Source organism: Drosophila innubila (assembly GCF_004354385.1).
Source record: "Drosophila innubila isolate TH190305 chromosome 2R unlocalized genomic scaffold, UK_Dinn_1.0 1_C_2R, whole genome shotgun sequence".
Taxonomy (NCBI): Eukaryota; Metazoa; Arthropoda; class Insecta; order Diptera; family Drosophilidae; genus Drosophila; species Drosophila innubila.
Genome location: NW_022995374.1, coordinates 269,202 through 330,149, shown reverse-complemented (window position 1 = coordinate 330,149; position 60,948 = coordinate 269,202). Strand labels below are relative to the sequence as shown.

Sequence of the window (60,948 nt, the reverse complement as noted above, 5' to 3'; positions counted from 1 at the left end):
AGACCTGCCTTATATTTTTTTTGTTGTGTAGCTGTTCAATTTCAGTGTATGACTCTCATCAAAATTTCTTAATTTCTGTTACTGCCGCGTGCAGGTTGCTTTTGCAAATATCTGACAATTAGATCAAAATTATGACGCTGTTGGTGCCATAAAGAAATTGTTTTCTTGGCTAACAGATGCCAGTTGGTAGTTGGCAGTTGGAAGTTAACAGTTGGCAGTTGGCAGTAGCTTGTTGCTTGCAAACAATAGATAGTTAATGCCAGAGATATTTTTATGTTTATGTTGATGTTGATGTTGATGTTTATGTGTTGTATATGGCCACAGCGTGGCATTTGTAGCATTTAATGAGGCACGCTGCTTGACAACACACCGCATGCAGTTAGCAAATGAAAATGTTGCTTCCAACACAGCCGGAAATGCACACACACACATACACATACACTGAAAACACTGAAATAAATTTGAAAAAAAAATCACTATTGTATATAAAATATTTTTAAATTGAATATATTCATATTAAATTTAGTTTACTTATTACCTTAAAATCTACAAATTCATATTTAACGCAAGATAATAGAGCAACATTTTTCTATCAGTGTACATACATGCACATATAGGAATTTAATGTCATGGGCAACATCAGCTGTTCCTCGGTAATCGCCAACAACATCAGCAATTGCAACTGCAACAACAGTAACAACGGAGGCAGGTTTAATCAAAATACTCTCTCTATCTCTATCTGTCTCTCATCTTCGCTTAATCTCTTAATATATGAATAGATAATTAGCCAATTAAAAAAGAATAATTTTAAATTTCATTGATATACTAAAAATACTATTTAAGTAGTGAGCATTCCCAAAAGTCCTTAAAAACGAAGCAACAAGTAAAAAGCCAAAACATTAACTACAAACGTTCTCTCTCTCTCTCTCTCTCTCTCTATCTATCTCTCTCTCTATCCCTCTCTTCCGCTATCTCTCTCTTTTCTCTCTCTCTCTCTCCGACCCTCATGTTGACTCTTTTGCTACCTAAACGAGAACTTTGGTTTTCAAATTTCAGTCGGCTTTCGACCATCAGTTGGTTCAGTTCGCATGTTTCTCGGACACTGAAATATTCAAGTTTCTCAGTGTTTTTGCGTCGTGTTCACAAAACTGCAAATATCAATACAAATCTCTTAATTGTTTGTGTGCACATTTATTACATCAATTCGTAAATAAATACTTTGCTATAATTTATTGTATATTTTCCCCTTTTTTTGTTGTTTTTGTGAAATTAACGCTAAGCAAAAATCGTACTTCGTCAATTTAATTTAAAAAAATACGACTTAAAACGCCATTTATTGTCTAGCTGTGCAGTTTTTAAACTTGTAAACTAAATTAATAAAGTTCATGTTCAAGCTTGAAATATGGAATGAAAAGTTAAGCATTTGGGAAAACTTATTTAAAAGAAATCTCTTTAGTTGATATTGCTCTTAATCTGGAAAATTTAATATTTTTAATAATATAAAATAAAAATTGTGTTTTATAAAATTAAAACATTATTTTCACAATATTTTTATTCAATAAAAAAAAATTCAGCAAAAATAAAAACTTAAAAATGCTCCAAAATCCAAACAAATGTAATATTATTAAGCGGTAAATTTAATAATATTAATTAATAAAGTTGCATAGTAATTTCAAAAATTACAGCAAAACAAGGTGAGACCAATTTAATATTGATATTTTAGCTTTAAAATTTATTGAATCTAAAATTATAAGAATTTAAAGTTAAAACTGAAAGCATAAAACAACTTAACTAATTGCAGATGTTCTTGCATTCATGTAATACACAAAAAATATGGTATATAGTAGGAGAATTCGATTTTAACAGAATATTAACGGATTTTAGCTTTTAAAGAAAACTGTCTATCATATTTTATTTGTTTGAATTGCAGCTGAAACATCCGTTCAGATTTTCAGTAAAGTGACACAATTATCGTAATGCAGTAAAACAAATAATTCTACGTAGAATTGCAAGTCTCAGACAATAACAAAATTCTTGCATAGTTGTCAACAAAATTATCGGAAGAGACTCAATAACAATAACAGATTCAGTTTCATGTGCGACGATATTTATTTTCATTTGCTGCCTCGACGACTTGGTTTATTGAAAACAAGCTGCAAAAACAAAAACAATAACAATAACAGAGATTGTAAAAGTTAAAAGGATGACGAAGAGACAACACTATAAGTAAACAACAATTTCACGCAACAAAGCGAACAAATAACAACATAAACAAAGCAAAAAACCAGAATGAAAGAACAAAATCTGAGAGGAGAGAGAGAAGAAAAAAAAAGCGCGCGCTTTTCTAAACTTTGAGGCTATTGCAATCCTGCAGATTTCCTGTTTACTTGGGTAGAGTTTGTTGTTGTTTTGTTGTTGTTGTTGGCTTTAATGAGGCGTTTTGTCGTTGTCGTCTATGTGCATTAGATCACAGCAACAGCACAGCAGCAGAAGCCACAACAACAACATAACAACATAAACAACAAATGTGTGCCCAGCACTTTGGAGTGTCGGTTTTCGGGACAACATTGCGTATGTGCAATGCAAACGAACGCGTGACGTTCGAGCGCTAAGAAAACAAATAACTCGACAACTCGACAGCCCAATAGATCACAGAATTTCACACTCACATGATACAACTACAAATGTATGTGTGTTTGTGCGTATACACTTAGAAAAAAAACATGCCGTGGATATTAAAGTACAAATGATCTGAGAGCTAACTACGTTCAATTCAAGTTCGATTTCAACAGTCCGGGCATTTTAAAAATGATATTTTTCTGGGCATCTGAGTACGACTAGGGAATTATTTATGTCTATCAAAAAGCGAAGCACACTAGTTTAATTACATAAGAATCTTAAACGAATTCTAGAATATACTTGTTTCTAGTTCAACACAATCTCATGCATTGATAGAATAAACGAATAGTAAAAATAAATACGATCGTATTCGATTTTTTATGTCAGACTTAACTAGAAAACGTATTAAAATTAAATATCATACACTTTGAAACATACATAAGTGTCACTTTTAATATGATTATAGTAAAACGAAAGAGAAAAACCCTTCAAATTAAAAATATCATATTTATGTTAAACATAAATCATATTTATTTTGAATATGCGAATAGTTAATTAAATCTTATTTGAATGGAATATATTTCACATTTCTTTTTAATATTTTATTCAAGCTGAAACAAAGAGTTTTTGCAGTTGATTTTAATATTTCGCGAAAACTATTTAAGTACGAACATACTAACTTTGTTAACACATATTTTTCACAGTGTATGCATTGCGTATCTGGCTGCTGTGGGAGGCTCGCCTCACTCGCATATGCATATATATGCACACATACACACACACACATATACACAATATGAGCCGGCATTGGCCGCCGGCGTCAACGTCAACGTCAGCGTCATTTTGGCTGCGTTCCGTTTCGTTCAGTTCGGTTCAGTTCGGTTCAGTTCGCTTGACCGTCGTCGTTTGTCTTTGCGGTCGTCGATTTGATTTGTTTTGTTTGTTCGGTTTATGTATATTTATTGAAAATTTACTGCTTGCGTAACAAACGACGACGTTGACGCTATTGTTGTTGTTGTTGTTAGCCCAGTACCAAAAGGGTACAAAGGCTATTTGGTTTGCGGCAACGTCCGTCCGTAAAAACACACAGATATCAGAGACTATCAGGGGTGCCACAGAAATCGAAACCAACCGAAAATCTTCCAAAAATGTTTGGGGATTTAAGTCTACAGACTTGAAATTTGTACATTTCTTTTTTGAAAACCTTTCTTTTGACATTTTATTTTAAATTATTTATTTTTGTGCAACTTATTCTTATTTATTTGATGGTTATAGAGTTGCAGATACTGGGTATCTAACGGTCGAGCAGCTAGATATGAGTTTTCTCTTGTTGTTGTTGCCTCGTCTGCTGTAAAATGCAAATGTGTATGCGTAAGTGGGTGGAATCGGATCGGATAGAAATGACAGATAGGAGGCGAGACTTGCTTTATATTGTACGAGTAGTTCGGGGTGGGGCATTATTCCAATGTCATTAATCTCGCACCAAAACTGAGAGACCATTACCATTTGACACGCCGTTTACTTTAGCTTGATGAGTTTGCTGAAAGGAATTTCCTGTAGTTCCTTCACACCACAAAATCGAAAAACAAAAAAAAAAAAAGAGATGACAGAAAAAATAATTCCTAAGAAGCAATGTCACTAATTTTGCCCGAAACGATTTAGTTTGTTATTTATAAAACCAAAAATGCGGTTGACCCTTTTTTTCGGATTAAAACCTAGTATAAAGTGGCCTGATTCATAAACACTGAGATAGATACATATATTCGTGTGAGAGTGAAAGAGACCCAGATCCAGATCCAGACAGAGACGCAGACTCAAGCCCGCAAAACTGCGAAGTGCGCTAAAAATAACTCAGGTCGGCAGTCGGAAACTGAGACGGAGTCGCAGACGATGTTGGCGATGTCTGTCTTCAGTCTTCTGGCTGCTGTCTTCTGTCTGCGTCTTCTGTCTTCACTTATTGCGCAATCGCGGCAACTTTGTTACCACACAACAGAAGCAGGAAAATATGAGGTTAAGTCACAAATAAAATGGAGATTGAAATTTATTTTTGGATGAAGATTAGGTGCGCAGATAAATGAATTACCTGACGATAAGTCATCAAGAGCGTCGAGAAATGAGAAAGGCAAGCAAAAAAAAACTAATTACCTCAAACTATTAATGTAAATCCAAAATTTGAACCAAGTTAAATAGCGAAAATCGTAAAAATGAAAAAAAAAAGAGTTGGCAAAATATCGGAAAATATAGAAAACTGAATGAAAATTTAAATCTAGCACAAATTTTTGAAGGTTGACTATATTTGTCCCTTTTTGTTCGTATTTTTCGGCACATTGTATTTTGAGCGCTTCTTCTTTGTGCTTTAGTAGAGGATATAATGCACTTGTTGCTGAAGTGCAGCAACGGCAGCAAAAACAACAGCAACAACAACAACAGCAACATCAGACACCAGAGGATGCAATTCAATACAAAAACAAAGTAGAAAAAAGGTATTTGGCGAAAATCCAGAATAAATGCCCAAAAAACATGAAAACAGGTCTTCAAAGCGACGTCATCGGCCAACGGGTCAAACTGCATCAAGAAAAAGGCTGGCTATATAGGAATATATGTATTATATATATAAATATATACAAAGGTGTATGTGTGTTTATATACTTATGAATATATGTACATATATATGCTACACACTTTAAGCTGTGAACGAGTGTGAGTGTGGTTGTTGTTATTATTGGTGAATGTTGAATGCAGTTGCTAAGCTCAGGTGAATGCATTTTATGCCGTTCTTGTTGTTGTTGTTGTTGTCTGCATTTTTTGTGCTGGGGTTGCTGTTCAAACCTAATTTTTTCTGCACACTGATAAAAAAAGGTTGTAAAATCAACGAGAGCATAAAATTCTTATAGTTAGTAAACCCATTGAATTTTAAGAACATTTCAAATAAGATCAAGTTCTTAGAATTAGTAATTTCGTCACTAGCTATTTGGTCTTACAATGCTCTTAGTCTAAGAACAAAACAAATAAGATGAAGGTTCTTTATCTTGGAAGTTGGCTATTTTTTTCAGTGCATTTGCTTTGTTGTTGTTGCTGTTTACTGAGGAATTTTAAGCATCTCAGCACAACAAAAAATTTCGTGTACAGTAAACACTCGAAATTTATGCAAAAGGCTTCACCTCCAGACGGCAACATATGACATGGAAAAACTAAATCAATAATAACAGACAAATAAAAATAAAAACAGCTATTACTGCTACTACGACTACAACAACTTCTACTACTAACTTACAACAACCACAACAACAACATCAACGAGAGTTATAAAACCCACTGACTGCGTCGGGTCTAAAAATAGCCAAGGAACGACAGGAATGCAGCTGCAATGCAAGTGCATTTGCAGCTCTTGGCCAAAGTCATTGTATCTGTATGTGTATCTGTACGTGTGTGTGTGTGTGTGTGTGTGTGTGTGTGTGAGTGCAGACAGCGTCTGGCATGCCGGGTTAACCTGGAAACGACTGCCCAAGTCAACTGACCAAGCGACCGACCAAGCGACCAACCGACGAATCGACCATCTTATAAAATGTCGCAACGCATGTTAGCGCAATAATTTTTGGAACCTCTTTTCCCGCTGTCCACGGCCTACACTGAAACATATATATGTTGTATTTTTAATTACTTGAATATTAGCTTTAAAAATTCTTCAATTCATTAATTTGTCTACAAAAAAATAGGTCACAATTTATGAGAATATAGTAAAACCCAAGTGAAAACAACACTTCAATAAAATTAAGCAAAGTTATGACGGCTTAAAGTTTGTAAAAAGTGTCAAGGGAAGAGTAGGGAGAAAATGGACAGTGATCGAAAGTATGCAAAAAAAATGCCAGTGAAGGAAGAAAAAATTAATTTTCCAATTTTTATGTAAAATGAAAATGGGAGCCAAATAATGATAAAATTGATATTCCGCAAGGAAATCGGTTGAGATTTGACAAAGTTATGACAGTTTGAAGTTTGAGAAAAAGTGCCACGGGAAGAGTATGTAGAAAATAGACAGTGATCGAAAGTATGAAAAACATAGACAGTGGAGGAAGAAAAAAATGAATTTTTTGTTTTGATGCAGAATAAAAATAGGGGCCAAATAATGATAAAATCGATATTCCGCAAGGAAATCGGTTGAGATTTGACAAAGTTATGACAGTTTGAAGATTGAGAAAAAGTGCCACAGGAAGAGTATGTAGAAAATGGACAGTGATCGAAAGTATGAAAAAATTGCCAGTGAAAGAAGAAAAAAATGATTTTTTTATTTTGATGCAGAATAAAAATAGGGGCCAAATAATGATAAAATTGATATTCCGCAAGGAAATCGGTTGAGATTTGACAAAGTTATGACAGTTTGAAGTTTGAGAAAAAGTGCCAAGGGAAAAGTATGTAGAAAATGGACAGTAATCGAAAGTATGAAAAAATTGCCAGTGAAGGAAGAAAAAAATGATTTTTTTATTTTGATGCAGAATAAAAATAGGGGCCAAATAATGATTAAATTAATATTCCGCTAGGAAATCGGTTGAGATTTGACAAGGTTATGACAGTTTGAAGTTTGAGATAAAGTGCCACGGGGAAAGTATGTAGAAAATGGACAGTAATCGAAAGTATGAAAAAAAATAGACAGTGAAGGAAGAAAAAAATGAATTTTTTATTTTGATGCAGAATAAAAATAGGGGCCAAATAATGATAAAATTAATATTCCGCAAGGAAATCGGTTGAGATTTGACAAAGTTATGACAGTTTGAAGTTTGAGAAAAAGTGCCAAGGGAAAAGTATGTAGAAAATGGACAGTAATCGAAAGTATGAAAAAATTGCCAGTGAAGGAAGAAAAAAATGATTTTTTTATTTTGATGCAGAATAAAAATAGGGGCCAAATAATGATTAAATTGATATTCCGCTGGGAAATCGGTTGAGATTTGACAAAGTTATGACAGTTTGAAGTTTGAGATAAAGTGCCACGGGGAAAGTATGTAGAAAATGGACAGTAATCGAAAGTATGAAAAAAAATAGACAGTGAAGGAAGAAAAAAATGAATTTTTTATTTTGATGCAGAATAAAAATAGGGGCCAAATAATGATAAAATTGATATTCCGCAAGGAAATCAGTTGAGATTTGACAAAGTTATGACAGTTTGAAGATTGAGAAAAAGTGCCACAGGAAGAGTATGTAGAAAATGGACAGTGATCGAAAGTATGAAAAAATTGCCAGTGAAGGAAGAAAAAATTAACTTTCCAATTTTTATGTAAAATTAAAATAGGAGACAAATAATGATAAAATTGATATTCCGCAAGGAAATCGGTTGAGATTTGACAAAGTTATGACAGTTTGAAGTTTGTCAAAAGTGTCAACTTTGGAAAAAATGGATAGTGAATGCAAAAAATTTAATTTTTCAAATTTGATGCAGAATCTAAAAAGGGGCCAAGTAATGATAAAGGTTTGTTTATCTTTTATTTATGATCAATAAGAACTGAATCAAGTCCAGGGCTTTTCCCTCAGTGCAGCTGCCCGCTGTTCGTTGCACGCGTCTGCTCATGATCATGAACATGAACCATGACGCAGTAGGTCATTAATTGTTTACATGGAAATGTGCAATGTCTGGCGGTGCTCACTGTACAGGTACAGGTAGTAAAGGTAGTAAAGGTAAATGCAGTGAATACTCGTACTCGTACTAAGGCCAATGGGTACTAAAAAACATTTCTCGAGTTGCTTTCTCGACTTGATGGGGCCAATTTTGATAGGTAGGCTTAAGGCAGCCTGGAGGCAGCTGCTCCTACTCCAAATTCTTTCTCTGTCTCTCTCTCTTTCTCTCTCTCTCCAGGTGGCATTGACAATTGTTGTTATTGTTGTTTGTTGGCTCAAGGACGTTACCAAGTTAGCCAAATTAGGATGCTTTAGTTAAATAACAGGCGCTTGCAAAAGTCACACTCCAGTCACGTTTCGTTTTGCCTCCTCAATGCAATTGTTGCATGTCTACTTGTCTCTTCGGCTGTCCGTCTGTCTATCACTCTGCTCTGTTCTGTTTTGTTCTGTTCAGGGGCTGTCTGCATATTGTTGATGTTGGCTTGAGCACGTCCTTAATGTCGTGACAATGATAGGAGCAGCCAAAATAAAACAAATGCCAAACTAGCGCGACAAACAAAATGCAAGTCACAAACACACACACACAGAAACACACACACACACAAACACACACACACACAAACACACACACACACTCACACATAGTTAAACAGCTTGAGAGACAAACAGAGACAGAGTCAGATTACTATGGGAAAAGAGCTCGATTTTTTGTCATAAGTTCTAAACATAAAGCTAGAGATTTCAAATTTTATTCACTGTATCACACGTAAATTTACCAACTAAAATTAAATTCTCAATTTAAAGATATTCACTTTCGAACAATCCGGCCAAAAGTAAAAACCGGAAATGGCCTGTATATTTTATTTAATTAGCCCCAATATTAACCCATTTTAGTAAGAAAGTTACAATTTTTCAATCATTTGACTTTGATTGAGCATCAAATGTTAAGTATAGTTTGTAAAAATTAATAAATAAATGTTTTCTTTTTTAAATTAAGAGTATTTAAATTTAGAAAGTCAAAAATATTTGAAAATACGGCACAACAAAAAATTGAAAACCTGCATCTCCCATAGTGGAGACGGAGACGGAGACAAGCGCGATTGCAATTTGCGCCAAACCTACCAAAGCTCGCGAATCTGCCTTTACCTCTGTCTCTGTGTCTGTCTGTCTGTCTCTCTGTCTGTCGTTGGGGCTGCATTGCAGACAGCAACGATGACAGCGGAGACGTCGACAGCAACAGGTTCTTTATTTGAAAACCGCCTGCTCAATGTCAAGCAACTTAATTGTTGCTTCTTAGCTGTATTTTTCTTTTCTTTTCTTTGTGCTGTTGATGTTGGTGCTGTTGTTGTTGTTGTTGTGGTTGCATCATGTTGCTTGAAGCATGTGCTTCATTCAAGTGCCTGCAGCTTTTTATTACTCCTCGATCTGCTGTCTACAGTGCCTGCCACAATTCGCTTCTATTACAATACATGTTTTTACAAATTTCGAATATTTTTTAAGGAATTACAAGTAATTAGAAAAAATAGAAAGAAAATCTGTTCCTTTTTTTATCTAATATATTGACTTTCAAATTTTTTTTCCCCCAATTTTAAATTTTTAAATAAGAATATTCCTAATATTTATTCTTCTAAAACTTCTTTTAACTTTTAAATTTTGTTTTAAAATTCAATGCTTTCTAATTTAGTTTTCCCACTTTTGATTTCCACATTTTCGTGTTCTGAGTAATATTATTCGACATTCGTAGAGGGAATCTTATTTAGTTAAAATTTCTTATGTTTGTTTTTGGTCTCTTTTGCCTCTTGCAGCATTCGTCGCCAATCGTTGTTTGCCTTGTCATGCTGCAGCATCAAACAAACAGTCAGAACAATTTGACATTTCTAAAATCAAATTACAAATACAAGCGCAGAAATATTCGGACAATGCGCGCACTTCCTGCCAACTGTGAAGCGCGAACACCAAACCAAGTATCGACAACATTGTCAAAGAAGACGAAGACGTCAGCAACATCAGCCACAGATACAGATACAACTACACTTACAGATACACATACAGCAAAAGCGGCAACAACTGCCCGCAAATGTAGCACAATTCAAAGTTTATTTATAGTTATCATATGGAGGAAGGTTTTGCACTATGCTGGCCGCATTATTGCCAATGCCAATAATCATGGGAATGCGTATGTGAGCAACGTTGTTGCTGTTGCTGCTGACCATGACCGTGACGTCAATGCGATCGCAGTGAGACATCAGCAGACATATCCACATCCATATCCACATCCACAACCACATTCACAGCCACATCCACGCACTACGCATGCTGAGGATGACGCTTATGACGAGGTGTCAACGGCACGTGAACAACAACGACAGCAACACCAACGGCAACAGCAGCATCATTTATCTAGCTCTAGTCTACAAAAGAGCGGACACTGCCTGACAACATCAACATCAACATCAACAGCCACAACAACTAAAGTCATGATATTGCCGGCGGACAAGTGTGGACTTCCATTGATGACTTTGTTAATTGCATTGCTGCTGAGCATGCGTCTGACTTCGGGTAAGTAACTGACAATGGTACCCTATCTATATGTATATATTAAACCAACGAACAATAAAGCTTTAAGTAATCAAAATACGGTTCAAAAAAGAATCGACATTTTTGAAATTTTATAAAACGTTTGGAAAAAACGTTTTTATTTCATGATAACATAATACTTAATTTTAATTTTCTAATTTCTCTGATTTCCATACGATTTGATTTTCAACTTCTATTTTCCTTATATTTATTTCAAAATATTAGTCTTTTCAGTATTATTTCGCATCTTTGAATCTGGAAGATACGTTTTATTCTAAAATGATCGACCTTAGGGTGATAAAGAAATAACATAAATCCAACCTACAGTTTCTCAATTTATTTAAATATCTTTTTAGCATGCTTTTCACTTCCGTATCGTTTTGTATCGTTTTTTGTCTAATTATTTGTAAGATTGTTCCTTAACTTGAATGAACAATAACTGTGACACATTATACCAAATATGACGCAATTTTTCACAAAATTTCTATTTGTTTATCCCATGTGTTAATTCAATTTAATAATAAGACTAAAGGCATAGAGAATAAAAATCATTTTAAACGCAAAAATTTATGATTTTGCGAATCATTTTTTGCCATCTGGCATTTTAATACCACGTACACGTACATACAACATTCGACTTCCGAATTTTTGCCCTTCTATTATTTTTTTTCGTATTTTATATTTTTCGACTAATAATATTGAAAATTTCTTGCATTTCAATATATTTTTACCAATTCGAATTACTTGATTTTGCTTTCTTATGTTTATTTCCAAATTTTCCTAACTTTTATTTCCAAATTTTGTTTGCAAAATCAGATACAAAAAAAAAAAAAAATAAATAATTATGGGCAATTTCTGTAGTTAAGCCCCCTTCTGATTTGCTTCATTAACCTACAGCTGGCACTTGCTGGCAGACGCATCTGGGCAGTGGCAAGTGCAACCAAATCTTTTCTACCAACATCACCAAATCAGATTGCTGTGGTTCCAGCCAGACCTTCTCCTACACGGATCGCGAGTTGAGCAATGTGGAGTATTTCTTTGCCACTGCCATCGGAGGCGGCGTTGAGTGTGTACCCTGCACAGGTGAGTTAATTAGCTAGACTAATAACTAATAAATACCGATCGGGAATCGCAAATTAACTAAATCATAATTATTTCAATTATTCTCATTTCAAAACTATATCGGATTTTGAATGGCAATATCTTAGATATGTTGTTTTAATATGGAATAAGCTGATATTTTCAATTTCTATACATAACAATAAATTTTATAAAATAAAAAATACTTTAAAGTAAAATAACTGAAAATTAATTACCTAGTATGTACAGACGTGTGCAAAATAATAAGAACAGCATGTGTGAAAACATTTTCTATTATAATATTTTAACAATAAGTCTTTATATTATTTTAATAGTACACATTTCCTGTTAGGTCCTTATCCTTTATAATATAAACTTTGTTATATTAAGTCGAAAATCAAATGTGCGAAAAAATGGATCGCCGATTCCTTCATGAGTTTTAACAATTGATGGGTACACACTTTGGTCCGCACATTTAATATGATGAAACATAGCCAGTTTTCTGGATCATTTTGACACAAATGAAGTCTATAGATCCTATATAAAAGAGTGGCATAAAATCTACTATTATACCAAATATTTTCTTCTTCTTGCTATATTTGTCTGTAATTTTTTGTCCGTAGCATCCTTGACTTGTTTCTTAACGTCTATTCATAGCTGATCCATTGGATTATTAAATTTAAAAAAATTAATAAAGTTTTCATATATGGTGCTCTTATTATTTCGCACACGTCTGTATAATTAAAGAAAACCGTAGAAACTTAGAATTATAACGATCACTGATTTATATGCAAATATTAATGTGATTATTGCTTTATAACTCAAATTTTGTGAAATAAGATTTTTGTATTTTTATATAAATAAATTGTATTTTATTATTTATATTTAAATTATTACGTTGCCTTTTACAATTTTTAGTGAAATTAAACAACTGAACTATATTATGTTTCGAATTTTCCAGAGACTTGCAAGGGTTTCAAGTGTGGGCCAAATAAGAAGTGTGTGAAACGTAAAGGACGACCGAAATGTGTGTGTGCGCCGGAGTGTGGCGCGAGTCTACGCCGGAGGCAGCAACAGCAGCAAAATCACAACGCCCCAGAGCAACAGTTGTTGTTGTCGTCGTCGTCGTCTTCGTCGATGTTGTCTTCAGTGCCGCCGCGCGGCTTACGTAGTTTAAGTAGCGGAATTACAAATACCAATTTAGGTTTAGATGGCGCCAAACGACAGCATAAACCAAGCAACAACAGCAACAACAACGACAACTGTACTGATAACCAAAGAAATCAACAACAACAACAACCACAACAACATCAACAGCCAATGCCAAAGCGATCCAGTCATAGATGGAGAGGAGGAGGAATGCTGGGCGAGACGAAACACAGAAGACTTTTGATTATAGACAGCAGCAATTTGCAAGAGCAGCCGACAACCAGACGCTTGCAAATGGAGGGCAACGGCAACAGCAACAGCAACAGCAACAGCAACAACAACAACAACAGCAACGGCGACAAAGTGCAGATGAAGGTTGAGATGGATGTGAATGTGGATGTGGATATGGATATGGAGAGAGGGGGCTACGAACGTCGCAGACATAGAAAAAAAAACAGCTACAGCAACAACAATGGCGATGGCAAACACTTAACAAGATCAATGACAACAGCAATAACAGCAACAACAGGAGCCAATGACTCGTCCACGACGCCTGCGCAGACAGCTCAGTCTAGACACAAGTTGGCAAATGCTAATGAACCCGCCAACAACATTAACAGACAGTCGCAGCAGCAGCAGCAACAGCAGAAACAATCGCAACAGCAGCAAGACAATGCTCCAGCTCGAGTCAGACACCAACACCAACATCAACATCAGCAGCATGCTCCAAATCACGACAATGGATTGCAACAACAACAACAAAAACGCAGGCACAAGCACAAGCAAAACAACAATCACAAGGATAAGCAACACACAACAGCAACATCGGCAGCAGCAGCAGCATCAGCAACAGGCACATTGCTGACAGCAAATACCACAATGTCTGGGTATAATTCTGACTCTGTCTCTATCAGCGACTCTATCCCTGTCTCTGTCTCTACTTATGGCTCTCAGTCTGGCACACGTCGTCTGTATCTGGCTGAACACGGAAGTGAAACGGCTGCGTCATCGGCTACTACCGATGATTTAACATTTCTGGCTGGAATTTATGAGGCAGCGCCTGTGGTAAGTTGGCATATACCATTGCATACTCATTGGGGCACCACACTTGCCAAATACATATAATGCTTTACTCTGTTGCTCATTCCCAACAGCAGCAGCAGCCGCAACAGCAACGGCAGCAACATACAAATCCGGTTTGTGGCAATGACGGTCGCACCTACAATACCGAATGCCAGCTGCGCAAACGGGCCTGCCGTACCAACAACGCCCAACTGGAGGTCGCATATCGCGGTCACTGCAAGAGTGAGTATCGCTATCGCTATCGCTATTGGTATTGCTATCGGTATTGCTATCGGTATTGCTATCGGTATTGCTAACGCTATCGTTATCATACTCGCATGAATATAAACTACTCCAACTGAAAATAAAATTTCAAATTGAAGTTTTCGTCTTATCGGTAAAATTTTAATACATTCATTGGTTTTCTATACAAATTTTCAAATTTTGATAAAAAAAAATATAATGTGCTTTTAAATTCTTAACTTTTGAAGTGGTTTTAAATACGGGATACTCGTATAAATATGACAGACGTGTATGAATTCGAATATGAATACTAGTTCGAATACGAGTGTACTCACTTGCGTGCCAAAACGCAGCAGCGTCACAATAAGATTAGATGACAAATTATTGCACATTTCAATTACGGCCAACAACTTGTTGCCTGTAGTGAAATCAACTGGACACTGGACACTGCCAAGCAACCATTATGCCAATCGATTGGCAGTTCCACAGCAATGTTGCCCCTCCCTTCCCTTCTTATCCCATCGACAGCGAATGTTGTGTAATAATTTAATGATACAGGAAGCACTCGCAAACATGCTCAAATGATCAATAAAAATGTACAAGAACGATGAGGAGCCAACTGCAATGTGGCTAATGCAATGGCCAAAAGAACTTGTTGGATTAGCCGCAAGCGGCGGCCTGTTGCTGTTGCCTGATGCTGTCGCTTGTTGTTGCTGTTGCCAAGACATAAAACGGCAGTGGCAGCAACAACAGCAACCATCTAATGTTGGCGCGTGCCAATGACGACAAGATTCCGATCCCGCTGCCGCTCCACTATGGGAAAAAAAGCTCGCGGCTTTTGCAAAAACTCTAAAGCAAAAAGCTAGAGACTTGATATTTAAAATATATGCGTTGTTCGACTAAAGAACGTTAATAATTTTTATTTTATAGAATTTCATAAAATATATTTAAAGCAGGGAATAACATCGGAACCGTTAACCGAAACTAACCGTTTCTTTTTTAGTACCGGAACTGAAACCGTAAACGAAATAAATTCTCTGTCAAGAACCGGTACGGTTGTGGTAAAGTTGCTAGCTCAAAGAGTCGTCCAACTTTCAACTGTCATAACTTGATCAAAACTGAACCGATTTTCAAGCAGAACGTCATTTTAAACATGATTCTTAAATATGAACATAAATATCTTGAGTATTTAAAATTAAAAAATTAGAAAAATACTGAACCCTTTGACAAAATATCGGACTTTTCCCCATAGTGGACTTCCTCTTCAGTTTCAGCTCCCGCTCCAACTTCAGCTCTTCGGAATGTGCAATCGACAATCGGCAATCTTGGCTATTGGCTATTCACTATTGGCTATTCACTGTTCACTATTGGCTGTGGTGCAAGGCAGATCTCTTGCAACTCAAGTCAGTCCGTCCGTCAGCTTCTCTCCCCTTCCTCCCTCGACCAGTAACCGCCTTCAATAAGACAGACAGACTTTCTTACTCGTAATTTTCAGCAGAAAAATGAATGCAATTTTTTGCAAGTGTCACAGTTGGCGCCAAGGCGTTGCAGCGGACCATGTGCGCTGATAAATTTGACAGTTTATGGTTTTAGCTGTATATGTATTTATGTATGTGTGTGTGTCGGTGTGTTCAGTTTATGTTGGAGTGCCTATGCGCATTTCTAGCGCCAATCAACGAAATTGGCAACACTTTATTAACAGAATAATTAGAAACTTCGCGTTCATAGGAGCATTCTTTATTTTACAAGAGCATGCTTATTAATAAAAGGTTATTAAGAGAATAATTATCACACAATAATGATTAATCCTATTATTGTTGCTGAAAAATAATACACAAGTTGTAGTTTTGACTTTTTCATTCATTTTATTAATTGAAAAATGTATTATATACGATCAGTAATAATTTGATTACAGACTTTGGTGTTTGTTGCTAATGATTTTTTTAAGAAACGTTTTTTTGTTCACTAATATTTAAGTAGTATTTAATCAAATTACTTATTTAATTGAATTTCAAATATTTGTAGCCAGCTGCAAGGGAGTGCAATGTCTGAATGGCTTAACCTGTGTTGAGGATCAGTATATGATGCCACATTGTATAACATGCAAAATCGATTGCCCCTGGGATAATGATGAGAATGGATCCTACGATCTGGATATCAATGAGGAGATATCCACTGGAGTTGGTGCTGATGTTGATGGGAAAGAGAGTGCGGTGTGCGGTGTCGATGGCAAGACTTACAGGAGCACTTGTGATATAAATCGTATGATTTGCAAAATTGGACGATCCATTGCTGTGGCATATCCGGGACCGTGTCGAGGTATGTACGAGTACTTTTCATATGCAGTGTGTACTATGTAGTATGTAATTGGTTTTTTTTTTTTGATGGATGATTGATAAGCTTTAAAACTCAATCAAATTAATTGAAAGTGTGGTGCCGTTTGAATGCTGCTTGCTTTGGCAAATTATTTCCATCAATTGCAGTTGTTTTTATTGTTGTTGTTGTTCTCAGATGCTGGTTGTTATTGTTGTTGGTAACGTTAGCGGCTGTGCAAATTTAACAACAATCAACGCAAAACCGCAATTTTGCATTTGATTGACTTGACTTGGCTGAAGTTTCAAGTCGAGTACCAACCACAAGTTGCTGTTGTTGCTGTTGCTCTCGCACTGTTGTCTGCAACTGTCGAGCCATATTAAGTTGCTCTCGGTGTTTGTTGACTGAAATTGCAACATTTGCTTATACGGCTCCATGATTGCCAGCAATTTGATTATCCAGTTGCTGTTGCTACAAGTTTAGTTGTTGCTGCTGCAGCTGTCAGTAATGCTCTACATTAACAACAACAGCAACAACAACAACAGCAACATCTCTCGCATCTCTCGGCTTAATGCATGCTTATTAATTTTGTGGTTACAATGCGATTGATCAACTCCGATTTCCAATTAATTACATGCAAAAACAGACCGCCTACAATCAGTTGTTGTTGCTGCTGCTGCTGCATCGCAGTCGCCGCCTTGGTGTCAGTCTCCGCACCAATTAAAGGCGTGGCATTCTCGGGTGTTGCATTCTCGAGCGGCGTATTTATACATACACTTAGTTAAGAAAGTGTTTTCACAGAGTAAACATTTTTGCAGGAGAAATTATGCTAATTTTTGTAAATTATGTTTATTTTATTTTAAAAATTAGTTAAATTCAAAATTATTGTCATATGCTTTTTTTATATGAGAAAAATCTACGTAAATAAATTGGTTGAAAAGAAATTCAACTGAACTTTTATTTAATTGATTTTTACTTAAAAGTTTTTGAATAACTCTTATTTGCGACATATAAAATAAAAATCAAAAATAAGACTTATTTTAAATTTTTTATGAAAAAATCAAGAATAAGTGTTATTTTTCAGCTTTTTAATTAAAATGGTTATTTAATTATTATAATTTACTTTTTTAATAAAAATTAAAAATTATTTTCATTATTTGTTATCGGAAATAAAAGTTTTTAGCTTAGATCGCTAATTACGACAAAAATAAGAAATTTTGGTGCATTGCATGTTATCCTAACATAATTCTGTTTTATTGATTTATTTAGTTAAAATTTGCTAACATAACACTTATTTACGATCCCTGATAAAAATCCATGAACAATATATATATATATATATATATATATATATATATATATATATATATATATATATATATATATATATATATATATATATATTGCAAGAGAAATTATGTAAATTCAGTATATTGTCAAAACACTTTCTTGACCAACTGTACACACTAGTAACTGGGCAAATGACAGACTGACTGACCAAACTGGTTAAGTGTGTCAGAGGCGGCTGCCGGCTGCAATTGCGTGCTAATTGCAGTGTTTTGTTGCAAATAACAGCTTGTAATTAATGTTAAATAAAACAGAAACTAAAACAAAAGATACGACTTCCTAAAAACCAAGCCAAACAAGCAGCTGCTCCCTAAAATTCTCTCCTTTGACGTAAGAGACTTGCAAACTTTGTACGTAATAGCAGCTTTGACCATTGTCAATCTCAAATTCATTGACTCTTATTGTCAAATTCATTCACTTTATAAGAAAAAGAGTAATTAAATACGTTAGGTTGGCTGAAAACTGTTATTAATATTAGGAATTTTTTGATCGGTATCATTTGTAATGCTTAGAGATCAAATGTAAATTCGATGCTTGGTTTGGTTATACCTCAGTTATGCACGGTAGCCGAATATTAAAATAAATTAAGATCATTACCAATTGATCACTTTTGATTTTAGCTCAAATGAGTGTGTGTGTTTTTGTGTGTGTGCTAGCCGAATCGCCAGATGATCTGGGCTGTTTTTTTTTTTTTTTTAAAGTCAATTTCTGTTACTCTTCTGTGTCCTCATCTGATAAAAAAAATAAAGCATATGTAAAATGTCGCTTTACGAATGTGTGCGTGTGTGCTTGTGTGTTTTCTTTTCTTTTTGTTGGTTTTAAACATTTTATCTTTATGGTTAGTAAGTTTAAGGTTTTCGTGCTTGTATGCTTTCACATAAATATTTGCTACGTCGCGATCGAGCCTATAAGACCCCAAAAAGAACCAGCTACAACTACAACTACACACATACACACGCACACATATATATATATATCCATCGCCATGGAGTGTTGCCCCAAGAAATATGACTATACATATATAATACATATACAGATATATATATATATATATATATATATATATATATATATATATTGCAAGAGAAATTATGTAAATTCAGTATATTGTCAAAACACTTTCTTGACCAACTGTACACACTAGTAACTGGGCAAATGACAGACTGACTGACCAAACTGGTTAAGTGTGTCAGAGGCGGCTGCCGGCTGCAATTGCGTGCTAATTGCAGTGTTTTGTTGCAAATAACAGCTTGTAATTAATGTTAAATAAAACAGAAACTAAAACAAAAGATACGACTTCCTAAAAACCAAGCCAAACAAGCAGCTGCTCCCTAAAATTCTCTCCTTTGACGTAAGAGACTTGCAAACTTTGTACGTAATAGCAGCTTTGACCATTGTCAATCTCAAATTCATTGACTCTTATTGTCAAATTCATTCACTTTTATAAGGAAAAAGAGTAATTAAATACGTTAGGTTGGCTGAAAACTGTTATTAATATTAGGAATTTTTTGATCGGTATCATTTGTAATGCTTAGAGATCAAATGTAAATTCGATGCTTGGTTTGGTTATACCTCAGTTATGCACGGTAGCCGAATATTAAAATAAATTAAGATCATTACCAATTGATCACTTTTGATTTTAGCTCAAATGAGTGTGTGTGTTTTTGTGTGTGTGCTAGCCGAATCGCCAGATGATCTGGGCTGTTTTTTTTTTTTTTTAAAGTCAATTTCTGTTACTCTTCTGTGTCCTCATCTGATAAAAAAATAAAGCATATGTAAAAATGTCGCTTTACGAATGTGTGCGTGTGTGCTTGTGTGTTTTCTTTTTCTTTTTTGTTGGTTTTTAAACATTTTATCTTTATGGTTAGTAAGTTTAAGGTTTTCGTGTGCTTGTATGCTTTCACATAAATATTTGCTACGTCGCGATCGAGCCTATAAGACCCCAAAAAGAACCAGCTACAACTACAACTACACACATACACACGCACACATATATATATATCCATCGCCATGGAGTGTTGCCCCAAGAAATATGACTACACGTACAAGCCATTAAAAACGCCATTTTTGCGAAGAGGGTGACGCAGGTTCTGTGATTGCACCTGCACTTAAAAAAATAACGTTCTACATTAAAGATTTCGGTCTCAGAACTATGAATTTTGGTCTAAAAAATGCGCCAAGAACAAAAAATTCTTAAAGTTAGGAAACACATCTTGGTTATAGAAAAATTTCAAATAAGACCAATTTCTTATTAATAATATCAAAAATAAGAATATTTTCACAGCCAAAAATATAGGTACATATAATAATGTTCCTCAAAACTCAAGACTACATATATAAAAAATTGGGTTTTCAAAGTTATAATATTTTTATTGTTATTTTGTTACAACTTTTTTTCCAGTGTGCTTGTCCGGTCTCTGTCCCGGTCCGGTTCAGTCCCCCTTCCCCTTCCCATTCCCCCTTTCTTTCCTTGTCCCTTATGACGTCGCGACGTCACTTTTGTCTGGCTCAGCGTCTGTTGCGTCTGGGCCGGGTGAAGTTTACGATCGTATTAAAATCACCTTAAACAACACGCAATACCAAAATGGCCAGACAGTTGCCCAACTAACAACCAACAAGCAACAACTGGCAACTGCAACGGGCAAAAAAAACACTAAAACGCATACATGACCCACGACCACGACGAATCTTTTGGCATGCCACACAATGTTGCAATAAGTTCCGCCCGCCAGCGGCAACAGCTACAGCAGCGTATCAGACGCGTCTGCTACCGCTCTCGCTGATGGCTATAAAAACCAGATGGATGGAGGAGTTGCAGTTGCAGTTGGAGTTGATTAAACCACGTCGGCATAACAAACTACAGTTGACTTGCATTGTGACGGCATTATCAGCTGGCGCAGCTATGCCGCCAAGCCTGACATATCCATCACAATCAACAAGTACTACCAGTAGGGATATTCAATTTTCAAAACTAACCACAATGTCGCTAATAATATGAATATATATTATTTTTACTTCATTATCAAAATTCATTAAAATCATTTAAATAAAAAAAAAAATACATTATTAGTATTATATGAAAGAAAATGAGCCACACATCGTAAATGTTTTTAGATTTTGGAAGTACACCAGATTTTTACACTCAATTCTTATTTTGAAAATTATTTTTAATTTATTTTATAAAAGTTGAAAAAGTTAAAAAATTATTTTGTAAATAAAAAAAAAATTGATATTGAATTATTATTTCATAATTTTATCGAAAAAGAGTTCAAATTCATTTTGATAATTAAAATAATTATTATTTGTAGACCCTGATCTTTACAGGATTAAAAAAAAAAAGTGGTTAAAATAAAATAATATAAAATAATAAAATAATATGACTCAATTATAAATGTATTTACGCAGAAAAATATCTCAACTATCAACTATCCCTGGAAGCAATTGATTGTTTTACCCTTGCAAAGGTTATTCAAGCTTTCAGCTGAAATTGGTAGTTCAAATTTATAAACATTCACTGTTATGAATTGCCACTGTCGGTGAACCTTACACGCACAGCCATCTCTTTTATTCGGGAATATATGTTTGTCAGATATAGATATCTGTATGTATATATTATATGCATGTATGCATCTGCATCTGCCACCGCATGCCGTTCTCTGCTTAGCATAAGCAATTGTGCACAACATTGCCCTCAAGGCAATCTGCAACATTGTTGCCAAGTCTCAAGGAAGCATGTGTGTGTGTGTGTGTCTACATGGCGTTTGCGGCTGCGCCGCTTGGCTGCCTTTTCTACTTGGCTACTTGGCTGCTTGGCAACTTGGCTACCGTGTTGCGCATGTCAAGAATAAGGCGGGTTCTTCATACATTATACTTACGTGTACATATTGCCATTGCCTGCGGTGTGAATAATGTGGCGGCGTTGAAAATTGCTGCGTCTGACTTACAGACCGACCGACAACAAGGACAACACCCAATTTAAAAGCCAAAACAGCTGTAAGCGTTTTAAGAAATGTTCAAGAGATCACAATAGGAAGCATGCTGAACTAAAAAATACTCTGCTAATGTATTGTATATAATTTGGCTCGTAAAGTCTGACCAACTTCTTGACCAACTTCTGACCAAAACATGATATTTTGAAAATCTCAATTTTGAATCTTAAGTTATCAATTTTAATCAACTGCTTACATCGTAGTTAGTATAAAACAACACTTTACATTTGATTCTAAGACGTTTCATTTTCTTGTAAAATTTCATGTCCAAAAGAATAAATTTTGTGACTTGCAAAATGGCTAGGTCAGAGGCTTGGGCAACCTCGAACTGTGATAACTTGGGCAAAACTTAACCGATTTTCAAGCGGAATGACATTTTGAACACTATTAAGCCCCTTAATTTATTCTGCATTCAAATTTTATTAAGCTCTTTCAAAAAATTACTTTCGTCGAAATCTCGGTGTTGATTTGGATGCTAAGGGTCCCCCCTTTGAAATATTGAAAATTCTAAATTTTAAATCTCAAGCTATCACTCTTAATCAACTCCTTATATCGTTATTAGTATAAAACAACACTTTAAATTTGATTCTGAGACCTTTCATTTTCTTGTAAAAAATCATGTAAAAATAAGGAAATATATTTTACTCGTAAGTTGTTAGGCCAAAGTCTTGAGCAACTTCAAACTGTCATTACTTTGGCAAAACCCAACCGATTTTCAAGCGGAATGTCATTTTGACCATTGTTTGGGCTATTAATTTGTTCTGCATTCAAATTTTGTTCATTTAAAAAATTTAATTATTTTCGACCAAGACTTGATTTTGATGATAAGGGGACCTTATATTTAAAGAATTCAAAATTTTAAATCTCAAGTTTTCAAGCGGAATGTCGGCTTTCATGGAAATTGTGATTGGATTTGGTTATTTAAATTTTGTTTGAATTTGTTTTCTTAGTTGTTGCAATTCTTAACAAACTAATTAGAACTAGTGCGAACACTTACAAACTCTTACTGCTTGATCCAGTCGAAAAATCTGTCAGCCCAACAACAGCTGCCAAAATTTACATGCTTTGAACCCAGGACAAGCGGAATAGGCCATTAAAGCAAACCTGAAAATGTCAGTCATAAAATGCAAAAAACCAGGCGAGAAACTTAAGCTTAAATTCAGGAAGAGCTGCTTTAAATATCTGACTTGTAAAACGTACACTGTTTTAAAAGAAGTAAAATAAAATACAAATACAAAAAATAGGAAAATGTTTATTTTAAGTAAAGTATATAAAAGCTAAAGTATATTAAATATAATAATATAAAATGAAATACAAATTATACAAAAAAAAAGAAAAATATTTATTTATAGCCAATTATATTAAAGCTAAACAATAAATTACTTAAATTAAATTTAAAAAAAAGATTATATTTTATTTGGAATCTATTCAAAATAAATATAGTCCTCTAACATTTTTTTTTAAGTTTTTTAAATTCATTTTTAGGTCAGCAAAGTGTAAATATTTCAATTTCAGACCATTATTCTAACAGTGTGTTTGTTACTTTCAATGCAATTTGCAGCGGACCACGTTAGCTGTGAGGACATCAAGTGTGGCCCGAAGGACACTTGCCTTATCGACCTGCAGACGCAGATGCCGCGTTGCGTCTCCTGTCGCTACAAATGCTCCCGAAAGCAACAGCGGGCGGTGAGTAACAGCAATAAATAACAGCTGGCAATAAAGTGAAGAAACCATTTTTTTAATATACGCTGTATTTCGTTTTACAGCAATTTCGGGTGGATAAAATCTGTGGACACAACAATCACACGTATAACTCGTGGTGCGAGATGCGCAAGGATTCCTGTGCCACAGGATACTTCATAGGAGTTCGAGGAACGGGCGTCTGTTAGATCACATTAGCGAAATACATATAGTATAAATCACGATGAATTTTGTCTTAGCTAAGTTGTGGCAAAATTTCAAGGTCGCACGTCTAACGATTTGGCCTGTACAATGCTCAGTCAGTCAGGGCGAAGAGTTTAATAATAATAATAGATAAATCACACTAGCATATACTATAAAGCGCATTCTCTGTGTAGTTCCAACATCCAAAGATTCTCGTTGTGCGTAATAAGCATATATATACATACATATACATACTATAATACATACAATACATGCATATTCTATTTTAGTATGCACATTAGGCCGGGTCGAAAATGGCTTCAAAACTGCTGTAAGTCCAATTTTTTTCAACCGATCTTAACAGTTGATATCGTTTTCATAAGCAAACAGTTAGAGCTATCTAAGAAAAATTATCTTTTTTTTTTAAATTGTTATCTTTTGAGTTTGAATCCCAGCTATGTCGAATTCTTTGAGTTTTTTATTAATTCCTCAACTCCAAAAAATTGGATGTTTCGCACAGATATTGCTTTTGTATCGTAGCATCGAAAAAAAAGTCATTTTCACTCCGGCCTAATCCCACATGGCCAAGTATTAGCGCATTTCCGTTATTAATTAGCAATAACTTTAAAACACTGATTACAATAATTCTTTTGTAAATTGCCACACATTTGTTTGTTGTGTTTGGCGGGAGAAAACCACATATCTTAAGAGGCTTTTGTATTAAACATAAAATTAAAACTAATTCGTAATTAATTAATATAATTTGATTGGCACATTTATCTTTACTTAGATAATAGAGCTAAGCGAATGTATTTAATTTATTTATTACTCGAAATATATAAATATATATATATGTGAATTTTTTTTCTTTTTAATTTTTATATTTGGAGTACTCACTTAACCCTGGCATTCTAGCACATGGCACATGGTCCATTTTTAAAACGTGAATAGCGCCAGTCAACTGTTTTTTGTACACATTTGAGCTATTGTCCTCTTTATAAAATATCTTACTAAATCATATTGTGACTGCAAAGTAAAGCGCCATTCACGGTTTAAAAATGGGCATCTGCTAGGATGCCTGGGTTAAGTGAGTACCCTAATTGTGTTTATGAGTGAAGCTATTTTAATTAATAATTCGACTGATAGCTTAAACTTACATAGCAAGATCTTTTAACTACGTAATATGTATACATTTGTATACCCTTATCTTTATATACTATATACAATATATATGTATAATTATGATCATTAAATGTATGAGCAATTGTTTATTAAATGTGTGTTTCAAACTAACTTGCTTATCAATCGCTTTCATCGGATAATAAGAATATATCATTGGCTTTTTGATATCGAGCCTGTGTAATCTTAAGATTCGCTAATCTCCGCTTATCCACGGGTCGAGAGGCACTTGGTTCATTGCTGCCCAGTCCGGTAGTGCCCTCATTAGCCACCACATTGATCTACAGACAAAAAATACAAATCTATTACTAAGAAATCGAAGTCGAAAGTGATTTAAAATTTACTCACAGGTGCAAGCAGTCCCTGATTGCTTTTGCCCAAAGTGTCGCCCTTTTGCCAGCCCAGTCTACTGAGCATTTTAAAACCCTTGTTTGAACTGGCAATCTCACTATAATTAAATGACAATCAAAAGTTAATCGCAGTCTCACGATTACCAAACGTTTGACTTACGTATGCACACACGCCACTTCGGTTTTTTCCTTATCCGTGCTACTTCCTACCTTTATGCGTCTTTGAGCACTACGGTCATTATAATTTGGATTAGAGCTGGCGTTCGTTTTCAAGAATTCTGTGGGGAATAATCAAGAAAATTGGTGGTTATCATTTTTTGAGGAATTACAAAAACAAAGAATACAATTTTAGTTAACTAAGATACGGAAGAAAAAAAAATTAATCATAAATTGGGTAATTCAATTAAGAAGAATATACAGAGTACAAAAATAAGGAAACAAAAAATAATTTGGGAGACGAAAACTAGGAAAGGTCAAAAATAAGAAACCACAATTGGGAAGACAAAAATTAGGAACAGTCAAAATTAGGAATATTATTATTAGGCCTTACATCGCTACTCAAATCATAGTTTGAAAACAAAATTTAAGATTTCTTTGATTTTTTAAACAAGGTGGCACAGAAAATTTATACAAAGTGTTGTCTTTTTGCTAGTAGGAAAAAGTTTAAAAGACAAAAATACTTCATTATAATTATAAAAATCACGCGATTTTAAATTAAATATTTCTGTTTAACTTCTGTCATTCCTATTATTTATCTTCTCCATATTATTTCCTTAATTTTTTTTTTTGCAAATAAAATGCTTCATAGTTTTGTTTACCCAATTTACATTTCCACATTTTCGTATTCTAAAAATTTTTTCTCGACATTCGTAAAGAAAATCCATCTAAATTAATTAGTTTCAGCTCACTTACTCTCATTCTCCAGGCCGTACTTCTTTTGAAGTTTCTTTAGCTGTTCCTTATGGGAAAGTACATTGGATGCATTTGTTGTTGTTGTTGTGGGCACTGGCGTCTCAATCAACAAGCCCGGCTCACATAATCCACAGGTGCTGTTGCCCTCGTGTATGTGGCAAAGTAACTTGGTCTGACCAATGCCCAAAACACTGCCGTGCACCAGATCCTGGACTGTTTCACTCTCCACGCGGACGCCATTGAGAACGGTGCCATTGCGGGAGCCCAAATCACGACATTTGTAAATACCCTGCTTAGTGTCATAGTGGAAATTCAAATGACACTTGCTGACATTCACATCTGGTATAATAACGTCGTGTGCTCCTTCGCGGCCCAGAGATCCGCCTTTATAGGTTATCAAATGCAAGCTGCCAACTGTCAGTTCCTGCACATTCGTCTCCTGCACAATGATGCGGAGCGAGGGTGGATACTTTTTGGCAATATCTGCAAAGTGTATTAGACGAAGAAATCAGATTAGAATATTGATTAAATTGAAAGACAGGTTCAAGACAATAACGCGAATTTCTTAAACACCTTGAAAGCGACCGGAGGCTTTAAAGAGAGGCACACCATTGTCCTGGTCAATTTCCTGGTCGCTGTTGCTGCTGTCATTGTCGCTGGATCGGGTATGGGAATCGGAGCTGGAACTGCTCGACGATTGCGACAGTTCGCCGTCTTCAACATCGTGTGAAGTTTTGCGTGCCTTCTTCTTTCTGCGACCTGTGTCCTCTTTGGTTTTATTTTCATTCTCATCCTCATCGCTATCTCGATGTTTGTGTCGTTTTCTGGACTTATGACGATGTTCCTTCTTGCGCTTCTTCTTATGCTTCTTCTTCGCCTTGCGTTTGCTTTTCTCAGCACGCTCTTTGACCTTTTGCTTCTCAGCCTTGATCTGTTGCAATGTCTTCATGTCTGTTATCACACCACCATGCTCATCGAACTCAACATCAATGTCCTGGACATCACCATCATCATCATTATCATTATCACCTGACGCCGCAGCATTTTCCTGAAACCAGTGAGAAAAAAAGAAATCCGCGTTTTTATCACACATTCTGGGTTTCAATTCTTACCTAATGCATTGCTACGCATTCGGTCTATGCTTAGTTTGCGAAAATCTGCTAAGAGTCTACTATTAACGCAGTGATCGAGATCGAGATCGTGATCGTGATCCTTGCAATTATAAGGCAGGAGCAGGAGGAAAAGAATCATGGTTAATCATCGTATCATCGTATCGTCCATCGTATTCGTTCACTCACCTGCACCTGCGCCTGCGAGTGAAACTCGTACGAATCTTTAGCCTGATCATAGCTATAGTAGCAGCCCGTATTTCCGTCGTAGTAAAGCCCGTATTCCTACAAAGAATCAGAAACGGAACATTATTAAGACTCTGTGGTACAACTAGCAATATATTTGTGGGCATTGATGTAGGTTCCCAGTGATAGTGATAACCTCCAAAGGTCTCACCACTGCAGTGCACTGCACTACACTACACTACACTGCACGGCACGTCATAAAGATTACGCTGTTGTTAATCATAAATCATAAACCATTTACCGCATTATAGTAGTAGCCCGTCTTTGGATCATAGTACATGCCCGATGTGGGCTCATAGACGAAGCTGTTAAGGTTCTCTGCGTGCTTCGCTGCCTGACGCATTTCATCCACAAAGCTAAATGCATCACTGGCCGAAACTAGAAATATACATATATAAAATAATATATAATAATCACAGTATAAACATGGTCATTAAACTACTTCTTACTTATATTAGTGCAAGTAAACATAACGCTATCAACAATCAAATCAAATCATTTTCATGTCACAAATGTCAAGTTTCTTACATCATGAACCGTAAACCTTAAGCCGTAAACGGGAAATGGCGCCAATCAATCGCATTATTAGAGAAGGCTTTATGATTTTGTAATTGTAAAATGCACAATAAAATGCTAAGGCTAAGAACGCTGAGCGGATGTACTTCTTTACTTTAGATAGAGTATAATAAAGGATTTTTCGCATTATTAAAGAAGGCTTTATGATTTTGTAATTGTAAAATGCACAACAAAATGCTAAGGCTAAGAACGCTGAGCGGATGTACTTCTTTACTTAAGATAGAGGATTTTTATAGCAAGCTATTTTAGGTTTTTTTTTTTCTAATTCTTTTTAACAAATAAATATAATTATCTTTAGTAAGATATTTTCGATAAGTTGCTGGTTTTCTAATAAACAAATTGTCATTCTATTTCTCTTAGTTGGTTTTTAGCAGACGCAGCGTATTTTAATTTAGTGTTAGCACATGTCGACTGGATTTTGTTTTTATATTTTATTTACTTGCAAGATTGCACAGTTTTTACGACGCTTAAAAAATAGGAATTTTGAGCTAATTCTTATCATCATGTGCAACACAAGTTGACGACGACGTCAGTGATACTGCCTATATCGGAGACATTGGCAGGTGGCTGGTCAGACAGTCACTCGTTAGTTAGTTGGTCGTTAGTTGTTACTCATTATTCAAAGCAATCAGTCGGTTTAAAATGATAGACGTGGAGGTGCGAGAACTTATGCAACCCTTTCTGCTAAGCGACTATCAGGTGCAAGAGGTGTACAGTCGCTTCTGCAATGAGATCGGCAAGGGATTAAAGCGTTCCACACATGCACAGGCCAATACCAAGTGCTTCCCGACCTATGTCCACGAATTGCCCACTGGCAATGAGATGGGAAAGTATCTGGCACTCGATTTGGGCGGTACCAATTTCCGTGTGCTGCTCGTCACACTTAAGGGTCATCACGATGACACGGTGCAGTCACAGATTTACGCAGTGCCCAAAGATCTGATGATTGGACCGGGTGTGGAGCTATTCGATCACATTGCCGAGTGTCTGGCCAAGTTTGTGGATAAGCACGAGATGCGCAATGCCCATCTACCTCTCGGATTCACCTTCTCCTTTCCCTGTGTGCAGATGGGCCTCAAGGAGGCGATGCTAACCCGTTGGACCAAGGGATTCGACTGTCCCGGGGTCGAGGGTGAGGATGTGGGACGAATGCTTCACGAGGCCATTCAACGTCGAGGTGATGCGGACATTGCCGTGGTGGCCATACTCAATGACACCACGGGCACTCTCATGTCCTGCGCCCATCGGAATCCCGAGTGCCGGGTGGGTGTCATTGTGGGCACCGGTTGCAATGCCTGCTATCTGGAGGATGTGCAGAACGTGGAACTCCTGGAGCACCAATTTAGGCGGGGACATCAACAGGTCAGTTTTATAAGATCAGGGATCGAACCTGTAACCTATAAGCGAGAGAAATTGGCAACCGTAACTGAAAACCGAGAGAAATTGGCAACCGTAACTGAAAACCGAATCAAAAGACTTCTTTTCTCAATACCGAAACTAAAAAATAATGACCTACAAACGAAAAGAAAAGGACCTATTAATTAAAAATACAATAGGACTTATAAACTTAAAATGAAAAAAGGCCTTATAAATATTAACATATTAACAAATGTATAAATTGACAGAATTTGTAATCCAATGACAAATCTTTTTGTCTGACATTTTTCATTATCTTCCACAAACAGGTGATTGTCAACATTGAGTGGGGCGCCTTTGGAGAGAGTGGACAGTTGGATTTCGTGCGCACCGAATACGATAAAGAGGTAGATCGCAAATCGATCAATTGCTCGGAGCAGCTCTTTGAGAAGATGACATCAGGAATGTATCTGGGAGAATTGGTGCGTCTTGTTCTACTGCGCGCCATTGAGCGGAACATCATCTTCAAGCTCAGCCCCAAAAGGAAGGAATATGTGGAGACCTTGCAGCACAAAGTCCACATCTATGAGACGAAACATATATCGGAAGTTGAGAGCGACTCGTTTCCCGAATTCCTAAACACACGACGCATTATAAAGCAACTGTTTGGACTGGAGAAAGCGACCGTTGAGGACTGTCAGAAGTTTAAATACATCTGCGAGTGTGTGTCCCGTCGAGCTGCCACATTGGTGGCCATTGGCATCAGTGGGTTAATCAACAGGATCAATGATCGCAAAGTTGTCGTCGGTATCGATGGCTCTGTGTATCGATATCATCCGAAATTCGATGCTTACATACGCGAAACGATGCACAAGCTCGTGAAGTCCGACAAGCAATTTGATATCATGTTATCCGAGGACGGATCCGGACGTGGAGCAGCTCTGGTTGCCGCCGTAGCCAGCAAAACAAAATGAAACTTGATCAATAACACTAGGCAACAAATTTTGACTTTTTTCATCTGAATTGAACCAAACCTAATTTTTTTGGATAGATGTGGGGCCCCAAACGACGAGTTTGTTTTTTAAAATTTTTAAAGTTTGGCTTTATCCGTGCAGTTTTTTAGAGGTGCGCCTTCTCTTGTCATCATTACTCGAGCTTTACTTTTTTTAAAGCTATTGAATATATCTGTAATTCATCCACACACAGTTAAAGATTTAAGCCAGCAGTTTAGGAGCTATTAATATTTGAATTAAGAAAATTTTGTTTTTTAAAGATTTTTTTTTAGCTTTTTTACTTTAAAATTCAAGGAAAACTCGAAAAAATTTCGGAACTTCGGTTTGTTTTCAAAGCTGCATTAATTAAGCATCGTTTAAGATATGATTCATTAAAATCTACGGAGAAACGGCGATAGAATACGATTTTATATCTATGCATGTTTTTCTTGATTTTGATAACTTCCTTGTAGAGTGGAATGACCTTTAGTATGAACATTTTTTGTGATTTTTGAGATATCCTAGCCAAGCTCACAGAATTTGAATTTGTTGTTGTCTTACACATTTTGACCACATTAGGCTAAGATCAGATTACTATATCATGTAGCTGCCATAGAAACGATCGGTCAAAAATCCATCTTTAATATAAAAAGTTGTGTTATTTCTTGAGATATATCAACCAATCACACAGCACATGTGGTATATCTGGTAATGTGTTATATATCCCTACCAAATTTGGCTCAAATCGGATCACTATTCAATATAGTTGCAAAAGATTTATTTATGGCAGCCATATGATAAAAAGGTCCGATCCGAAAATAAAAACAAACTTTGAAGTCTCTAGCTCTTATAGTCTCTGAGATCGACGCGTTCAAACAGACAGACGGACAAACACCCGGACGGACAGACTATATCGACTAGACACTTGATGCTGTATATATATATATATAATTTATGGATTCTGAGATGCCTTCTTCACCCTGTTACATACATTCCATCGAACACAATATACCCTCTGCTTATTTTTTTAGTAATGGGTATAACAATGAGTTTGTTTTACACTCACGTTCCTTAACAGCCTCTTCTCCCTCCTTTTTCTCCTCCTGTTTCTGTCCGTTTCCTTCGCTCTTCAGCGATTCCTCCAATTCCCCGTTTTCCTCAGTTCTCTTTGTTTCCTTGCTCAGCTGCAAAAGGATATGTGGAGCACATTAATTGTGCGTCCCATACAAGCGTACTCACAGTATTTATAAGAATACATTCATTTTCCTCACAAAGTGTTTTAGTTTCTTCTTGTATATTGCTATTTTGGTGTCGTATTTCCGAATGATTCCATGTAATTTCTCGATGTACAAATAAAGCTGCTTTTGCTCCAGAGCCTCCACATCTTGCATTGTTTTCAACTCGATATAATCGTGTGCCGATACTTCCTCTGCTGCCTGGGATGACTTGGATGCCTGGGCGGCATTATATTCCGGCGACGACATCAATAGAAGAATTTTATTGTTGTTTCCAAACGCAGAATTGTTTTATGAATACGAATACAAATAAACTTGTGTATTAACAACAGTGCTGCCAACTTAGTGGAAAAAATAGCTGTTTCTGGCTCAGTGCTGTCAACTTATTAGAGGAAAACAATCTATTTCTGGCTAGAAAGTAGCCGAAAAATAGTTTAAATTCCGATGCGAAGTAGCTAAAAAAAACTAGAAAGAGTTTGCAATATTGCCAACTTGTTCTATTAGTCATGTTGCAACAATAAACACTCTGGCAGGCTTGGGTCCAGTGCTGCCAGCAAACGACCGTTAAGATAAGCTAGATTTGAAATAAGTAATACGAGCAGTGTCAAAATATCCACAGTTTTCGGAGAGATTGTTAATGGTAAATGCTTTAAATTTTGGGAGGTCCTTATGAAACAAATTAGAGCATCTTGAGGTAAACTGTTTTTATATCGAATTTTCGTTTTCAGAATTTAGTAATAGCTCTCGCCCAAAATGTTGCGAACTTTCTTATATCAATAGTAAAAATTATCACCTTTTTTCGTCGTTATATGGTCTTTTATTAATTTTTTGCCAATACCGATACTTGAATCATTTTTTTTTTTCTCTAAGAAGTTAGCAGCACTGTCGACAACTTTACTGTACGCCATTTGCCGTAAGTTTTTTAACAAGCGTTTAAAAAAGCGACAAAATGTCTGGAAATTCGGGCAAAAAAACGTATTACTTTAAAAAGGCTTTAGCCTACACCGAAAATGATGAGGTGGTGAAGAGTTTGTTGATAACGAGCATTGCACAGGGGGTAAGAAAAAAGCGTGATCCCTTTTAATTTCCGATAATAATCCCATTACAACAAACTTCAGCTGGAGCAGCAGCAGCTTGAAAGGTATTTCGAGGGATTTGGACGCGTTTCACGCACTCAGTTGTTTCCGAGTGGACAGGATACTAGAAGTGGCTATGTTGACCTCCGGAGTAAATATGATGCTGCCAAGTAAGTTTTGCTAGCTTTCTTTATGGTCTGTCCCACTGTGCGCACTAAGCGCGTTTTTTGTAGCATATGTATATTCTACTTTTGTCGGTACTCCGACTCATTTTCAAGTCGTATTTGCAATCATTCGATAAACTTTTTTATATTCATCACATTTAAGAATTATTTTACTTAAATTATCAATAGCGCTTGAAAAACACTCATGCTGATGATTTTTGTACAAACGATCTTTTAAAATTTAAATGTCCACTGCGTTGCTGAGAGATTTTTATTGTTGTAATGCTTACTATTACCTTTAATCGCAATTTTTTTATAATTTTTTTTTATTTTTTATTAAAATTAATTTAATCTTTTTTCGGCAAAATTGTGAAATAATAAATTTCAATTTTTTTAATAAAAACTAAAAATATGTCTTAAAATAAAAATAGAATGTACAAATTTTTTGAGCCAAAATTAAAATCTATAAAAATTATACAAATTGAAAAATTACTTTTATTTTTAATTTTTATAATAAAAATGTATCATAAGAAAATTTAAATATATTTATTTTCTATGTGTATTATTTTAATTAATTTTTATACTTACAAATATATCAAAATAAATAGAATTATTTTTATTTTCTTAATATAAAATTATAATCGTCCGTGAATAATACTTAATAATACGTTGCAGAGTATTGCAGCGCAGGTTTCACTATTTGAGTGAATTCCGTATATGCGTTCAGCCCAGTGAACCAGATGATTCTAATGAATACCCAGCGAAATTGAAGAAACTGAACGATCCTCAACCAAAAGACCCAAAAGTGTTGGATAAATCGGGAAATGTGGACCCGAATGAGACCCCATCGCCGATTATGAAACTGAACGATTGCTGCCTAAACCATATATTCATCAAATTATCGCTAAAGAATCGCATTAAATTTGCACGGACGTGCACTCGATTCCGTAACATTTATGAGGCAATGTCGCCGATGTTGGACAGTTCTATCGATTTTAATGAATTTGAATTCATGACATCATGGGATTTACGGGATTTCTTTCAACTTTCCGGTCGCCATGTCAACGAATTCGAAGGCACAATAACACGACACCACTGTAAGCGGGTGTGCAACTTTATTGGCATGCACTGTTTCAATGTACAGTCACTCAGCATCAGGAACAACTGGTTGAAATTGAAGAACTTATCGCAAATGCTGACAAATCTGGATAGTCTGGAAAGTCTGGAATTACGAAAATGCCGTCTCACCGATAAGCGTCTGGAGGCGCTTAAGCCATTGAAACAGCTTAAGAAACTGAATCTTTCCCATAATGGTAGCTTAACTGGAAAGCATATGGCTTGTTTGACTGACTCTATAGAGTCCCTAAGTCTGTTAAACTGTGAGAAACTACGTATGGACTATATAAAGCCGTTGCTTGTCAGGCTTCGGCTTAAGGAATTGCAAACGAGTTGTGTCGAAATATCCGAAGTTATCAACAGGATGGTTAACCACAAATGCCTTCAATTTTTGGAGGTCCTTTCTATTTCAATTTGCAACAATAAGGAGCTTACTTACTTGAAGATTGGAAGGCTGCCAAGCCTTAAGAAACTAATATTGAAATTCTTTCCTGATGGGGATGTTGAAAACCCAGTGCCTTCAAAGGTAATGAAAAGTTTGGTGAAGCATAAATCCAAGCAGTTGGAATATTTAGAAATACGTATTCAAAACTGCGTTAATGCTGAGATCCTTAAGGATATTGGTAAACTAAGTGCATTGCGTATTCTATATTTGGCAGGCCAATTTTGGCTGAACGATCGTGAATTAGAGGAACTATTTACCTTGAAAAATTTGGAGGAAATCAATTTGAAACATGGTAAAAGTATCACTGACAATGGTGTAATACGACTGATCCTCGCCTGTCCCAAATTACAAGTGTTAAATCTGGAGGATTGCACAAAACTCACGGTCAAGCTTCTTGATGACATTATTGGGAATCTACAAAATAATCGATACAATCGTCCGCTTCCAATTAAACTGAATATGCCCGGCAGCAAACCGAGGCAATTTTCGAATGTGGCTGCCAGAAAGATAATCAATGTATTTTTTGAGATCCCAACATCGCCTGATATATCCCTCCTTGACGATGATGAATACGATCGTGTATTTAATCAGTATGATGACCTCGATAGTCTTGATTCGGATTGTTCATTCGACTCGCTGATGGAAGATCATACACCGTTTATGAGCGACGAGAACTTCGAGGACTCCGACGACTTCCATGACTTTTAGCTATAATTTTGAATAAGAAATATGCGAGAGCTCTGCATTTTTAGATTATCACAATCCTGAAGGAGGAAGATTTTATTTTCATTTTATTATATTGGAGAACTATATTAATCTTATGGATTCTGATTGTATTGTTAAGATATACATATTTTATTTTGAATAAGAAATATGCGAGAATTCTGTTTTGTTAGATTACCATAATCCTGAACGAGTGAGATTTAGTTTTTATTTTATTATATTGGAGAACTATATTATTCTTATGGATTCTGAATGCATTGTTAAGATAAACACATATTATTTTGATTAAGAAATTTGCGAGAATTGTCAGATTACCATAATCCTGAAAGAGTGAGATTTTGTTTTTATTTTATTATATCGGAACTATATTACTCTTACGGATTGTGAATGTATTGTTTAGATCAGTGAATAACACCGTAACCGGTTTGGGAAAAGTTAACCAAAAGTAACCGTTTGTTTTTTAGTACCGTAACTATAACCGTAACTGATATTAATTCTCTTACAAGAACCGAAACGCTCGTACCGGTGCAGTGTTAGTAAAGTGCCTAGGTCAAAGAGTTGACCAACTTCATACTGTCATAACTTAAACAAATCTGACCTGGATTTAAAGCGTAATGTCATTTTGATCATGGTATGGCCTCCAAATTTATTCTGCATAAAAATGTTGTTCAATTAAAACTTTTAATCAACTTCTTATGTCGTAGTTAGTATAAAACAACACTTTGAATTTGATTCTGAGACTTTTCATTTTCTTGTAAAAAATCATGTCAAAGTTAAGAAATAGTTCGACTTTGGTTTAAAAATTTAGAAAATGGTACACTTTTCAATTTTCCTTTCTTCGGAAACGTACCAATTTTTTAGGTAAAAATGGGAAATTTTGACTGGATGGGCAACCTTAGAATGGAGGTTCCGTTGGATTAGAAATTAAAAGTAACGTTATATATGCGAAATAATGATAAAATAAGTATTAAATACACAGTAGTGAATGCAACAAATATCTTTATTGCGCTTATGTTAAAAATAATGTACTTAGACTATGGGCTGGTTGGTAATTCCGGTCAATTAGCAGACTAGACGATACGATATATATCGACCAGCTGTCTCCGAGGAGCGAATAATTTTCACGACCTGTCCCCGCTTGAGGCCAAAGTAACGGGCAACAGGATCTCCCGCCTGGATGCGCATCAGCATGTTCTCCTTGAGCTTGTAGCGACTGAGGAGTTCCTGTTTCTCCTCCGCCGTCATCACGACGTGCTCCGGCACGAGTTCGTGCTCCGTGATGTTGATGAGCAGCTCCGACTCGAGGAACTGCTCCAGGATGTACTTTGGCGCCATGTCGACCAGGGACTGCTTGGCCGACGGAGTCATGCCGCCCTGGACTACGACGATGGCTCGATGGATGTTCTCCTCCTGCATGCGGGTGCAGTACGTCTTGATGGTTTTGATGCCGATCTTCGGCTCCTCGGGGAAGAACACGAACATCTGGTCGGTCGGGTCGTCGTTGTGGGCCACCAACACGATCAGATCCGAGCGCGACGGTCGCTTATCACTCGGCTTGTCTCCGAACATCTCCTTGAACTGCTCCAGTGTCTGGTCGAGCTCATCCTGGGTCACCAGGTATCCCCGGTCGTGACTCAGCTGCATGATCGTTTTGCGAATGCGCCACAGTTTGTACGTTTCCGCCTCGTCATCCATTATTTATTATTGTTTATTTTCAACTTTTAGCTAAAACACGCGGCGTCTTTATTTTGCAAATAGCAGACAAGTGTGACCAGTTTTGGCAAACATCACATGTTTTGGAATTAAAATGAGCGTTTATTAAAAATACTAATATCTGACAAACACCACTGCCAACTTGTAAGAGGAAAAAATAGCTGTGGCTGGAAAAGTAGCTGAAACTTTCAGTGCTGCCAACTTGGTTTAAGAGCCGTGGCTTACGAATTTATGCCCATTTTTAATCAACTACCAAAATGGGCTGAAACTTCTGCCAACATGGCTTTGTGTATATTTTAAATAACTAGATTTTTCGCCAATAGCAATTTTCAAATTTTTTTAGCATCAAACTTTGAAAATAGACAGAGCTATCTTTAAAATAGCTAAGTTGGCAGCAGTAGCTACAATTTAAGTGTTGCATAGTCGCCAAATTTGTTTTCACGAATATTCACGGCGCTGCCACCCCGCACTTGCGCGCGCTAAAATTAAATTTTGCTGTTTCTTATGTTATTTCTGTTGTCACGCATAGCTAACATGCCGTGAATTGTTTGCTTCGTAGTTGGGGACTGACGATGTAGTCTTAGCTCACGTTTCGCAGCCACATAATGAACACATTGCATTTTCAATATTTTACGTGTAACATTCAATTATGACCCAGACGACAGCTCATATGTACAGTTTACCAACAGTTGTTGTTGCTGAGCTGTCTGTGTTGACTAGCTGACTTCGTGCCAAAGTGTTAATATCTATACCCTTTAGTCAAATTATATCAAAAAATAATTTAGGTAAAAAATTAATACGCTTAAATGACTTGTAAAAGAAAGCAATAAAATTAGCTTTAGATTTGCAACGATTCATAATCCCGACCTTGCAAGATTTACAAGGTATACATTAGTCGTAGCTAGTCAAGATATTTTAATGGGTTGGGGATTTGTATTATTTGAATTATCATCGGATGACTTTCGTATATTGACTTTACGGAACTCACGTCCACGGTGAATACTTCTATTGTCACCGCAAATGAATGACAGTTTATATAATAGAATATTTGTTGCATGGTGCGTTTTTTCTGACGGAATTTAAGGTGATTTGATATCCACTATTCCATATGGTTGCCAACGAATAGATAGTTGAAAAAATATATGTATGTTTATACACACTTACACATATATAAGTTTTTATAAAAGGTTTGCAAGAAATGCAAATCTAATAAAAATCCACTTTGTGCAAGTATGAAAAATGACGATGAATTTCATTAAAAATGCAAAAATATTGTGGGCATGTAGTGGTAAACGCAGTCTGTGGCTGCGTCCTCATCATCATTATCATCGTTATCATCATCATCATCATTAGCATCATCAGCATCAACGCTGGACAGCGTCAAGTAAATCTGATCAAAATCATTGATGCAAGAAGCATCAGGAAGTAGCTACACTGATAAAAAAAACAGGGTCTTAAATTCAAGAATGGTTTAAAAACGCGTCGATATAAGATAAGATAAGATTCTTAATGTTAAAAAACACATCTTGGGTTTTGGGATATTTAAAATAAGTCCAAGTTTTTATTCTTAAATTTTCAAAACACAAATATAATTAAGTCAAGACAGGTTTAAAAACGCTTGGATATAAGATAAGATAAGATAAGATTCTTAATGTTAAAAAACACATCTTGGGTCTTGGGATATTTAAAATAAGTCCAAGTTTTTATTCTTAAATTTTCAAAAACACAAATATAATTAAAGGAATAAGTGTTCTTAACTTAATTAAAATTTTTTGCTTGTTTTTATTTAGGTATATAACAGTTTTTTCTGACTTTACATGGAAATTTAAAATATAGTATTCATAGTTTCAAACAACTTTAGATATTTATTCTTATATTAAGAACTTCAATATTTTAGTTTAATGTTCTTAGTTGGTTTTTTTTCAGTGTAAAGCATCAGCTTAGCTTCAGCTTTAGGAACATGGAACGTGGTGCATCTTTTAGTGGCGCAAAGTTTTAGCTAAGCTGTTGATAACATTGATGATGATAGCGGAAAGTAGGAGGAAACAAAGGGCGGATAGATAACCGCAGTGATAATGCTTGAAGACACAGTCAGGTAAGCGCCAGCCAATTGCCAAGGACAGAAAGACGGACGGACGGACGGACAGATAGACAGAAGAGCTGGCAGCTGAGTTGCGTGCTCTGCATTGACAATATTTGAACATTTGACTGAATTGAAATGTAATTTTATACCCTTTAATCCAAAGTCATTAAACGCAATTCTCCTATGTTTACGGTCTATATTTTAAATAAGTAATTCTTCTAAGCCTTTTTGCAAATACTATGTTATAAAATAAAAAAAATCTAAACATTTTCTAAATATAATTATTATTAATAGTTATAAAGGGTATTTTATATGTGAGCACCTTTTAATTACGGGCACTCTAGTTCAAAATTAGCCCAGTAGCTAAAGAGTACTCTTGTTATTGGGTTTCTGGCACTGTCGGTACGTCCGTATATACACCTCGTCGAAACCGGATCCCAAGCCCGAATCCAAACCCAATCCCAAACCCATCTGTTTAGATTTGAAACTGCCACGCAATTATTTGTGTAGGAATTTAAATTGAATGTCAGTTTGTTTGTTTCCATAGAAAAATAAAAAATAATAGTAATAGAAATAGAAGACAAGGACACTCTCACACATTGCCGGCTGTTTAGGAAACAGTTTCCAAAGACTCCTTCGTGCACATGTGAATGTACATTTTACATATATGTGCATACATACATACATATGTATGTATTTATAAAAGATTCTCCTGTTCGTCTGCTGTGAAATTCCAAATTTGTTTTATTTGATTTCTGTGCTGCCTTCGCTCGTTTTCTTGCTCTGCTGCTTTCAGCATATTTCTCTTTTTATGCAAAATATATAAGTATGAATGTACATATGTACACTCAAAAAAAAGATCGACTTCTTAAATCCAGAACAGAACGTAGTTTTTAATATAAGAATACAAATGCAAATTAAAATCAATTTTAAAATATTTTAAAATGTTAAGATGTCTTTGTATAATAAATATGACATCGAAATAAATAGCTAGACCTAGCAAAAATATGATTTGAGCGTATGGAAAATTGGATGACCTAAGCCATCAGGTTCAAAAAATATCAAATTTCTTAGGTGATAAAAATTTAAATGCAGAGTCAATTTAGAGGCCAAATCATGAACAAAATGATATTCTGCTTGAAAATCGGTTAAGTTTTGATGAAGTTATGAGAGATCAAAATTTTCGGATAAAATGTCAAGGGGTAAGTATGGAAAATTTGATAAAAAATAACTTAGTATCGAAAAAATATCAAATTTTCTAGATGATTAAAATTTAAATGCAGAGTCAATTAAAAAGCCAAATCATGATCAAAATGACATTCCAATTGGAAATCGGTTAATTTTTGATGAAGTTATGAAAAATCAAAGTTAATGAAAAAATGTCAAGTATGGAAAATTGGGTGATAGATGGCTTAGTATAATAGATGGCTTAAATGGTAAAAATTTAAATGCAGAATCAATTTAGAGGCCAAATCATGATCAAAATGACATTCCGCTTGAAAAGCAGTTAAGTTACCCTTAGCATCAAAATAAATAGCTAGACCTAGAGCAAAAAGAACTTTTATGTTCTTGAAGCGTTTTTTAGACCAGAATTCTTAGTTCAAGATCTTGATTTTAGAACGTTTAATTTTTCTGAGTGTATGTACTTAAATATATGCTATGAATGCCACGCCTACTTCTCTGCTCTGCTCGTCTGTTGCCTGTGGGCCATCTTTATCTGAATATCGTGTCACATGTCGCACGCAGTTAGTCGTTCCCCATCCCACTATTCCCATCCCCCTATTCCCATCCCCCGATCCTCACCCCTGCCACCCTTCCTTGTCCGACAGAGTCCTCGTTGTTATTGTAATTGTTGTAAATGTCGCCAGCGACAATATCACATTTGCATATTTTTGTGCAAGCACACGGCGACCCCCGAGGCCCACTCCCCTCTCCCTCTGCCCCCATACCCCATCCCATCCCACCCCCTCCCTGCCTCCTTCCCTCACACATCCCTGTGACATGCGACTTCGTTGCGAGTGTGTGTGTGTGTGCATTTTTACTTAATTTTATTTGTATTGGATTTGCGCTGATGTCTCCTAGTCTCCTCACTTCTTCTTCTTATTCTGCGTCTGCTTCTTGTAGCTGCTGCTGCGTTTTGGAATTTTGCAATTTTCACAATAAATTTTAATTCAATTCACTGTTAAGTTCACACAACTAAACGGACGCGGAAGTGCACATTCTGGCATGACAATCGTCCTCTCCCTCTCTTCCTCTATCCCTCTCTTCGTCTCCGTCTCTCTTTAAACGTGGACGCGACAGACGCAGCACAGTGTGCAGCTGGAATTGAAATTTGAGCTAGAGAGCTGCTTATCCAGATACTTCTAGAAATACAGTGGAAGCTTCTGTTCAGGATTCTTGAATTTTTTCTTATTTCACATATTAGATAGTTGATTTTATTTTATTGAATGTTTACTAAGTACAGTTGACCTAGAGTAATTAAAATAGTTTCTTTTATTAAGAATTGCAACATTTTAATACATGTTAATGTTTATTTTGTCCTTAAGCTATAATTATTGTTGTTAAACTGAGAGTTATGAGTAACTAAATCTATTGTGGTCAATAAAGTCTAAATATGCATAATTTTCGAAAATATGCAATCGAAATGTACAAACTTAGTAATATACATGGGTTTGTCGATTGGGTTTTAGCATAGTTAGTATTTACTGTACAGTGGCTTTGTGACTGTCGCTAACTGTGTAACTGGTAACTGTGTAACTGTGTAACTTGCAACTATCTCTGGCTTCAGCAAGTTGAGGCAGTTTAGTGAGTGCAACGCCCCAAAGTAGGCAATAATTTCCGAATGTTATGGTAATGACCGACGCTCATGTGCAGCCATTTTTAATAGTGTCCGTCCGTCTGTCCGCCTGTCTGTCGTTCTGTCTGCTCCGCTTGGCGCTTATCTTACTGATTAGTTTAAAGTGAATTGAATGTGTGCACAGCTGTAACAAGAACTAAACTCATTTGAATTTGTTGTCAAAATTGCCAGTCATTATTGGATCTTTTATTCTGAGATTTTACAACACGAGAAATATAAAATGGCAAATGCACAAGTTGAATCGCAGCATGCGCAAATGACCTTGGTGTAAGTATGTACCACAAAATAGACGTGACAATCCTCTAAAATTCAGGGACTTTTTGTTTGGCAGGCAATCGAGTTCGTCGTATTATTATTACGATCCCTACGAAAGACGGACAGTTGAGGTGCCTTTGAAGTAAGCATTGTTAAAGATGATGAAAGATGCCGATAAGTTAATTAGCTTCCTTTCTCTGTTCTCGGCTCTCGTTTCTCTATTCCCAATTCTTTTTTCTCTCAAATAGCAACTTTGATGCCTTCGTCTCACTGTTAAAATGCGTAATGGGCACAGGAATTCTGGCCATGCCGTTGGCCATACGATATTCCGGAATTGTGATCGGTGTTCTCCTCTCGGTGTTGCTAATGATTTTGCTCACCTACTGCATCCATTTGCTGGTGTGTATTTGTAGCCTTTGTACAGTGGTTCTATTCTGTTAAACTTCAAATCGTAAGGGGTAATTTTATATTATAATAATTTTTAAAAAATATAGCAAGTCGGTTTGCTTACAAACAATACTAAATTTGCGCAAGCTGTTAGCGAAAAGTTTTGCAGTTTTGTTGTTGCATTTATTGCCTGCCAGGTTGAGAGATTGACAGAGTGAGAACCACTGTGCGTTGTCTGTGCACGGTCCAATTGGAATTATTTGCATTTAGCTTTCCTGCACAGATCAATGGCATGACTGAGTGCTGTCGACGTATTCATGTGCCACAGGTATCGATGCCGGAAGCCGTCCAGATTGCCTATCAATTGGGGCCAGGATGTGTGCATTGTTTTGCCAGTGCGGCTGGATTTTTGACCAGCTGTGTACTGGTTATCGGACAATTTGGCCTCTGTTGCGTTTATATTGTTTTTGTGGCCAAGAACTTTAAGGAAATCGGCGACTATTACTGGAAGGACTATAATGAGCGTTACTATGTTATAGGTGTTTGTCTGCTTCAACTGCCATTCTTTATGATACGAAAACTCAAGTATCTGGTACCGCTGAATCTCATCTCCAACTTTCTGCTCTATGTGGGCTTCATCTGCATTATGTACTATCTGGTTAGGGGACTCCCAAAACCAGAGGAGCGTGAAATGATTAAGCCACCTTCGGATTGGATGATGTTTTTTGGCATTGCTGCTTTCTCACTTACAGCTGTGGGTTCGGTGCGAAGAGACCCAAAAATTTGAAAATTTTATGCCCTATATTAATATTTATTTGGACTTTCGCAGATGCTTGTCGTGGAGGCGAACATGGCACATCCGGAAAACTATCTGGGATTTTGTGGTGTCCTTAATATGGCCGTGTTTTTCATTCTCTTTACCAATATATTTTTCGGCATCATGGGCTATTGGCGATTTGGAGAGCAAGTGGAAGCCAGTGTTACACTAAATATTCCCCAGAATGAGGTGTGAGTAATGAAGTCATTCCTTTATTTCTTTTTACATTTATTATTCATTATTTTTATAAAACTTTTGCCAAAATTTTCAATAATTTTGTTCTTTGAATATTTAACTAAATGCTTGTATTTCATCCGCAAATTCTCTTCATCTAACGATTATATCCTGAAAAGATATTCGCTGAGCTTCGGAGTATTCAAATTGATTTTTAGCATGATTTTTATTCTGTACATTTCTTTCAGTCTTTCCCAGATTATCAAGACGTCAATTGCATGCGGTATTTTTCTTAGTTATCCCCTTAATGGCTTTGTTGTTATAACGGTTGTCTTTAGAGACTATGGAAATGAATATCATAATAAACATCATTATTCCGTGGAATTTGCCGTGCGACTATGTTTTCTGTTCTTGACAGGTAAGTTGAGGAATTATTGACTTGTTTTTCAACACTCTTTATATTTGTATTTCTTTCTAGGAGTTGTGGCTGTTGTGGTGCCAAATTTGGCCGCCTTAACGGAGTTGGAAGGAGCATTCTCTCTATGTAATTTAAATCTTATATGTCCAGCTCTGATTGATATGTTCATCAACTACGATACGGGTTATGGTAGACTGCGTTGGAAGCTAATACGTGACATTGCGCTTATAATAATAGGTATTATCTTTGGCATTGTGGGATGCACTGTGGCCATACGTCAACTGGTGGAAGACTTACGGGGGACGGTGCAAAGTATCAAACTCTAAGGCTGAATTTAATTGCTTGTGTTGTTGTTCTTATTGTCTTTTAGTTTACAGTATGTACAGTACTATATACGTATGTTGTTGGTTGAAAGACTTGACTTGCCTGCTTGGCTTTATTACGTTTTAATTAACTAGAATCGCCAGCAATTATAACAAAGTTGCTCAGTACTAAGCTCTCCTCTTGTTTATATACATTTGTAGCCTTATCTTATCGCTGCTGTATTTCTTTTATTTTTTCACTCTATTCACTAAATGAATGTGTGTATTTAATAGAAGGATATGTATATATATATTAATGAAATGTGTAAAATCATAAAAAATAATCAGAAGAAATATTTATTATAAAATTAGTTGCTTAGTCTCTATAGATGCGGCTGAGAACAAATGTGTCCAACTACAGAGTGTTTTATAACGTAGCATAACTACTTGAAATACCTTAAGTTGCTGGGATTAATTAGGAGCTTCCCTGGCCCAACTTAATTGATCAATTGCACAAATCATTTCAAACGAAACCAGATATAATCAAATGTAGTCAGACAGACATTCAGAAAGTCAGTTAGTTCAAAGCCAACGAGCCACAACAATTGCGCCGAGTCCTTTGCGATTCGAAATTCGAAAATTGAATTCCTTGCCTCAACGAAACCCAAACAGAAACAGAAACACAAAACTTGCAGTTAAACTTCGTAGCTGTTGTTCTGGCCCCAGTCCCATAAACTAAAGGACAAATACAAATACAAACATAGGAATGCTCTAAGACGTCTTGCTGTTCTATTCCTGGCAAGCATACATATATAGTATTGTATATATATAAATAGGCACATGAAAAGACTGTTGAGTGCGGCAGTGTAAATAGCACGGCGAGCAAAAATCCAATAAAAAAGAATTTATAATAAAAAAAAGTACACTGAAAAAAGCTGCGATATTCCGGAATAAAGTTAGAGTTAAGTAGTATGGTAATCACGAATTTTCTTAGACCATGCACATAGTATTAGATTCAAACACGAATCACGAAAATACTTCTCTCCGCAAATATCTATATTTTCGAGGTTTTTAAACATGAAAATTAAATGATTTTTTTCTGTGTAGGAAAACATGATGCGAAAATAGCAAAGCAGCTCTTCAAGGAAAACAGCCGCTGCAGCAAACACACAAAACACAATTTCCATTTTTCAAATAGGAATACGAGTACAGAAAAGAAAACAAAAGAAATCTTGCAACTGACTGCAACAGCAACCAGGAGTGAGAGAGGGAGAGAGGAAGAAAGGGAGAAAGCTTTGGCTGTTGTCCTCGGGCTTGATTCTTGCAGACATGTTGCTTAAAACTTAATTTACAATCAGTGCAGTGGGCCTCAGTCAGTGGAAATCAGCTAAACAAGCGCCAAACAAATGAGATCATGTCTAGGAGCCCAAAAGAATGCAGCAAACCAGCCAGGACATTCGCCAGGAGCTATGGCAACGTTAACTGCGACCTCTTACAAATAATTCCTATTCTTATTCGTATTCGTATATAACTTTTTTGTGAGGTCTTGCCCAAAATAAAGCAGTTTATTTAGCCTTATTGTCAGCACTGCCTTATGTTAGTGCCTTTATCAAACTATGGTATATAATGTGCTTCGTAAAATGACAAAATCAGCTAAAGAATCCAAGTCAGACGGCAGTCAACTTCGACTTTTCATTCGAGCATACGAAAACGGATCTTACATGGGCCTCCGGGAAGTTGTCTGCCAACACGGCTTGTCTTAACTTCATTCTCTGTAAAAAAGGAAGCTGACAGTTTTCTGTCACATGTTCTACGGTTGCCAAAACGATTTTCAAACTCCAATTTTAAAATATGCATTTAAGACAACTATTAAGAATGCATTAAATAAAATTATTTTACTTAGAGAAGCAACATATTAGTAACTATATTTTATTTATAAATTAAGCTTTAAGCCTTAAATTAATCCACGATTGCAATAGTTTTGAAATACGATTCACTCTTCCAGATAATATTTCCCGTTTCCACCTTATTATTATTAAATAAGTTAGTAAATATTCGTTTATACTTGTTTGTGGTTTGACTCATTCTTTGTCAACTGACTTTGGCACGTTTCATTTGTGCCTTTACACATTTATTTACTTGCCACGTTGACTTTCGTTGTTGCCTGGCTTGTCATACTTGTATTTGTTTTGGCCACACATCCTTTGGCTAAGGATTTGGAGTTGGATTCGGCTTACTTCATTATTGATTTCAGTCAGTCACTGACAAGTGAAAGCGCCTAAATGCTCTGCATGTGTTTTGCATACTAAAAGGATTTAAATTTTACATTTTATTCGGGACTAAAATTAAACTGAAAGCGGTGCTGAAAATTGTCACAGCATAAAAGAACTCTTGAGTTATTTCAAGTATTTACTTATTTATTTCGTTTTGAAATTACTTTTACTTGAGTATTTTGCAGGGTGCATTCAGAAAACTACTGCCCGAGGTCACATACTCGTTGAGTTCTTCTTCTTTTTCCAATTTTTTTTTGGGTCTGGACATGTGCAATTTGGTTCAGGCCACTGACGTGATATAATGCTGGTATTTCAATGCTGCAGGAATCGCTGGATTTGCTTACTGTCATACATCTTGACGAGTTTGTCTCTGGCATTTTGCATTTTGCATTTGCTTTTGTTTTTGTTTTGCGGCATGCGATTTGTAGATTTTTCTACTTTTCTGCTAAAATGCTTTAGCATTAGACTATCGGCAAATAATAAAAAACACAAAGGATCAGAGTTGGAGACTTTACTCAGAATGCTGGACAACCAACTGATCCAACATCCATAAGCAAGCATTCTGCAACAAATATGTGTACAATGTAGTGCATTCAAATCTCAAAAAGGATGAGTAGTAGTAGTGGGAGTATTAGTAGTAGTAGTAGGAGAAGCAGTCGTAGAATGAGTAGCAGATACTGGAAAAGCTTATGCAAATCGTTTTGGTTAAGTCAATGATATACAAACCTCAGATTTGTAAGTGGCATTTAATGTCAGGTCTCAGCGTTGAAGATTGGTGCACTGAAAAGAAGAACATCTTAAAAAATCAAGAGCATTCATTTTACAGGCCCTTCTAAGGCCAAATTACTAATGCTCACAATATTAATCTATGAAATCGAAGTTCTTAATATAAGAATACAAATTTAACCTGTTAGAATAATTTAAATATGTTATATCTTCATATGAAACTAATAATGGCCCAGAAGCCTTGCTTTAGTTTGAAAATACGCGGGTTTGAATTCCACTCTTTGTACAAAATGATTGCAACACCAAACAGCTTGCAAATCACTCAACTCAACTCAACACAACTATTTTTTTGGGATGACTTATTTGCATTCCTTTCAAAATCAGAATGTACAACTTTAAGATACAATGTGCAACAAAGAGCAAATTAACTGGGCATGTAACTAATTAAGTGTGTGAATTCCAATCAACTCAAATCAACTCAAGGCAACATTTAACTCTCCCTCTCACTCTATTTCCCTCTCTCATTCGGTGAATCTGTATCTCTCTCATGGGCTGTTTATTGCCTCGTCTAATGAACAAACTAATTGCATCGGCAACTGCAAAAGTAATCAAAATGGTAGTCAGCATCCAAACCAAGTCTCAGCTCCCTTCTCTCTTTTCTCGTTTCTGTTCTCTAGGCTCTCGAGTCTCGAGCAAAAAGGCAATAATAACAAAACTTTGTTCAAGAATTTTGAGAATGTTGCACAAATATGCGCAAAATGCAAGAAAATATGCTTGGACGAGGACCTCTCAAACCCAAATACCCCAAAATAACCCCAAATACTAAAGAGAGAGAGAGACTGGAGAAAAACTAAACTCAAGTGTTGTTGCCGCTGGTTTATATCAATAATTGCCAAAAGCAAATTGGAAAAGTTATGCGACTGCAGTTAATGCGAGTAGTAGAAATAATAGTTGTTGTAGTAGTAGTATTTATTTTCCAGTGGAAATAGTCGCAGTTCTTAACAACAGCAGCGGAAGTTTCTCAAAGAAGCATACGTCTATTGTACCCCATAAGAATTTCGAATATTATTTTAAGAATAACAAAAAAAACAGAAAAAAACGTTTTATAGAACTTTAATAATCTTATATATGCATAGCATATTTATTATGTACACATCAAGATATTACGTAGTTACATATGTATAAAGTGGTTAGAAGTTTGTTGTTAAAAGACTTTGTCAAAATATTCCTACGCACTTTGAAAGTCACTTTTACTGCTATTAAAATGTTTATTTAATTTTCGAATATTCCAAAGATCAATTTAATCTTTAAGCAATCTATGAACATTTTTTTAAATGGTTAAAATGTTTCATAATTGCGGTTAGTGGTAGTGTAATTGAACTTCGTTGTGCTTCAAAGACGTTTCCCTTTGGTACTTGTTTTGTTTTAATTTTGTTGCAACTTTTTTGTTGAACTTCCTACGGGCAGCAGCAGTTTTTGAAGTCGCTCTTCAAAGTATCGACATTGGCATCAATTTGATTCTGATTTTGATTTTGGTTGCCTTCGACTACTTTGCATTATTAAAACTGCGGCTAAAACTTTTCAGGCAGCAAAACTTGGAGTATTTTTGGCAATGGCAATAAAAGCAAATATTTGGCTAAGCGGTTTATGCGGCTCATTGATATTTTCGAGTTAGTACTTGCAATAATAACATGCTAAGACAAATTACTAAATCTGTGTGAGAAACATTTTAAGATTCAAAGTTGGCTTAATGAATGAAAACTACTTAGGATCGACTTTTGGTTAAATGCTGCTTAGAATTCATTAAAGTCTTGAATGAATTGGCAATGGAAATAATACCTCAGAAAAATCAAGTCTCTAAAGGTGTGAATTTTTATCAGATGTGTCTTTGGCTATTTCACGGCAAGCTGCTTACCTTTTCAGATGTATGTATGTGAATATGTATGTAGAGGTGACAGTGACAGTGTGTTAGTAGCTGGTTGCACTATGACTTGATCTGAAACCCAAAATGAAATCGGCAGACTGTGTGTTTGGCATCTATTAGGGGGGGACTTTCCATACTTGAAGGCAAAGTTTTAATGCTCTTAACGTTGTTGTCTAACCGCTCGCTTATGGATGCGTATATATGTACTAAATGTGTGTGTGTTGAATTTTCGAACACTCAAGAAAAAATCCTAGATATTCGTACTTACTTAAGGAATATTCAAGTACTAACGATTTCAAGTTCAATTTTCATAACATAGATAATCTTTAAATAAAATTTTTTTTCGATTAATTTTTAATTTAAGATCGATTTTAACCCAGCCATCTTTAGTCTAGCATAAGACTAGCATATTTTTCTCAGTGTACTTATTACATCGGTGCATCGACAGCCGTTGCGCAAGTTTTGACATGACTGTCTTGTAGAATGTTGAAAGTAGTTTTATGTCCAAAATTGGTAAAAAGAATGTTCTGTGCCAAATAATACAACTCTTATGTACCACATATAATAGTCTGTCTGTCCGACCGTCTGACTGGCAAACAAACGTATCTTTTATGCTTATGAAATGCATTTAAAATCAATTTCACGCTTCCTCTTTCCACAGTTAACATTCATATTGGCCAAAAATGTATGTGACTGTAAATCAAATGATTTAAATAAGTTATTGGCCGGACCCGTCGATCTGTTGAGCATATCAAATGATGCAATTTATTTTTTTTGATTTATGTATATCAGCGAAAAACAAAAACAAAATTACGGACAGGGCTTTGCGTAATTGCATTAAATGGCATGAAACCGAATTCATCACGAAATACGGAATGGAACGGAACGGAAAAGCTTCACAGTTGAAGAAATGGCCATGAAAAAGCTGCTGTGTGTTCAACATCAGCGCACAAAATTCCAATTTATTTTAATTGATTTATTAATGATTGAAATGTTGCATCCATTTATGCAATTCTTTTTCATTCATTATCTCTCTCTATCTCTCTCTCTCTTCCTCTCATTTATCTCTACCTTTTGCATTGCTCCTAAGACACTTGCATAGTAATTTTTACCGGATTGAAGTATTTAATACATGTAGGATTGTGAGAATAGGATTAAAGCAGCGATTCCTTCGATTCAGCTTTGCTCTTTTTACAGAACTAGTTCTTTTTAAGTTGATTCACGACTCAGAGTAAATAGAGAGAGTCGTCGCTAAGAGTTGCAAGCAGCAAGTACATATCGCACTGAAGTTCGAGGTTATATTCTTTTGTTCTGCCCAAGAATTGGTCAAGTTTATTAATAATTTAATTCATAATACGTTAAGTAATTCGCTTGTGAAATAACCCGAACAAATAAAACATTATAATTTGTATTTCCTACATACATATTATTATATTTTATTAAAACCTTAAATTTTTTGTATTTTCTGCATACATATTAATGCTCTTTACAAGAGGTCTTAGTCCCAACCCCGATTTTGTAGATTTTTGTAAGTGTATACAATAGGTCTCAAGATTAGGCTACAATTATGTGATTTCCTCTTTAACGCCAAGTCTTTTTGCCTGGACACAAATGAGTTAAATTCAATAAAATTTACATTTAACCACAAAAACAACTCAAGTTTCACAGCCGACGACAAAAAGTGGAAAAAAGAAGGCGAAGCATAAAGTTAAGATAAAAGTTTTACAAAGGGATGAGACTGAGGAATGAGGATTGAGGATTGAGGATAGAGGATTGAGGACTGAGGATAGAGTCTGGTACTTGGTGCAGATGCAGAGACTTATGTAAATTGAAATTCAAGCGCACAAAACAGCAGCACAAACAACAGAGAAAACAGTAGAAAAACTGACGGTAGTTATAAAGAATTTTCATTCATTTCGAATTACGCTGTATGAGTGACAAAATGGCGGCGTTTGGCCTTAAGCCATAATTGAAGGCAAGGGTTATGAGGGACTGGGAATGGAACTGAGAATGGGACAGAACTGGGACAGGGACTGAGACTGAGACTGGGTTTGGACCAATTGGCTGGGTTTTGTCGTCAGTCGACTGCCACGGACCGAAATTCAATTTCATGCCGCGTGACACAAAGACAAAGGCAGGCAGCAGGAACGACAGACAGTCCACAGTTTTCCCAGTTACCAGTTTACCAGTTGCTTGTTCACTGTTCCCAGTCACTAAATCCCATTCCACAGTGGGCGCAGCTGGGCCAACGTCGTCAAGTTGACATTCAAAAATGTGCGCACTTCGCTCAAAAGAATTTCAAATTAGCCACTTTTGCTTAACAATTGGTAAAAGGGCGACAAATTAAAAACGCCACACTGATAAAAAAAATAGGTTCTAGAGTCAATATTTTTGTCCCAGAGCTATGAATATCGGTCTATGAAATAGATTAAACAGATAATATAGATCTTTTCTGGTTGAGATACCTTAAAAAAAAAAAAACAATGTTTTTAATACTAAGCAAGTTTCTTTATATGTTAACTTCGACCCCGAATTTGACCCCATTGCGAATTTTGCAGTCTTTTTACACGAAACAATTTTGCTAGCTATGTTGTTTAAAAATTTCAGCCTCCTAGGTGTTAGGTTTTGGTGCAATGATTATCAGTCAGTAAGTAATTGAGTCAGGACAAAGAGTTTTATATTTATAGAAGGCTAAGAACTGAATTTTTTTAGATTTATATTCTTAGTATAAGTAATTTCGTATTCAAATACTCTTATTTTAAGAAAATAAATATGTGAGGTGAAAGATCTTGATTTTAGAAGTTGGTCTAATTTTTCAGTGTAGGGCAACAGCCTTGTCTCAAAGTGGTATGGTATTCACTGTGGATGAATGTTCACTCGGGTTCACTCAGGTGGGACTGACACACCCGGCGACAATTTAAAGTCAAGTGCCTAGTATTGAGCAAAATAATTGCCGCGCAAAATCCACTCGAAATACAGATAAGTGGACTGTGGATTGTGGACTGTGGGCTACCTTCGATCGGCCATTAGCGTCATTTACTCAAATCAACGTAGGATAACTACAAGTGTACACATACATACCCACAAACAGATACCAATACATGTGCACTACACTACATGCAACTTGAGTTGGAGTTGCAAGTTTTGTAGCTTTGTAGCAGCTGCTTAACAACGCAACGCTTTGTCACCAGCTAAGTGGCACAATTTCCATAGAAAAGCGAAAACGCAAAAACCAATTGAGAAGACCAGAAGACCAGAAGGTCTAGCCAGAAACAGACCCGACCCTCGACCCCAAAAGCAGCCGCAGTGCTAACCAAGCTAATGGACATTTGTTGAATGGGGACAGCAATTTCTAAGCCAAAGAGCTGAACATTTAAAACTGCTTCGCTAAAGCCGGTTTTAAATTATAATTATTATGTTGGATAAACATGTTACTAAAGTCTTTGTATTAACGCATAATTTATAACTAATTTATTCTTCTCTATTTCTTATTTTTTTATTTAAGTAGTTTATTTAAAATCTAGGTGTTGACTGAACAATATCATTAGTTAAATAACGAATTAAATAAATGAACAAATAAATAAATTTGGTAAACATAATGTGAATAAATTGCGTTTAATTAGAGATTTTAATTAGTATTTCATTTATTTCTATGTTCAGCGTAACAAAAAATTCTTATTTATTTTAACATTTGGCTTTGGGTTTTACTGATTTTGATTTTGGCATCTGTTGCTTTTCACTTCCGTTGTTTTTGTAGTCTGCTTTTGGGCGTAAATAAGAATTAAACCACATCGAATGTGTGGCAATTGAGCATAAAGCTGAAAAGTCAAATCGAGGGATCGATAAGCAAAAGCCGAGTAAAATGTAAATAAAGGGGCTGGATAGGGGATTGGTTAGCAACCGCAAAATCTCATCACGTTGCGCAAATACTGCCGCGTGCTAGGCTGGCGTTCAAGTGTAGATTAAAAAATGGCCACAAATAACTTTGGGCGTTCTCAGAAAAAAAAGTTGAGCGAGGAATGGGAAGTAAGGAGGAGAAGGGACATAGCAAAGTCGGCTAGGCGTGGCAAACGAATTCGCACTTCAGAATCGATTATGGTGCCACGCCTACGATGTGCGTGCAACTTCTGCCAACTCACGTGCCGTCAATCGACAATTTCGGATTTCGGATTTTGGATTTCTGATTGCCAATTGTGAAGTCGTGAATTCGCCTAAAATGGTGCTAGCAAGCGTTAAATTTGTCAGGTTCGGTTAAGCTGTGAAGTGTTTACTGTAATTAGCAGTGACTGCGTATACGTACTATTCTGAAAAAAAGATCAACTTCTAAAATGAAGAACATTTAACTTTAGTTTAAAAACACGCTGGTTCGAATCCCACTGCGGCCAAGAAAACATGTAAAATGAAAAAACCTGATTTGCTTAAATTTTTTTGTCTAGAGCATTCAAGAACATTATTCTTATACTTATATTTGTGGTCTTGAAGACCAATTTTCCTTAGTGCCGAGACGAAAATGTTGATTTTAGAGCCCTATTCTGATTAGTGTACGTATACGCAATATTTACTACGTATTTTTGCTATTTCATTGCAACCAATGAACTGGCAACTGGCACCCATATGGAGCATGAAATTTCAATCATTAGTCATAAGGCAGAGCAGAGTGAAGAGTAGAGAGTAGGAAGGAGAGTACAAAATAAAACAGACAACGTGCCAAGGGCGACAGCCCCGAAGACAACAGACGACAGCGGAATTTCTTAATTTACAGGAGGCATCGTCGTCGACGTTCCTGTCGTGTTGTCGTGTCGACAGTCGACCGTCGACATTGCTGACAGGACACCAGTAAAAGTCGAGTTGTGGTTGTGGTCGCGTTTCTGCGGATAGATTTGCACACGCTAGCAGAGCAGTAAGCAGAGCGGAGCGGAGAGCAGAGCGGAGCGGAGAGCAGAGCGGAGCAGAGCGGAGCGGAGCGGAGCATCATCATCATCCAGCTGGCAGCTGTTGATGTTGCCTTGTGGTTCTTCAATGTGTTCTGTTCCCCATGCAAATAATTGCAGACATTTGTGGCCTGACTGCCTGCTTATTGTTTTAATTAAGAAATTTAAGCTGGGAGTCTATTAAAATCAGCTAAAAGTCGAAGTTGCAGTCGCTGCTGGCTAGTTGACTGCTTATTTAGTTGTAGTTGTCGTTGTAGTTGCAAAGCATTCATTTTCCTGCTGTCAGCACGCTTTTCTATAGCTTTGGAATGCCTTCTTCTTTTCTCATCCTTGTCTTTTACCGTTTCTTCATTTCTCCATTTCTCAGTTTAGGCTTGCTTCAATTCGTCTTGTGGCCTCTGCTGCTGGTTAATGAGTTATGTCAAAGGAAAACAATGTTTGTTACTTCATTTATATGCCATTATTATTTTTGTTGTGGTGCTCGTATTCATTTTTCTATCTTACTTTTTCCTTTAGCATAAGCAACAACAACTATCTTCCCATTATGTTACTTGTTCTTTGCTCTGCTGCTTTTCCTCATCCTCATCCAGCTTCCGCTTCTTCTTCTGCGTTACTCAGTGTTGCACAAATTTCCATTTAAGCTACAAAAAAAATTTGCTAAAAAAAAATCCAAAAAAATTTAAGCTTTCTATAAAAAATTGAAGGGATAGGTTAGGTATTAAAATATAATATTTTCTAAATTACCTCAGAAGAACGACTTTTCGAAATGTTTAAATTAAATTTGTCGGGCAGTCTGAAAACGTAGTCAAATAAGTTTTTTAGATAGCCAGAAATTTAACAATTTGGTGCATACGAAAAATAGCCAAGTCTAGCTATAAAGTAGCTAAGTAAAATTTTAGTTTTCGGACAGTCGGAAAACATAGGAAAATAAATAGTTAAGCTTATAGCAAAGTGGCTAGGAGTCATAAAGTAGCTGAAATGGCAACACTTCCGACGCACGCCTTTGCTCCTTCTTTATGGAAAAAGTTTTTGTGCGGTTGCACGGTACTACGATTATGATTGTATTCGTCATGTCACTATTATTTGCTATTTCTCGCTTCAACTTTTGCCCCGCAACTTTTTTAAGTTACTCAACTTCTTAAACATTGAATTTAATTTACGGAAAATGCATTTAAATTATAGTTGTAGTGTTTCATTTTTATTGTTTTTGTTACTTTTATTTCTGTCTTGTCTTCCAGCAATGTTGCTTATTAATATTGCGTATACGCACAGCTAGTCAAATTGATATGAGAAATTTGCTTGCAATTGAATCTAATTAGATGTACAAATATTTACCTTGCTAATAATTTTAATGCAATGTTTTGCTTAATTTTAGTTGTTGCACTAGGGATGGCCAGAAGGTTCATTTAGATATAGAGACGACTAATTGATATTTACACAGTAAATTGCTTTAGTTTGCTTTAAATTGTAGAAGATAGAATGCTAGATGTCGATAATGAGTACTCTTGCTTCAATTCTGATTAAAAACTTAAACGAGAGGAGCACAAAAATAATGAACAACAACAGACAAACGACAAAAATAGTTTATCAAATTAAGAATAGGGTTTGCCGTACCGGTCTAGCTTTTCAGCTCTGGATCTCTCACTTAGCTGTCGCATAACCGCGAGCGTCTCGGTAGCCAGAGTTACAGAGTTATAGATACGAGTACTCAGTTTCCTACATGCTTCACTGTTTTTCTTGTTTCCCTATATTATTTTTTTTTTGTAGCCTGGCCAGCAGTAGATACTTGCTTTTGTCTGTTATGTATTCGGGTTTGACTTTTCTTACAATGGGAACACGTACATTTCTCAAGCGTACGTGATGTCGAGTATTCATCAAGCGTATTCGTATTCGTTTGTTTGGCTGATGTTAACACTCACACTCGCACACACACTCGTACACACACTCTTCTCTCTGACAGCAGCCGCGTAATGAAAACATTGTCGTATCAGTTGAGTTCATACACTCAGAAAAATATACTATCCAAAAATTATTTACGACCGTCCTACTTTTAGATATAATATTCCGATTTTAAACAAACTAAATCAGAATAAATAAGACCATGGAAAATATAAAATATGCGAGTATCTTTAAGATACTTCCAGAAACAAGAGAGTTGAACTTGTTTTAAATATTTTTGTACATCAAATAGCATTTTTTAATACTGAGAATAACTTAAAAACGAGAATGTTATGTACGAGAAACAAGTTCTTTTTGGAGTATTTCTAATTTTTGATGTTTATTGCTTCTTGAATATCCCCTGTGTAAGTACGAAAATCTTAACTTTTTTCCTGAGTGTAGTCTGTTTCTTGCTGAGTGTCTGTGTGAGTATTTGTTGCTGATTATTATTTCCGGTTTGTGCGTTTCTTCTTCAACTTTTTACCAAACTTACGGTTCGGTCTGTCAGTTACTTTATATGCGTCTGCAAGCTCCCCAATTAAAGTTTTTACAAAAAAATCAAATGAACTCCATTTGAAAATAGTACACTTAAATTTTGACTATTACTAAATTTTCAACAATCAGCCAAATCATAATATGTAAATTAAACTGCAGTACCTAAATTAAAAATAAATGATTAAGTTCAAATAATTTTATTCCATATTATTTAACATACTCGAACTCTATTATTTATTTTAATGAGTGGTTAACCGTTGCTCCCGAGTTAACAGAATGTGTTGTTCTGCTGTTAATACCTAACATATGTAGTATGTTCTCTACTGTTATACACGCAACAGTTTATGGCTACGTATTAGAGAGCGCGCATGGAGTTTCTCTTATACTGCAATACTTGTCTCTCTTCTCACGCTCTTTATTTCGATGCTAACAAAATGTTGAGTTTCGAAATCGTTTCGAAATTCGCTAGTTTCTTTGTTCACGACCACGTTGATGTCCATTTCGGCTTCATTAATCTTGTTTAATTTCACAGGCCCTATTGAAAGCAATTGTGCAATTTGGGGAGCATTATTATTTCAATTACTTGTGTCAGCAAAAACTGAAGCATATTTTTATGCACTTAGCTGTTGTCTGAACTGGCAACTGGCAAGTGTTAAATGAGTTAATAGGAGCTCAGCAGGCGGCCAAGAGTTTTTTAACTCATAAGTCTTAAGCAGGTTTTTTTTACACACAGCAATTGAGCTGGCAATATTTGGATAATGGAAAATGAGTGTAAAGTATACGAGTATGATATACTGTAATTGTTTTGACAAAGCGAAGAATGTTTCTTGACAAAATGAAACAATTACAAATTTTCTCTTGCAATAAATATATAATTTTTATTTTGTTATTTAAAACATAAATAAAGAAAATAAGTCTTTTCTGTAAATTTAACCATTTAATAAAATTACATACATGTGTTTTCTTTTTTATGTCAATACAAATAATTAGTTGACAGACTGTATGTAATGTATTGCATACACATATAATTATGTGTGTATATTAAAGAGTATGCATGTGCATGTGCAAATATGCAGATTGAATTCTTTAGCAAACTAATGAAATTTTGTGTCTTTGTCTCTATCGCTGTCTCTGTCGCTGTTTCCATCTCTTTCCGTGTCATTAGCATGCATGCCTGCATTGTCGCTCTCTATAGTAAATAGTATATAGCATATAGTATAAAATAGTTTGGTGGTCATATGCACACATACATAATTCCAGAGTGTTCTGGCTAATGTGTCCTTAATAGCGACATCATCGCCGCTCGCCATGAGAGTTACAAATGGAATTAAGTGTGCTAAAAACGGAAGCCTGTGAAATAAAAAATTAGTGAAGCTCTGTAAAAGTGCAAAGAAATTAACGCTGCCAGTGACGGCTCTTTCACGCTATGATGATCCCCGGCCATAGTCCTTTCCATTACACTCCTTTTCGTCCTTATTTGCATTGTGCACTGTGCACTGTGCACTGTGTAATATGCAAATTCCGTCTGTTGGTGCAGTAACTACTTTGCATGCGACATTAAAGAGTTGATCAGATACATCTTTTTTAATTTGAGATTCGTCAAGCTTTTTAGTAAGAATGAAATTTAAGAAACCAAAATATTCCTAATTTTTGTTTTTTTGTCATAATTGTATTTCCCAACAATAACATTCCTAGTTTTATTTCCATATTAAATGCCCTCTGGATTTCTTTTTCTAATGTTTATTTCCTGAGTTCCTGACATTCGTATAGGAAATCTATGTTATAGATTTCCGGTCTATGTTATAGTCGGTCATTACACAGCAGCAATGAAACTTATTTAGTTCACGTGCATACATTTTCATACATTTTCATCTGCCAACTTTTATGGCCTACACACACACACACACACAAGCCACAACTGACTTTGGTGAAATTTACAAGCTGTCAATAATTTATTCGCCGTCAAAACTCTAAAGCAAAAGTGCTGTAAATTGGCAGTAGCTGTTTTCTACATGTAGTTGTGTGTGTATGTTTCGTGCGTCTGTGTGTTGGGTGTGCTTCGGTGTGGTGTGTAGTTAGCGGTAACGGTAATTGTAGCGGCATCAATTACATGTACATAAATATTCATATGCGGCGTTTTATCAGTCGCAAACGACAACGACGCATAAAGTTGGGAGCTAAGGAAGAAAACCGCCTAGAAAGTAGGCGTGGTCATGGCTGCGGAAACGCTTTTGCCAGCTCACTGTTCTGTAGGGCCTTGCGTGTGTTAATTTGACGGTACTGGATTTATTTAATTTTCGGTTTAGGCAGCAGACAACACACAAAAAGAGGCGTCTCTGAAAATCTTGAGCCTAGACAACAGCAACTGTATCTTTGCATCTGTGAGTGTGTGTGTGTGGTTGTGTATGTGAGTGTGAGTGTCTGCGGCCAATTTATTAAAATTAATTAGCTGCCGTTGCTCTGTTTGCGTGTGGTTTGCCCACAGCAACTTATATGCAATTTTTCTTTTCTTTTCTATGGGGAAATTCAAGCAGGTTGGGATCATAAGCAGATGTTGATTTAGCAATCGATATTCAGGATAAACATGAAGATTATATAACAAAATATGTATATTAATTTACACAAAATTTAAAACTACATTTTAAGCCAGTAAGAAAGGCTATACCCAGACTCCGACAATAGGAAAAATTTGAAACAAACTTGGTCAGCTCCACGGGCATTCAAGTTTGGGTAAAATAATTCTGATATGGCTTAGAATATGAGTTTGATTCAAATAATTTTGATAAATTTGATAAAATAATGACTTCATTTTAATGGACTTAATTAAATTAACGCATTTAATAATACTGCTGACGTGTAGCTATTTAAAATTATTTTGTACTCATATTATTTGTAGAAATAAATATCTTTTGGTAGAACTAGGCACCACAAGGTGAAAACTATTGGTCTCAACAGAGTTTTACACAGAATTCTATGCAGTAGTCAATTCTGAAAGCTGAAATCTGATATAAACTGGTCACACTGGCTGGCGCCCAAAAGGTTACCTCGGCATTTGTTTAAGTAATTTGCCAAAAAATTGTGGCACAAAATGTTGTACAGCAAAGGGAAAAACACAGAGAGTGTCGTGTTTGCAGGCAACAACAACAAAAACAACAACAAGAAGAACAAGTATAGGGTTAGAGGGTAGTCTACAGGATAGTGGGTAGTTGGGAATCTACACAGGACACAAGTTGGCAGCCATGTTGTGCTTGCAGCATAAAATACTTGAGTACTGTGGGACAGAGGGACAACAACTTGAAGGATGAGGAAGAGGAAAACACGCAACAGTATCTATCTCCGTCTCTGTCTATGTCTTTGGGTTTGTTTCCATATCCCAAAAGCAGCAAAGGTCATTTATGGCCATTAGACGTCGTTGTGTGTGGGTGTGTTCTATGTTCATGTGACAAAAAACTTTATTGGCTGTTAAAAATAATTACAATAGTTTACTTCATGGACAAATAAATACAAGGTACTTCAAGCATTATCTCTAAAATGCATTAGAAGGTGACATTTTCCATGTTTGATTTTAATTTGCTCTGATGTGATGACCGGTAAAAAAATGTGACCAGTTTTATTTAGTTCACTTCAGGTGATTCTCGTACTCGTACATCTACCAGACGCAATGATATAATTACAAAAGTTTTTTAATAAATAGACAAAACACACAGCAGGAAAAGAAAATCAGCGCTGAAGTTTTCACTAGGCCAACAACAGGATGAGGAAGGAGAAGAAGAAAAAGAAACTGTTGCTGTTACTTATGTTCCCGAATTTGTTGTTGTTGTTTTTGGATAAGCTGTCTGTTTGATTTGTCAAGTACTTGAAGATGGTTTTGAACGTTGAATCGACATTTGTCTCCGCCTACGAAACTGAGACACAGATACTTATAAAAGCTTATTGTCTATGTAACCAATCAAGTTAAGTCAGCTTGTCCATTTGGTTGATGAAATAAAAGTCATTCCAACCCAGACTGCCATGTTTAATAGTTGGTATTATACCCTGTGCTAGTGAGGATCCTCCAAATTGTGAATCGAGTTTAAAATCGCAATGAATAAATCTTAATAAAAAGTCAGTTATAAATAGACAATGAAGGAAAAATTGAGTCCAATTTTGATAATAATGACAATAGTGACAATATTTATGTTCCTCAAGGAAATCGGTTAAGATTTGACAAAGTTATGAAAGTTTGAAGTTTCTGAAAAAGGGAAGAGCATGAAGAAAATGGTGCTGCGATCGGAAGTAAAGCAAAAATTGACAGTGATGGAAGAAAAAT

At 35.9% G+C, this 60,948-nt stretch overlaps 5 protein-coding genes across 11 annotated transcripts; 3 read left to right on the top strand and 2 right to left on the bottom strand.

The window, feature by feature from the left end:
* Positions 1-1,622: 1,622 nt before the first annotated feature.
* Positions 1,623-25,362, top strand: LOC117785737. Of its 3 annotated transcripts, none has more exons than XM_034623948.1 (8): positions 1,623-1,694; positions 10,029-10,782; positions 11,698-11,883; positions 12,842-14,091; positions 14,193-14,334; positions 16,360-16,653; positions 23,545-23,669; positions 23,750-25,362. In XM_034623948.1, the coding sequence occupies exons 2-8, from the start codon at positions 10,059-10,061 to the stop codon at positions 23,870-23,872; spliced, it is 2,844 nt and encodes a 947-aa protein (XP_034479839.1). In that variant the 5' UTR covers positions 1,623-1,694; positions 10,029-10,058; the 3' UTR covers positions 23,873-25,362. The 3 variants fall into 3 exon arrangements, with proteins under 3 accessions (XP_034479839.1, XP_034479837.1, XP_034479836.1); XM_034623946.1 differs by having other exon boundaries at positions 12,842-14,094; positions 14,190-14,334; XM_034623945.1 differs by having other exon boundaries at positions 12,842-14,094; positions 14,184-14,334.
* Positions 24,617-32,130, bottom strand: LOC117785738 (angiogenic factor with G patch and FHA domains 1). Of its 4 annotated transcripts, XM_034623949.1 has the most exons (9): positions 31,859-32,130; positions 31,654-31,771; positions 27,905-28,041; positions 27,607-27,702; positions 26,882-27,356; positions 26,309-26,791; positions 25,557-25,674; positions 25,395-25,494; positions 24,617-25,327 (listed from the first exon to the last, which is right to left on the bottom strand). In XM_034623949.1, the coding sequence occupies exons 1-9, from the start codon at positions 32,069-32,071 to the stop codon at positions 25,169-25,171; spliced, it is 1,899 nt and encodes a 632-aa protein (XP_034479840.1). In that variant the 5' UTR covers positions 32,072-32,130; the 3' UTR covers positions 24,617-25,168. The 4 variants fall into 4 exon arrangements, with proteins under 4 accessions (XP_034479840.1, XP_034479842.1, XP_034479841.1 ...); XM_034623951.1 differs by lacking the exons at positions 31,654-31,771; positions 31,859-32,130 and adding an exon at positions 28,192-28,208 and having other exon boundaries at positions 24,736-25,327; XM_034623950.1 differs by lacking the exons at positions 31,654-31,771; positions 31,859-32,130 and adding an exon at positions 28,113-28,149 and having other exon boundaries at positions 24,736-25,327.
* LOC117785739 (hexokinase type 2) lies at positions 28,828-30,618 on the top strand. Its single transcript, XM_034623953.1, has 2 exons — positions 28,828-29,601; positions 29,925-30,618. Exons 1-2 carry the CDS (start codon positions 28,882-28,884, stop codon positions 30,567-30,569), a joined length of 1,365 nt encoding a protein of 454 aa, XP_034479844.1. The 5' UTR covers positions 28,828-28,881; the 3' UTR covers positions 30,570-30,618.
* A 4,190-nt stretch (positions 32,131-36,320) lies between the features above and the next one.
* LOC117783336 (DNA-directed RNA polymerases I, II, and III subunit RPABC1) lies at positions 36,321-37,119 on the bottom strand. The gene has a single exon (XM_034620711.1). It carries the CDS (start codon positions 37,039-37,041, stop codon positions 36,409-36,411), a length of 633 nt encoding a protein of 210 aa, XP_034476602.1. The 5' UTR covers positions 37,042-37,119; the 3' UTR covers positions 36,321-36,408.
* Positions 37,120-42,182: 5,063 nt separating this feature from the next.
* On the top strand, positions 42,183-44,584 carry LOC117784126 (glutamate transporter polyphemus). 2 transcript variants are annotated; one of them, XM_034621776.1, is made up of 7 exons: positions 42,183-42,266; positions 42,331-42,396; positions 42,503-42,653; positions 42,925-43,404; positions 43,471-43,649; positions 43,881-44,050; positions 44,111-44,584. In XM_034621776.1, exons 1-7 carry the CDS (start codon positions 42,220-42,222, stop codon positions 44,374-44,376), a joined length of 1,359 nt encoding a protein of 452 aa, XP_034477667.1. In that variant the 5' UTR covers positions 42,183-42,219; the 3' UTR covers positions 44,377-44,584. The 2 variants fall into 2 exon arrangements, with proteins under 2 accessions (XP_034477667.1, XP_034477669.1); XM_034621778.1 differs by lacking the exons at positions 42,183-42,266; positions 42,331-42,396 and having other exon boundaries at positions 42,561-42,653; positions 42,912-43,404.
* The last annotated feature ends 16,364 nt before the right edge of the window (positions 44,585-60,948 follow it).

What these genes read in the sequence shown, in the direction of transcription:
- LOC117785737 (XM_034623945.1), top strand. Translation starts at nt 10,059, where the DNA reads ATGCTGCAGCATCAAACAAACAGTCAGAACAATTTGACATTTCTAAAA. An exon ending in TTTATGAGGCAGCGCCTGTG is followed by an intron (nt 14,095 to 14,183) that starts GTAAGTTGGCAT and finishes CATTCCCAACAG; the next exon opens with CAGCAGCAGCCGCAACAGCA. An exon ending in CCCGAAAGCAACAGCGGGCG is followed by an intron (nt 23,670 to 23,749) that starts GTGAGTAACAGC and finishes TTCGTTTTACAG; the next exon opens with CAATTTCGGGTGGATAAAAT.
- LOC117785739 (XM_034623953.1), top strand. Translation starts at nt 28,882, where the DNA reads ATGATAGACGTGGAGGTGCGAGAACTTATGCAACCCTTTCTGCTAAGC. An exon ending in TTAGGCGGGGACATCAACAG is followed by an intron (nt 29,602 to 29,924) that starts GTCAGTTTTATA and finishes TTCCACAAACAG; the next exon opens with GTGATTGTCAACATTGAGTG.
- LOC117785738 (XM_034623949.1), bottom strand. Translation starts at nt 32,071, where the DNA reads ATGTCGTCGCCGGAATATAATGCCGCCCAGGCATCCAAGTCATCCCAG. An exon ending in CGGGCTACTACTATAATGCG is followed by an intron (nt 27,703 to 27,904) that starts GTAAATGGTTTA and finishes GATTCTTTGTAG; the next exon opens with GAATACGGGCTTTACTACGA. An exon ending in GTACGGCCTGGAGAATGAGA is followed by an intron (nt 25,675 to 26,308) that starts GTAAGTGAGCTG and finishes TATTCCCCACAG; the next exon opens with AATTCTTGAAAACGAACGCC.
- LOC117783336 (XM_034620711.1), bottom strand. Translation starts at nt 37,041, where the DNA reads ATGGATGACGAGGCGGAAACGTACAAACTGTGGCGCATTCGCAAAACG.
- LOC117784126 (XM_034621776.1), top strand. Translation starts at nt 42,220, where the DNA reads ATGGCAAATGCACAAGTTGAATCGCAGCATGCGCAAATGACCTTGGT. An exon ending in CCTACTGCATCCATTTGCTG is followed by an intron (nt 42,654 to 42,924) that starts GTGTGTATTTGT and finishes TTTCCTGCACAG; the next exon opens with ATCAATGGCATGACTGAGTG. An exon ending in ATGTTTTCTGTTCTTGACAG is followed by an intron (nt 44,051 to 44,110) that starts GTAAGTTGAGGA and finishes ATTTCTTTCTAG; the next exon opens with GAGTTGTGGCTGTTGTGGTG.